The sequence below is a fragment of the Malus sylvestris genome, chromosome 9 (genome assembly GCF_916048215.2).
Source record: "Malus sylvestris chromosome 9, drMalSylv7.2, whole genome shotgun sequence".
Classification (NCBI taxonomy): domain Eukaryota; kingdom Viridiplantae; phylum Streptophyta; class Magnoliopsida; order Rosales; family Rosaceae; genus Malus; species Malus sylvestris.
In genome coordinates, this window is record NC_062268.1 from 12,605,531 (window position 1) to 12,666,703 (window position 61,173).

The 61,173-nt window shown below is 40.1% G+C and overlaps 3 protein-coding genes and 3 long non-coding RNA genes across 18 annotated transcripts in view; 3 read left to right on the top strand and 3 right to left on the bottom strand.

Annotated features, from left to right (window-relative positions):
• Positions 1–15,196, top strand: part of LOC126582154 (uncharacterized) — a 15,274-nt gene extending 78 nt beyond the window's left edge. The window contains exons 1-10 of one of the 4 annotated variants that reach the window (XM_050246165.1): positions 1–367; positions 950–1,058; positions 1,136–1,217; positions 1,421–1,506; positions 1,806–1,909; positions 2,029–2,159; positions 2,253–2,346; positions 2,754–2,771; positions 2,960–3,068; positions 15,146–15,196. The exon at positions 1–367 is cut by the window's left edge and continues 78 nt beyond it. In XM_050246165.1, the coding sequence (XP_050102122.1) occupies positions 323–367; positions 950–1,058; positions 1,136–1,217; positions 1,421–1,506; positions 1,806–1,909; positions 2,029–2,159; positions 2,253–2,346; positions 2,754–2,771; positions 2,960–3,028 (738 nt within the window). In that variant the 5' untranslated portion in view covers positions 1–322 and the 3' untranslated portion in view covers positions 3,029–3,068; positions 15,146–15,196. Of the gene's footprint in view, positions 368–949; positions 1,059–1,135; positions 1,218–1,420; positions 1,507–1,805; positions 1,910–2,028; positions 2,160–2,252; positions 2,347–2,753; positions 2,810–2,959; positions 3,332–15,145 lie in introns of those variants that run through there. The other 3 variants (XM_050246163.1, XM_050246166.1, XM_050246164.1) reach the window with 3 other exon arrangements.
• Positions 15,197–33,452: 18,256 nt separating this feature from the next.
• Positions 33,453–36,089, top strand: LOC126582156 (uncharacterized). Of its 3 annotated transcripts, XR_007609294.1 has the most exons (5): positions 33,453–34,539; positions 34,623–34,720; positions 34,804–34,901; positions 35,077–35,873; positions 35,986–36,089. It is a non-coding gene; the product is annotated as an uncharacterized LOC126582156 (long non-coding RNA). The 3 variants fall into 3 exon arrangements; XR_007609295.1 differs by lacking the exon at positions 34,623–34,720 and having other exon boundaries at positions 34,804–35,873; XR_007609296.1 differs by lacking the exons at positions 34,623–34,720; positions 34,804–34,901 and having other exon boundaries at positions 34,902–35,873.
• A 3,690-nt stretch (positions 36,090–39,779) lies between these two features.
• LOC126582155 (uncharacterized) lies at positions 39,780–41,625 on the bottom strand. 8 transcript variants are annotated; one of them, XR_007609290.1, is made up of 6 exons: positions 41,509–41,625; positions 41,235–41,296; positions 40,842–40,915; positions 40,303–40,477; positions 40,047–40,126; positions 39,780–39,943 (listed from the first exon to the last, which is right to left on the bottom strand). It is a non-coding gene; the product is annotated as an uncharacterized LOC126582155 (long non-coding RNA). The 8 variants fall into 8 exon arrangements; XR_007609288.1 differs by having other exon boundaries at positions 40,842–40,941; XR_007609291.1 differs by having other exon boundaries at positions 40,842–40,941; positions 41,235–41,311.
• A 1,541-nt stretch (positions 41,626–43,166) lies between these two features.
• LOC126581988 (exocyst complex component EXO70A1-like) lies at positions 43,167–46,097 on the bottom strand. The gene has a single exon (XM_050245935.1). It carries the CDS (start codon positions 45,302–45,304, stop codon positions 43,304–43,306), a length of 2,001 nt encoding a protein of 666 aa, XP_050101892.1. The 5' UTR covers positions 45,305–46,097; the 3' UTR covers positions 43,167–43,303.
• A 101-nt stretch (positions 46,098–46,198) lies between these two features.
• LOC126581987 (coatomer subunit beta-1-like) lies at positions 46,199–51,425 on the bottom strand. The gene is made up of 4 exons (XM_050245934.1): positions 49,170–51,425; positions 48,354–48,866; positions 47,071–47,156; positions 46,199–46,757 (listed from the first exon to the last, which is right to left on the bottom strand). The coding sequence occupies exons 1-4, from the start codon at positions 51,216–51,218 to the stop codon at positions 46,553–46,555; spliced, it is 2,853 nt and encodes a 950-aa protein (XP_050101891.1). The 5' UTR covers positions 51,219–51,425; the 3' UTR covers positions 46,199–46,552.
• On the top strand, positions 46,696–52,701 carry LOC126581990 (uncharacterized). The gene is made up of 2 exons (XR_007609229.1): positions 46,696–46,831; positions 52,520–52,701. It is a non-coding gene; the product is annotated as an uncharacterized LOC126581990 (long non-coding RNA).
• Positions 52,702–61,173: the final 8,472 nt, after the last annotated feature.

Genomic DNA, 61,173 nt, shown 5'->3' on the forward strand with positions numbered 1-61,173 from the left:
AAGTAAAGGATCAAAATGCAAGGAAAAAACCACAGACCGAAGTGAAAGTACAGTTTAGTAAACTGCAGGGACTAGTATTGCAATTTAGCCAAAAGAAAATGTCGCGGCAAAACGTAAAGAAAAACGAAGAGCGAAAATAAGAGGAACCTCCTTTCAGCGTCTATCTCGTCATAATAAACATATCATAAACCCTAGACCCTCTTTCTATCCTTGATTGCTGGCAATTGTTGTTTGGTGCGCGGTGCTCATCTTTCCCAATTTCCAAATTTCTCCATCTTCTTCTCTGAATTCGCTGCCCTAGCAAGAAATCCAGATATCTGAAATGGGTTACGCGCAGCTGGTTATTGGCCCTGCCGGCAGCGGCAAGGTAAATTTCACTACCCAAAATTTACTCTAACACTCACTCACTTGCAGGACAATCACATGGGAAATCAGTAAAAGTTAATATTTTTTGATGTTTTTGTGTACCCATTACAAGTTTTGATTAGTTTGTTTGATTGCCGGTCGATTTTTTGCTCTAATTTGCACCAACTGTTTGAATGTGGGATTCCGCATAAGCTCATGGGAATTATTATGTTTGTAATTTTTATGGTACTATCAACTATGTACCCTTCTCTAGTTTTGATGAGTTTGCCTTACTTTTCGGAACTTTTCGGCTTATTGATGTAATTTGCTGCAATATTGTTTGTATGTGGGGATGCATCATAATCACATGGGCAATTACTATGATTAACATTTCTCGATGTTTCGGCATGCCCATTACTAGTTTTGATGAGTTTGTTTACTTCTTGGAACCTGTCAACTTATTGCTCTAATTTTCCACGACAGTGTTTGAATGAGGAGTGCATTATAATCACATCAGGATTGCTATGATTGCATTTTTTTTCAACTTTTTTTTTTTATATATCCATTACTAGTTTTGATAAGTTCGTTTACTTCTTGGAACCAGTCGACTTATTGCTCTAGTTTGCACGAACACTGTACGGCTATTGGGAGGAGTATCAATATTGTTAATTTGGATCCTGCTGCGGAAAATTTTGATTACCCTGTGGCCATGGGTAAGTAGTAATTTCATTTGTTTGTTTGGTTTGATGAACCGCACTTAACTTGTATTCTGTTCTTTTCCCTCCTGCAGATATTAGGGAGCTTGTTTCCTTGGAGGATGTTATGGAGGAACTTGGTTTGGGTCCCAATGGTGGACTTTTATACTGCATGGAGTATCCTTTTTCCAAATTGTTCTCGAATTTTCTTATGTTCTTTTCGTTCTTTTACTTGGAATGATTGCCATTCTTTGGAAGGGCACAGATATAGAATCTTTGCGTGTGATAACAGCAGTGAATCATATTGTACCACTTCTGGTGTACTCCTCTCTCTAGATCTTGTAATTTCTTTGGTGAATGTCCTTAATCTTGATTTCTGGACACCTGGAAGAAAATCTGGATGAATGGCTCACAGAGGAATTGGACAATTACACGGATGATGACTACTTAGTTTTTGACTGCCCAGGTATCCATACTAATCCGCATGTTTTGTTGTCATTATATTTTGTCATGCATTGTGGTTGAGATCTATTGATGGAAAAGTGGACTAAATTAAGGTTAACTTTTTCATGAACGATATTATTGTTACATTACGAGGAAAAAACTATAGTAATAGGCTAATAGCTCGGTGATATGTTTCCTGAGGTGACAGTAAGTCTCATACTAGTAAGAGCAAAATTATGTCAAGGCTCCTTCTCCGTGCGTGGGTGTTTGGAGGAATTTGTGAGAAACAATAATAATCTGAGGCTTCCACTTGTGTTATAGGCCAGATAGAACTTTTCTCGCATGTGCCTGTGCTTCGAAACTTCGTGGAGCATCTGCAGCGTAAAAATTTCAAAGTGTGCGTCGTCTACTTGCTTGATTCTCAGGTCTGTGATAAGTTTTTGCAGTTCTATCATGTAATCTTTTCTCAACAAATATTTTCTTCCTTCCTTGGGATTACTGTTTATAACCCCATATAAATATATTTATTCTTGTATTGAAACAGTTCATTACGGATGTGACTAAGTTTATTAGTGGGTGCATAGCATCTCTTTCTGCCATGGTTCAACTTGAATTACCACATGTTAATATCCTCTCCAAAATGGACCTTGCACCGAGAAAAAAGGATATTGAAGAGTGAGTTACTCTATCCTCTACTACTTCTAGTAACCCATCTTTATTGATCTGTTTAGCTGAGCTCAATTTTGTTTTGTATCTTTAATGTTCCAGCTTCTTGTATCCGGAGCCTCAAGTTTTATTATCAGAGTTGAATCAACGCATGGCTCCTCAGTTTGCAAAGCTAAATAAATCTTTGATTGAACTGGTGAGTTATTATAGTGCGCATGTTTCTTATATAATTGTATCCATTTGAGTTTGTGAATTGGAGATAGCTGTTTAGTGAAGCATACTTTCTTCTGGGTGGGATTTTCCTTTATGGTTGTTCTATATGGTTTGATTTGGTCCCTTGGTTGTATTATCTGTATCAGTTATCCTGTTGAGTTGAGAAGCCATGTAACCTTCACTTGACTTCGGCTGTGGATTATATAGTAGAGGTTATATATAGTTTAGGGTTGTACCATGTCCTGTACCGACTAACATCAAGTTTTGTGGTGATGGTTACGACTTGTGGTACTTATAGGCGTTGTTTTGTTAAACAAAGTAGTCATAATCTTACTGGCCACGATAAATTAGTGCATTAAGGAGTGACTATCTTGTTGGTTGGTTTGTCAGGTCGATGATTATAGCATGGTGAGTTTTCTGCCACTAGACTTGAGGAAGTCAAGCAGGTGCACACTCTCTATATGCACATTTTTCTGTATCTATCTATCCATCTATGCACGTTTTCCTCTACGGTCTTTTCGTGCATGTATTTACTGTTCGATTGATATCATCTACGATAATGTTGGGGTTGCTTTTTGCACACATCTTTTTGACAGCATGAGCTACGTCCTGGCTCAGATCGATACCTGCATTCAGTTCGGAGAAGATGCCGATGTGAAGGTTAAGGAATTTGATCAGGAAGAAGATGACTGAGCTTATTAAACTTTTTACCTCTTGATCGTGAAACTACCGTTGCAGCCCCTGATGCAGCTGTTTTGAATTGTCAGGAGTGAAAAAGGTGACTCAGGGTAGTATTGTCAATATACAAAACCAAATTATTAACGTGAATTATCAGTCGGTATTTCAGAGAATTTTATCTTATATGCGTCCACTATTAACGTGATCTTGAGTGTCTATTGTTAGATTGACAATATACTGAAAAACTAATCATTTCAACAATTGAGTTTAAAAGGCGAACATTTTGGTCAGATTGTCAGTATTAGAATTTTATTTCCTTTTGGTTGGCAATGAGGCATTTGATCAATTCATCCAATTTCGTATCCGACGATCCACCTTTCTCCACGGCACGACGTGCCATGGTCCCCTGTACTCCTGCCCTTTCCACAGTCCTCCCTTTCTCACCTTCCATCAACTCCTTCACTCCATCACAAATCACGTAGCGATCTACGGTCGTGATCTTCTCTGGTTTAACCATCGGCTCTGCCTTCAGTCCCGTTGCAACATACTTGGCATTCAGTGGTTGCTCTGCTCTGCTCTGCTCCCATTGGCCAAGCCAGTAGTGGGACTCCCGCTGACAAGCTCTCCATCACTGAGTTCCTCCCAATCACGTACAACCAACCCTCTCCCTTCTACCCTTCTCTCCCACCCTTCATCTGGTCCCCACGTATTTGATCGAACGCCCCATATAAACCGACATCCCGCCATCTCCAACCCGTAAGCGATCTCGTCCATCTGATCATCCGACAATCGCGTTTGTGTACCAAATGACACATAGGTCACCACACCAGATCCATCCTGCTTATGGCCAAATGTTAGACACGTGGTCAACTCATTCGATGCCACACGACACGCGGAATGTCAATTAGAAGACACGTGAGCAACCCATCCATCCCACACGACAAGTGGAACACGTGTCCAACGTCCAACTGAGTAAAAGTCTGAGATTACACAAAAGTTGGCGGGACCCACCGTCAACCATCAAAGCAGTTCCACCCCTAATACAAATGTGATAGCACCCAAAGCATTTATCTACTCAGTGAACAGTGATAGACCCCAATGAATAGTAATAGGTCAAATGCATCTCCATCCCTAAAAAAATGTGATGACACAAAGTCTAAAAATGCATTGGCACAAACAATCTCCACCCTTACAAAATGCGCTGGCACCCAACCCATTTTAAATTTTTAAAATTTTTTTTTATAAAAGAATAAATAAATAAAATAGTTTTAATTTCGGATAGGATTTTTAACCAATCTCGTCACGCCACGTGTCATTATCCGAACGTACTATTTTGTGAATAGATTTCCGCTAAGATTGCAACTAATCCCGACGTGCCACATGTCACTATCTGTTTACAATAATTTAGCCAAGATTACGATAAGATTTTCAACCAATCTTATTACGTCACGTGTCATTATCCGAACGTACTATTTTGTGGATAGATTTCCGATAAGATTTTCAACCAATCCCAACGCACCACGTGTCACTTCCAGTTTGCAATAATTTAGCCAAGATTTTGATAAAATTTTCAATCAATCTGTAAGTGCCACGTGGCATTGTCCAGAACCTCATCCTTTTTTTTTTTTTGTCCATATAAACCCTACATCTCTACATCCATCCTCACACCAAACTCAATCCTTCTTTTTTAGCTCAGAATCATTCTTCATCGTTTTCAAATCTTGAGTTTTTTTTTACAATTTCTTCTTCAAGGAGAGTATAAACAATTTGAGAAGCAACAGAAAATATTGTTGACACAACAGGAAGAATTGGTCAATCTCGAGGAAGGTGGAGGTGGAGATAAGGCTTTCGCAATGAGGAAGATGAGGATGATGACCATACAAGGCAGAGGGCCTCATATTCCCGCCATGTCATGGAAGTTGTGGGTTAGATAGCCAAATCGAGACATGCCGCAAACTTCGATAGAAAAAGGGAAAGACAAGGTAAAGATCTCTTGGAAGATTATTTTATTCTCAACAACATATTCCCTGATCATGTTGTCAACGTTTGTCAAAACAGTGCCACATCCACAGAGTGAAAAAGAAAAACACTTCACAAAATGTCAAGAGGGGTGTAGGAAGGATGTGGAGCGTTGTTTTGGTATCCTGCAAGCTCTTTGGAGAATATCTTTCATTCATATCTTACTAAATTTAAACACCTAATTTTTTACCTGTTTACATTCAACCGAGATGGAGTTAAACTTAAAGCTCTATATAATCGTATGTTTCCAGAAAACTATACTGAAGGATAATTTTAACAGCACATTGCAGAACTATCAAACTTCTTTAGCCCTTGCTGTCAAATAAACTGAAGGGATGAAAACTTCGCTGAAAGTAGCTCTGATCATCGTGCTCTTCATCTTCCTTGCAGGATTTTGCTGTAAATATTCAATCCAAATTGTTTTTTTTTCATTTACAATAAAATGGATCGAAGCTTGAGCATGCCAAACCCTAGTAGCGACAGAGACAGAAAAATCGTAATCGGCAAGAGTTCTGTAACTCCCTCCCTCGTGAGAGTCTTTCTTTCCTTCCATGTGACAGTTTTTCTTCGTCTCTAATTATTCATGAACTGTGACAGGTTTCCTTGATGCATTGGCAATGCTAACCCAACTGGTCGCAATCCCTCGGTATTTTGCATAAAGGATCAAGCTGGAATTTTTCTTCGAGTTGTTGTACACCTATAGAACATTTACTTGATTATTAACTAGAAAATATATATGCATGTGGAAAATGTAAGAAGAAGATGGAGAAAAATTGTAGATAATTAAATATATGCACGGAGGGAATATATGTTTTTTTTTTTCTTCAGAAACAAAGCCGTGAGAACAGTAATCACAAGCCAAAGAAAGCTGGTGAGTGAACCCATCAGCAACAAAGCCATCAAAGGCAATAGAGTCGTTGAAGAAAATCCATTGGAGGCGGTGGTGTGAAGCCCCGAGCCGCAGCAAAACGCACTTCCCTGTGAAAGGTGGTGGTGTGAACACCTACATCGGAGCTCTGCATGCGTACTTCCCGAGAGAATCATGTGGGTAAAATAAGGTACCGAAAGTTATGTCCGGATACATTTGTACCGATACTTCTATACCTATGAGTAAAATAAGGTACCTAAACTTATGTACTGAAACTTTTGTACCGAAACTTATGTATCGATACTTCCGTACCTATGAATAAAATAAGGTACCAAAAGTTATGTATAAATTATTATTTTTTGTTGTTGAATTTTGTAATACTAAGAATTTGTTTTTTATTAAATTTTTATCTATTAATATGATTGGAGCACAAAAAAAAATACATTTATTATGGATGGGTAAAGAATTTCGAACGGTAACAAAAATAACAAATGTGTTATAATTACTTATATGGTAAGTTTTAAAAATAAGGACTTATATTAGATTTTGAAAACCATTCAGGTTAAAATCTAAAAACAATCTTATTGAAGCCCTAAAATTTATAATCCCCTAGTAAAAATGTTATTTATCATGTATTATCATATTTTTTTTATTGTATGTAAATTTCTCCATACTTCTATATATGCATATTACATACATATGTATGTTTAGATACTATAATTACTTATCGATACATTTGTAACAACACATTTGTATCGATACATTCGTACCGAAAGTTATGTACGTACTAATACATTTGTACCAAAACTTACGTACCGGTACTTCTATACCTATGAGTAAAATAAAGTACCTAAAGTTATGTACTTCTATACCTATGAATAAAATAAGGTACCAAAACTTATGTATTAATCTTTCTCATGTTCCTTGCCTATGGATGTGAACGTAAGTTTTGGCAAAAATGAAGGCAGTAACTTGTTAAGGAACAGATTTACCTACTTGCTAGTTGGAGTACTGGAGGTGCAATTGTATTGGATTTTATGTAAATAATGTTAGAGTATGAGTATGATTCTTACATGTCTTGTGATAATCAATATTATCATAAAGAAGTCTTAGTCATGTCGGCTAGAGTAAATCCTGTTGTGATTGGGATATTGAGAACTCTTGTATTTGCACAAGTATAGAATTCATTCTGGTATGAGGAATGGTATTCCTTATTGGATTGTAATGTAAGCACAAGCCACTGTTCTCACAAATAACACTCTCACTTTTGAACCAATAACCTATTCTTGGGAGAGCATTGAGTTTTGCAGAGAAGAGAAGGTTTGGTGCGATTGTAAAGATGGCTTCTACATCGACGAATATGTCTGCAGGTCAGTTTACTGTCTTTATGATTTATTCTTTGTTGTTCATATGTTAATCAATACTGTAATTTAATTGCACGATCATTTGGTTCATGGGATGAGACTTATATTGTTCTAGTTGTCTCAAATTAGATGTTACAAATAAACCTCAAAGGTTATAAAATTTCCACTTTCTGTTGTTGAATCTGTCTATCTGCCTCTGCCCACTTCTGCTGATAATACTCATATACTGTCAATCTTGCCATCGATGTACACTTCACAGTCGCGGATTGAATCTTCAATTTCATCAAGAACGTAATTTGAGGAGGAAAAGAAAGCATGATGAATATATCGATTGAAAAATCGGATTGGAGTGTTGATTGCAGTACACTCCAATGCGAATGTTATGGGATCAATGATCGTAAAGGAAGAAAAGAGGGAGAAGTACAGAGAAAAGGGGAAAGGAGATGAACTAAAACATTTATATTTTCATTCATAATCCTCCAAAAGAGTAAAAGAGACTAAATACATAGAGCCTGAGCAATCTACAACCCGAAATATGTGAATGGGATAACCATACTAAATGGAATAGGCCCAATAGAATGAGGAACTTAACAACTTCATTCCGCCCCGAAAATAGGCTTGTACTCGAGAAGTACCTGATGATTCCAATCTGTTTTTTCTGCTGCCCAGTTTGTGTAGAAAACCAGAATGATACCAGACTTAGTTGACTCGCTCAATTCACTCCAAAGCTCAAGTGGCAAGGTAGCCAATGATTCCACAGCCCAAATTTAACATCTCTAACACTAAATGAATATATTTAGAAATAAAAAATATTTTATTATCGAAATAATTAATGACGTTTATTAATACCTAATGATCTTGATAAAAAATTGAAAATGAATAAGGTTTTAATAAATAGAGTGACAAAAAGAGGGATGTGAACCTAATTTCTTTATTCTAAATGTGCAAGGCTTTTGTCTTTTGAGAGGATGGTCGATAGAAAAATTTGGGAATGTGAAGAAGAAAGTTCAGGATGCACGGACGAGTCTTGAAAATCTGCACTTGCAGCCAGCCACTGAGGAGGTCTAGACAGGTTGTTGCCGACGAAATGGATGAGACAGGAAGAAATTTATTGGCAGCAGCGTTCGAGGGTAAATTGGTCGAGATATGGGGACCAAAACACTACGTTTTTTTTCACAAACATGCCAACTTCAGGAAGAAAATGAATACTTCCAAGTGTTATAAATAGGCAAAAGTAGAGAAATAATTTTTGCTAAAAGCGAGGACGAAGTGGTGTAAAATATCACACTGACAAAAGTATTGCAGATATTAGAAAATGAGGGATACTAAGAGTATTATATTTCTTCATTTTCTCTTCTTGATGTTATTCACACTTTGAACAACCGAAGTGCTCTATTTATAGAGCACCTCAACGAAAACTTACAAAATTTACTATTAGCATGTGAAACTTTACTATACACATGTGGGCAAACATACCCACTTTTTAACAAAAGTCCCCCTTGGATGCCCACATATCAACATCAGTTGCCTAATTAAAACCTTGCTTGGAAAAATCCAGTGAGAAAGAAATCATAGTGAAGGAAAAAGAGTACAACTTTACCCGGATGGTGTTGAGCATGCTTATGTTGCCTCGTTAAAACCTTGATAGGAAAAATCCAGCGGGAAAAATCATAATCGAAGGAAAAAGAGTACAACATGCATGTATCATGGATGCTCCCCCTGAATTGTATCTCCCCCTGATTCCGCATTCTTCAAATTTGTAAGTCGACGTAATCCGATTCCCTGCACTAACTTCTTAAATGTGCACTTTAGTAAAGATTTGGTGAACAAGTCTGCTAAATTTTCATTGGAACAGATTTGTCTGACTTCAATAACTTTACCATTCTGAAGCTCATGTGCATTGAAAAATCTTGGAGATATGTGTTTAGTCTTATCACCTTTGATGAATCCTTTCTTCATCTAGACGACACAGGCTGCATTATCTTCATGGATGACAGTTGGAGTGTCTGTCTTTGAAGGTAGACCACATGAATTCCGAATGTGATGGATCATTGATCTTAACCAAGAACATTCACGACTTGCTTCATGTAAAGCAATTATTTCTGAGTGATTGGAAGATGTAGAAACTAGCATTTGCTTCGTTGATTGCCATGAAATTGCAGTATCTTCATAAGTGAACACATATCCATTTTGTGAGCCGGCTTTATGCGGATCGGAGAGAAAACTAACATCTGCTTATCCAACAAGGATCTGTTCATTTATGGGCTTGTCTGAGTAGAAGAGACCCATATCTGTTGTCCCATGAAGGTATCGTAGAACATCTTTGATTCCCTTCCAATGACGAATTGTTGGAGCAGAGCTGTACCTGGCTAACAAGTTAACTGAAAAAGCTATATCTGGTCTCGTACATTGTGCTAAATACAATAAAGCACCTATTGCGCTCAAATATGGTACTTCTGGACCAAGGACCAGTTCATCATCGTCTTTTAGACGGAATGGATCTTTCTTAATGTCCAAAGAATGAATTACCATTGGGGTGCTAAGTGGATAAGCCTAGTCCATGCCAAATCGCTTCAGTATTTTTTCAATGTAAGCTGATTGATGGACCAAAATTCAATTAGCAAAATGCTCAATCTGCAGGCTGAGACAATATTTGGTTTTTCCAAGGTCTTTCATTTCAAATTCGTTTTTCAGATAGTCAACAGTTTTGTTGAGCTCTTCAGGGGTTCCAACTAGGTTCATATCATTGACGTATACTGCCACTATTGCAAATCCAGTATTTGATTTCTTAATGAACACACAAGGGCAGATGACATTGTTGGCATATCCTTCTTTAATCAAATACTCACTGAGACGATTATACCATACTCGCCCAGATTGTTTCATCCCATATAGCGATCGCCTTAATTTGATTGAGAACATACCTCGTGGTTTGTTAGTTGCTTCAGGCAACTTAAGTCATTCTGGGATTTTCATATATATGTCTGTATCTAATTCTCCATATAGATACGCGGTGATGACATCCATAAGTCGCATGTCAAGTTTTTCTTTAATCACCAAACTTATTAAGTAACGAAACGTAATTGTGTCCATTACAGGAGAATATGTCTCTTCATAATCAATTCCAAGTCTTTGTGAAAAACCTTGTGCAACGAGTTATGCTTTATATCTTGCAATCTCGTTTTTCTCGTTGCGTTTCCTTGTGAATACCCATTTGTAACCTACGTGGTTCACACCAGGTGGGGTTTGGACTACTGGTCCAAAAACACTTCGTCTTTCCAAGGAATTTAATTCTGCCTGGATTGCATCTTTCCACTTAGGCCAATCTTGTCTTTGTCTGCATTCATCAATATAGCGGGGCTCAATATCATCACTTAATATAATTTCAGTGGCTATTGCTAACGCAAACATGTCGTCAATGATTATTTCATTTTGATCCCACAATTCATTAGTACATGCATAATTTATGGATATTTCTTTGCTTTCATGTACTTCTGTCTCTTCAGGGACAAGTGTCTCATCAATGACATTTTCTTTTTCTGGAAGTACATAATCATGAATTGTGGATTTATCATTCCATTTCTTTTCTTGAATGATATCATTTGGGTTCAACTGTGCCCTCATCTTTCTCTTTCGAGGGGCTAAATCTTTTGAACCTGGGTGTCTACCACGCTTCAGGCGTGCACTGGATGAATCATTCGTTGCCACTTTATTTTTTCCAACAAGGACATCAATTCTTGCAAGTGCGTTTACAGCTGGTATATGTGACTTTGTCACTTTCGAAACATCATTAAATGCATCTGACATTTGATTAGCAATACCTTGAAGATGAACGATCATTTTCACTTCATTTTCACATTGAGTGCTTCGTGGATCAAAATGAGATAAGGTGGGAACAACCCATGTCAGTTCTTGCCGTTCTTCTGGAATGGTCTTTTCTCCCCTAACGACGGGAAAACTGTCTCATCAAAATGACAATCAACAAAACGAGCTGTAAACATATCACCAGTAAAAGGTTCCAAATATCTAATGATAGATGGTGAATCAAAACCCACATAAATTCTCAGTCTGCACTGAGGTCCCATTTTAGTTCATTGTGGCAGTGCAATAGACACATAAACAACACAACCAAAAACTCGTAAATGTGAAATATTTGGCTAATGTCTAAACACGAGTTGTATTGATGAGTATTGGTGGTTGGTTATGGGTCTCAGTCGAACCAATGATGTTGCATGTAAGATGACATATCCCCATGTAGAGACTAGCAATTTCGTTTTCATGAATAGAGTGCAGGCTATTAATTGAAACCGCTTGATAAATGCCTCTGCTAAACCATTTTGGGTATAGACATAAGGAACATGATGTTCAACATCAATGCCCAGTGCCATGTCGTAATCATCAAAGGTTTGAGACGTAAATTCACTAGCGTTATCAAGTCGAATGGAAACTCCGCCTATGTCTTACATGGCCGGTCCCAAGCCCGGATAAAGGAGGAGGGGGAGGGCGTCAGGTAGTCGACAGCCGGCACTCCATGATCACGTCGAATCCTTATGAAAATGAATCCAGAACAAAATCGCGCTAAAGCTAGGGCGTCACCCGTAAGTGGCGCGCTGTGTGGCCCGAGCACAGTGATAAGTGAGCAAGGGTCGCTGTATCTCCATCGGCACCCGGATGCAGTGTTAAATGAGCAAGGGGGCCATAGAAACTTCTTTTCGAACGACTCCACTCAAAGTTGTTTGGGAGCATATGCTCCTATCAACTTTACCCGGGACACACAAAAGAAGTATTTTGATCTTATTAGACGGGGGAGGGTGAAGAAGCTAGGACAAAAGGGTAGAGTTCAAGAGAGCAAAATGCGTTTAGGAACGTGGAATATAGGAACCTTAACGGGAAAATCTATGGAAGTAGTGGAAGTTATGGTGAGGAGACCGATAAATATTATGTGCCTACAAGAAACTAAGTGGGTTAGTAGTAAGGCAAATGATCTAGAAAACTCAGGGTTTAAACTTTGGTATTCGGGCACAAATAGAACGAGAAACGGTGTTGGCATCATCGTGGACAAGACCTTGGTATAAGATGTTGTAGATGTCAAGAGGGTAGGAGATAGAATCATGGCAATCAAGATTGTAATAGGATAAGAACTTATCAATGTGATTAGTGCGTACGCACCTCAAGTAGGGTTGGATACGAGTTCGAAGGAGAAATTTTGGGAAGATCTTGGAGACTTGGTGCAAGGAATTGCTCAGACGGAGAAGTTATTTATAGGAGGAGATTTAAATGGACACGTGGGCAGGGAGACAGGCAACTATGGAGGTTTTCATGGTGGCCATGGTTTTGGGGAGAGAAACGAGGATGGGGAAGCTATCTTGGATTTTGCAATGGCATATGATCTCTTCTTAGCCAACACCTTCTTTAAGAAGAGAGAAGAACATGTGATCACCTACAAGAGTGGGTCGTCAAAAACACAAATAGATTTTCTTCTAATGAGGAAAGGGGATCGTATAACTTGTAAGGATTGCAAAGTTATACCAGGAGAGAGCGTGGCTAATCAACATCGCTTGTTGGTGATGGATGTACATATCAAAAGAGTAAGACAAAAGAACAAGACTTGGAAGTGCCCAAGGACTAGATGGTGGAATCTAAAAGAAGAAAAACAAGCCATTTTCAAAGAGAAGGTAATCACCCAATGTGTGTGGGATAGAGAGGGGGAAGCTAGCCAAATGTGGGATTCCATGGCTAGTTGTATCCGAAAAGTAGCAAAAGAGGTATTAGGAGAGTCCAAGGGCTTTGCCCCACACCAAAAGGAATCTTGGTGGTGGAATGAGGAGGTACAAACAAAGGTGAAGGCTAAGAAGGAATGTTGTAAAGCCTTATACAAGGAGAGGACTGATGAAAATGGTGAAAGGTATAGAAAAACGAAGCAAGAGGCGAAGAAAGCTGTCAGAGAAGCTAAGTTAGCGGCTTACGACGATATGTATAAACGACTAGATACCAAAGAAGGAGAGTTGGATATCTATAAACTATCTAGAGCAAGGGAAAAGAAGACAAGGGACCTAAACCAAGTGAGGTGCATCAAGGATGAGGATGGAAAGGTTCTTGCTACAGAGAACGCGGTTAAAGACAGATGGAGAGGTTATTTTCATAATCTTTTCAATGAAGGACATGAAATGAGTGCTTCTTTAGGGGAGTTGAGTAACTCAGAAGAGTGTAGAAACTACTTTTTTTATCGTCGAATCCGAAAGGAAGAAGTGGTTGTAGCTTTGAAGAAGATGAAGCATAAAAAAGCAATAGGCCCAGACGATATACCAATCGAAGTGTGGAAACTTTTGGGAGAGACAGGTATAACATGGCTCACTGACCTTTTCAATAGGATTTTGAAAACGAAGAAGATGCCAAATGAGTGGCGAACGAGCACTTTGGTGCCTATCTACAAGAATAAGGGCGACGTACAAAATTGCATGAACTATAGGGGTATTAAGCTAATGAGTCATACAATGAAGCTCTGGGAGAGAGTCATTGAGCATAGATTGAGGCAAGAGACACGGGTTTCGGACAACCAATTCGGGTTCATGCCAGGGCGCTCAACCATGGAGGCAATCTATCTCTTACGAAGATTGATGGAAAGATATAGAGATGGGAAAAAGGATTTACACATGGTCTTTATAGATTTGGAAAAAGCGTATGATAGGGTCCCAAGAGACATTCTTTGGAGGATTTTAGAGAAGAAAGGAGTACGAGTAGCATATATCAAAGCTATAAAGGATATGTATGAAGGAGCAAAGACTGCCGTAAGAACTCATGAAGGACAAACCGAAAGCTTTCCCATAACTGTAGGATTACATCAAGGCTCATCCTTAAGTCCTTACCTTTTTGCGTTGGTAATGGATGAGTTAACACGACATATTCAAGATGATATTCCTTGGTGTATGCTTTTCGCAGACGATATAGTGTTGATAGATGAAACTCAGGAAGGGGTAAATGCAAAGCTTAACCTTTGGAGAGAAGTGTTGGAATCTAAAGGTCTTCGCCTAAGCCGATCAAAGACAGAATATATGGAGTGCAAGTTCAGTGCAAATGGAGGCCAAAACGAGTTAGGGGTGAGGATCGGAGATCAAGAAATACCAAAGAGCGACCGTTTTCGTTACCTAGGATCTATCTTGCAAAAGAACGGAGAATTAGATGGAGATCTCAACCATAGAATACAAGCTGGATGGATGAAGTGGAAGAGTGCATCCGGCGTGTTGTGTGACCGCCGTATGCCACTGAAGCTCAAGGGAAAATTTTATAGGACGGCAATAAGGCCGGCGATGCTGTATGGCACAGAATGTTGGGCGGTGAAACATCAACACGTACACAAAATGGGTGTAGCGGAGATGAGGATGCTTCGTTGGATGTGTGGGCACACGAGAAAGGATAAGATTAGGAATGAGGATATCCGGGGTAAAGTAGGAGTAGCCGAAATTGAAGGAAAGATGAGAGAAAATCGGTTACGGTGGTTTGGACATGTGCAAAGAAGGCCTACTGACGCTCCGATTAGAAGATGCGACTATGGGACAGAGGTTCAGGGCCGAAGGGGTAGAGGAAGACCTAGGAAAACTTTGGAAGAGACTCTAAGAAAAGACTTAGAGTACTTGGATCTAACGAAGGACATGACACAGGATCGAGCACAATGGCGTTCTAAGATTCATATAGCCGATCCCACTCAGTGACTTGGATTTTCCAAGTCTCCAACCGAGAAGTTTTCCTCACTCGGGAAATTAAGGGAACACTACCCCAACCTACATGCTCCACTCAGAAAGCTTCAACTTACAAGCTTCAACAAAAGAAAATTCAAAGAACTTAGCGAAGAAGGCTTTGGTGTATTTAACACAATACGTTGAAATGAAGGAAAGCTTATTTATTGATATCCCCGATAAGCTACAAATATGTACATATACATGAGTCAAAATAAACACACAAGAGGGAGCCTTCACAAAGGTTGCTTAGGAGAAGTCTCAGCAGTCGGTAGAGCCCCAGAAAGATAAGGCACCGGAGGGGGATCATTTGGAGCCTCAGTACTGGACAGAACCTTAGAAGGAGGAGGCATCAGAGGTTGATCATTTGGAGCTTCATTACGCGGTACAGCCCCAGAAGACGAAGGCAATAAATGCCTTTGGAACAAACCCACAAATCTCTGATGATCAAGTAAAACCTGACCATCAGTTTCCTTCATCTGGTCAAGCTTCATCTTCATGTTTGTAGCATAGTCATGTGCGAGCCGGTGCAACTGTTTATTCTCATGCTTGAGCCCCCTAATCTCCTGTTTGAGACTCATCACTTCAGCCGCCAATGATTCAACTTGGCGGGTTCGAGCAAATAGGCATTGGGCCATATTAGACACAGAACCTGCACACTGAACACTGAGAGCCAGCGAATCCTTAACAGCTAACTCATCAGACCGTTTGGAAAGTAGTCTGTTATCTTTGGGAGTGAGAAGGTTCCTGGCCACCACCGCAGCGGTCATATCATTCTTCATCACGGAATCCCCAACGGTAAGAGGACCAGTAGGGGAGACGAAGGATGGGCGCCATATGTTGTCTGGAGAAGGCGGGGCTGCCTCTTCAACAAGGTTCAAGTCAAAACGACGGTCGGAGGGGCCAGACATTTTCAAAGGTGTTGAAGAGAGAAGAGGTCGGACAAATCAAGATCTTAGAAGTGCAAGAATGAAGCTTCTACTGGTGGAGATTCAAGTGTGCTTTGGAACTTAATGCCAGCCCCTATAAAAATCTGCACTCGACGGAGCTTCAGAAATCGAAGAGGCGCCTGCTCAGAAATCGAAGAGGCGTTTGCTTTCTCAAAAGCTGGGCTGCTTAGAGATCACGAGGGTTGATCTCAGAAATCGAAGAGGCGTTTGCTTTCTCAAAAGTTGGGCTGCTCAAAGACCACGAAGGCCGATCTCAGAAATCGAAGAGGCGCTCGCTTTCTCAAAAGCTGGGCTACCCAGAGACCACGAGGGCCGATCTCAGAAATCGAAGAGGCACCTACTTTTTCAGCCTTGTCAGCACCTGTCACACGCACACTCAGCTTTGCGGAAATTATAGGCATTCTGTCAAAGACTTCTGGGGAAGTAGAAAACACATGAATCTTACTGTTCAATCACCCACTTCCCACACACAACAATAGCTCATGGGTACCACAGATAACTTTGCCAAAGTTCTCTGCCAAAGTTGAGCACGTGAAGCTTGCAGCTCCCACTACATCGTTCTGACCAAGAAGGGTAAAAGAATAGCAATTTTAACACTCCCAACAAGATTGCTTGCTCCAAAATCGAAGAGGCACCGCCCTCCGAATCTCGAGAGCCAGACTCCCAACATGATTACTTTCTCAAAAATCGAAGAGACACTGCTCCTCGAATCTCGAGAGCCAGACCCCCAGCATGATTACTTTCTCAAAAATCGATGAGGCATCGTTCTCCGAATCAATCGAAGAGGCGCTCGCTTTCTCAAAAGCTGGGCTGCTCAGAGACCACGAGGGCCGATCTCAGAAATCGAAGAGGCACCTACTTTTCTAGCCTTGTCAGCACCTGTCACACGCACACTCAGCTTTGCAGAAATTATGGGCATTCTGTCGAAGACTTCTGGTGAAGTAGAAAGCACATGAATCTTACTGTTCAATCACCCACTTCCCACACGCAACAATAGCTCATGGGTACCACAGATAACTTTGCCAAAGTTCTCTGCCAAAGTTGAGCACGTGAAGCTTGCAGCTCCCACTACATTGCTCTGACCAAGAAAGGTAAAAGAATAGCAAAGAAACAGCACTAACAAAGTTTAGACACATAAATTTTGAAGGTCTAGCTACCATATTATTACCCACAAGGGTAAAGGAACAGTACCACTGCTGGATAATTGAAAAGTCCCTGTGTGTCAACCTCTGTGCTTCGTGGCAAGGTAGACTAGCAAACATGCCCAACCTTTACTAACATTCGAGAAAACACTCCCAACAAGATTGCTTGCTCCAAAATCGAAGAGGCACCGTCCTCCGAATCTCGAGAGCCAGACTCCCAACATGACTACTTTCTCAAAATCGAAGAGAGGGTAAAGGAACAGTACCATTGCTGGATAATTGGAAAGTCCCTGTGTGTCAACCTTTGTGCTTCGTGGCAAGGTAGACTAGCAAACATGCCCAACCTTTACTCACATTCGAGACAACACTCCCAACAAGATTGCTTGCTCCAAAATCGAAGAGGCACCGCCCTCCGAATCTCGAGAGCCAGACTCCCAACATGATTACTTCCTCAAAAATCGAAGAGACACTGCTCTCCGAATCTCGAGAGTCAGACCCCCAGCATGATTGCTTTCTCAAAAATCGAAGAGGCATCGTTCTCCGAATCTCGAGAGCCAGATACCACAGACCACTTTTTCAAAGTGCTCTGACAGAGTTAAAACATGTGAAACTGGCAGCTCCCACTACCGTGCTATGACCAAGCAGGGTAAAGGAATAGCATTACTACTTGTTGTTAGGGAGACTCCTATATATGTCGACCTCCATCCCCAACGGACAGGCAGACCTGCAAAAATGCTCAACCCTTCATCATATCTGAGAGGGCACTCCCAACGAAGCCTTTCGAAATATTCAGCTTTCTTTCCCCCCGATAATACCTCTGCAAACAAGCTATACTAGAGCAAGAATATCTCATATCATCAGGGTTAAAAGCAAGAGTATCCCATATCATGCTTTTTCCCTGTCTTTTCTTTTGGCCTTGTTTTTACCTGCAAGACAAGGAGAAAGAGAGCAATCAGTCAGCACTTGGAATCAAGCTTCCAGCTAGGAACTGACTGCCTGGAACCCCTTACTTGATTACTTACCTGGCATTGCTCTCGAGTACTCATCTTCAACATCTTATGTTTTCAGGGAAGATTCCGCATCTGCTTGAGGAACATATAGGGCAAGTGCGAAGGATACAAGGAAGCATGTGGAGACAAGCGTAACAGCACACGTGCCGATACATCCATTACTCTGTCAAAAGCAAAAGTATCCCATATCAGCAGGGTGGAACGTACTCTAGATTTGATGGACTTGTTTTGACCCTTAAATTCTTCAGTCGGCCTTATACTCTGGAGGAAACCAGAAAACCCTCCAGCTCAGTTCAAGAATAAGCCTGTGGAAAGTTACTTCTTCAAAAGCAAAAGTATCTCATATCATCTCTTCTCATTTTTCTTCTCTTTATCCTTCATGCTGCTGCAAGATGGGGAGAAGGTGAACAATCAGTCGGAGCTCTGATTGCTTACCTTGTCTGTCACCTCTTTCAGCAGACCCCCTAGCTCGGCGACTTGGGGGACTCCTACTACATGGTTTGTATCGCGCTTGACCAAGCCTGAAACTACAAGTAAGCTTCAAGTGAAATTGATACATTACCTTGTGCATCTCCACCAGTTAAAGATACCACCCCTGGATGGAGGAAGAGTACTTCCAGAGAAGATGCCACATCTACCTATGAGACGGATAAGGCAAGTCAAGACGACACCACACTTCGATACTTAGAAGTTTCGTGATTACGAGATCATTCTCCCACAATATTTCCTAATGTCATTTGTACTAAATCATTCACTTGTACTCACTAAAGGAGAGCTTGAACCTATGTACTTGTGTAAACCCTTCACAATTAATGAGAACTATTCTATTCCGTGGACGTAGCCAATTTGGGTGAACCACGTACATCTTGTGTTTGCTTTCCTATCTCTATCCATTTATATACTTATCCACACTAATGATCGGAGCAATCTAGCGAAGATCACAAAAAGTGACCGTTTTCGCTACCTAGGATCTATCTTGCAAGAGAACGGAGAATTAGATGGAGATCTCAACCATAGAATACGAGCTGGATGGAAAGAGTGCATCCGGCGTGTTGTGTGACCGTCGTAGGCCACTGAAGCTCAAGGGAAAATTTTATAGGACGGCAATAAGGCCAGCGATGTTGTATGGCACAGAATGTTGGGTGGTGAAGCATCAACACGTACACAAAATGGGTGTAGCGGAGATGAGGATGCTTCGTGGGATGTGTGGGCACACGAGAAAGGATAAGATTGGGAATGAGGATATCCGAGGTAAAGTAGGAGTAGCCGAAATTGTAGGAAAGATGAGAGAAAATCGGCTCCGGTGATTTGGACATGTGCAAAGAAGGCCGACTGACGCTCCGGTTCGAAGATGTGACTACGGGACAGAGGTTCAGGGCCGAAGGGGTAGAGGAAGACCTAGGAAAACTTTGGAAGAGACTCTAAGAAAAGACTTAGAGTACTTGGATCTAACGGAGGACATGACACAAAACCGAGCGCAATGGCGTTCTAGGATTCATATAGCCGACCCCACTTAGTGGGAAAAGGCTTTGTTGTTGTTGTTGTTGTATCAAGTCGAATGGACTTAATGGGATGATCTGGGAACTGTGTTCGCAGCTTAATTATCTGAGCAAGAAGTCTCGCAAAAGCTACATTTCGAGTAGACAATAGGCAAACATGTGACCATCAGGTAGATGCATCAACCAAAACCATAAAATATCGAAATGGTCTACAAGGTGATTGAATAGGTCCATAAATATCCCCTTGAATTCTTTGCAAAAATGATGGGGATTCATCATCAACCTTTAGTTGTGATGGTCTAATTACCAACTTCCCTTGGGAACAAGCCTTGCAAGGGATATCATTTGAGACATTAATGTGTCTGCTCAATAATGGATGTCCATTAGAGTTGGTAATGATTCTACGCATCATGGTAGATCCTGGATGACCTAGACGGTCATGCCAAAACATGTAAACCTTTCAATCAATGAACTTCTGGTTCATGACAGTATATGCCTCAATTGTCTTTATGTATGTATAATACAATCCACTCGATAAACCATGTAACTTCTCCAATATACGCATGTGGGTATCATTGGAGGTAATGCATAAATATTCCACATTTTCTACACTTTTCGTTTCAATGTGGTATCCATTTAGACATATTTCTTTAAAACTCAACAAATTTCAAATGGATTGAGTAGCATATAATGCATTCTTTATGGATAATATTATTCCATTTGGTAACATAATCTGGGCTTTTCCTGAGCCTTCAATTACATCTGATTGCCTTTATATTGTTGTTACATTTACTTTTGCAAGTACCAAATTCGAGAAATACTTTCGATCTCGAAGTATTGAATGCATGGTTGCGCTGTCTGCAAGACAAAAGTCTCCGCCATTGCTCTTGTTTTGAGAATAACCATAATTTTTATCCATGTTCTCTAAGTAAAGAAAAAGAAATTTATTCATACTGGAATACGACTTTTATTGAATTGAAAATGCGAGCATTAAACCACAAGTACAAATAACAAGAGTACATTAAACACAAATAATTCAATCGGACCCATAAACTTCATTCCCTCTTTCATTAATAAAGTATGTAGCATCCAGGTGGGTTGTGTTTAACTGTCTTGATAAATTGGTCACTTGATCAGGTGTTTCCATTGGTTGAGCCTGGTCGAAGAAATTGATCTCGACACCCTTCTCCTTGAATGAGGCTTGATACAGTTCCACTAGATGCTTTGGGGTGCGACAAATACGCGCCCAATGTCCGTTGCCACTACACCTATGGCAAACTCCTTCAGGATTTCTAGGAGTGTTCATATGAGCTTTTCCTTTCTGGCGATTTGCATTTTTAAAGCTCGGGCCTGGATTATGCCTTGGAACCTGGTTGTGAAACAGGACACCAAGGTTCTTGCATTTCCCGTTCCACCAGCCTCGCTTGTGGCCACGTCCTCGTTTGTAATTATTGCCACGGGAGGATATGTTATTCCTTTCAAGGGAAGCAACATTCACTTATGGGAACGGTGCTGATCCAGTAGGTCGAGAATTATGGTTTTTCATCAGGAGCTCATTATTCTGTTCAGCTACCAGGAGCACAAATATCAACTGGTTGTATTCAGTGAAGCCTCGCGCTCTATACTGCTGTTGCAGGAGCATGTTAGAGGCATGAAATGTGTTAAAAGTCTTTTCCAATAACATCTCCTCAATAATAGTATCTCCACAAAGCTTCATCTGAGAGGTAATTCTGAACAATGCCGAATTGTACTCAGCCACTGACTTGAAATCCTGGATCCTTAGGTGAGTCCAGTCATAGCGAGCTTTTGGAAAAATCACCGTTGTCTGGTGATTGTATCTGTTTCTCAATGCCTTCCAGAGGGCTAACGAATCTTCAACCGTTAAGTACTCGCTCTTTAGTGCCTCATCAAGATGGCGACGAATAAAAATCATGGCCTTTACCCGATCTTGAGAGGATGAGCTGCTCTCTTCCCTGATGGTATCTCCAAGATTCGCTGCTTCCAGATGGATCTTGGTATCCAGTACCCAGGTAAAGTAATTCTTTCCTGTAATGTCCAGGGCAGCAAAATCAAGATTTGCCAAGTTTGCCATTTTCTTTTCTGAAAGAAAAATGAGGTGTGTAAGAACTTGCAATAATATGTGTTCTGGAAGAATATATTGTTAGAACTTCTGGTTCTTACAAATTTTTTATCTTCAGGCCAAAATGTTAAGTACTTGAAACTTCAAGCTCGAGATTTACATGATTAATTAAAAGGGCAATTGTATCGCACCATTTTCATCGAAACAAGTATAGGATGGGCGATTATTCCGCACCACTTTAAACAACAAGAAAATTTACATATGTAAAGCAGGGTGGACGATTATACCGCACCACCTAAAATTACGATAAAATTTAAATATGCAGAGCATAATGGGTGATTATTCCACATCACCTAAAATTGCGATAAAATTTAAATATGCAGAGAGTGGAAGTGGTGCAAAATATCACACTGACAAAAGTATTGCAGATATTAGAAAACGAAGGATACTGAGAGTATTATATTTCTTCATTTTCTCTTCTTGATGTTATTCACACTTTGAACAACCGAAGTGCTCTATTTATAGAGCCACCTCAACGAAAACTTACAAAATTTACTATTAGCATGTGAAACTTTACTATAAACATGTGGGCAAACATACCCACTTTTTACAACATCAAGGTTATTTTGGATGATAATAATAGATGGTTGTATTAGCTTCCAATTTTTCAAATCTCATTTTCTCTGCTTGTACAGAACACCAACACCAAGCCCAAGGGCCAAGGCAAGCGAATGTATGTATTTGGACTTCGTTTCTAAATACAAGTTTAGTGGATCGTTTCCCTTTCCCCTACAGTCAGCCTGACAAATACCATTTCATATCCAAAACCGAATAATATTTACAGTTTTTCTCCATATCCATAAAATATCTAAATTTTCTTTCTCAAATTCGTCTCATTCAGGCGATTATCCACGATTGTCGAGTTTAATGGGTCGAATCGCCATCCCTCTTACTTTAAATGGCAATGGTGGATTGATCTGCCGATTAGCCCGTCTGTTTCTAGGATCATACTTATCTACATGATATGTAGTACACAGCACATCATATAATATAAATTATTCGGTACAACACAACATATAATGTAAATTATTTGGTACAACACAACACATAAGCACATAATATATATCATTCGACGTAGCACAAAACATAATATATATTATTGGGGAGGATTTGGGGATAGATACGGATTAGGGACCCATATAACCATATCTGAAACCGTGACCGAATAATATTCACAGTTTTTTCCCATATCAAAATAATATCCGGATTTTTCATCCCCAAATCCGTCCCATTTAGGCGGTTATCCACGGTTATTGGTTTTAATTATACATACTAGAATATAGACACAGACAAAGTGTGTGAGAAAATTTTTTATTTTTGTTTTTGAAATAGAAGGAGAGAGGAAAAGAGTTATAGAGAATGTGGGAGTGAGAAGTTTTTTTTTTATTTTATTTATTTTTTAATTAGAGATATGTTAAAATTACATGTAAGTGAGGCTTTGAAAAAAAAAACAGCAAAATTTGGTTGTGTGAAATTACATTTCTGCCCATATTTCTTATTCATGATTTTATGACTATATTTTATGAAATGTTTATGAGATATAAGATTTACGCTTTATGAAATATCATGCTTTATCGAATTTATGTTACTGAGATATTTATGAATATTATTTATGATATGATGATATTTAAGCTATTGATGAGATATATTTTGGAAATATTATGTTCATGATTTTATGTGCTTACTTAGTGGTTATTCGCATACTATGTGCCTACGGGTGGATGATATCATTTATGCCTTCGGGCGGGCAATGTAGGGTTTTTGGGCGGAAGATTTATATATGCCTTCGGGCGGGAAATGTAGGGCCTTTGGGCAAAAGATTTATTTATGCCTTCAAGCGGGTGATGTAGGGCCTCCGGGCGATTATGATACCACTACTAAGCACAATATACATGATATATGTTTTATGAAGGTTTTATGGCATGCTAGGGTTTTCAGAAAACCTATTACTTATTATGCTATATGAGTTTTCTAAAATTGGGGGTTACTACGTTGAAGATTAATTGTTTTAGTATTACATATATATAACTTGGTCCACTCATGTTTTGTTTTGCGCCCCCTCAGGACCTAGGAACAAGGCATACGATCCGAGTTACGAGGCATTCCCATATTAGTGAATTTTTGTACTCCTCTTTGCGTAGGACATCTTTTGTAATTGCATTTTCTAATATTCTTTCCGCTTGTATTTCGAATTAGTAGTATGCTCTGAACATGTCATGCATTATCACTTTTAAATTGTTGACTGTTGAATATTATATTTTTATTAAGGTTTGTACTTGAATATTATATTGCATGGTTACGCGGAAAAATTATATGCATGTTTTACATGTTCTTGGCATATGCATTCATTAAATGGCTTGCGTCACCCTCGCGTGTCGGCCAGCATGTGGCCATTCCGTTGTCCTTCGAACATCGAGATCGGGGCTTATCAATTATGCTCCCCTCCAATTTGAATAACATTACTGTGCTAATTCACCCTAGATCTTAATGTGCTCCATAAGCAAATCAACTTGTCCAAAAAGGTAAAGGTTAATCCTCCTATTTCAATGTTCATTCTCGCCGCAATCCCACTTTCTAGTCATTGCTCTCCTCCCTCATCGCATACCCACGGATTGCAATTTCCAGCAATCACAATGCAGCTAATAAATTTAATTTATTAAATGGTCCGATTCCTTTTCGTTCTGAGCGATTATGTCAAGATGAAAATCGAAATTGAAATAGGTCTGAACGGTTTGGTTCGGTTCTTGAACCTATGTTGATTTTTATTCTTTTTGTTTGTTTGTTGAACAAACGGTTTTATCTACACTAAAGGGAAGGGGATAAGCTTAGCCTCACAATGGGTTAATAATAATGTGGTTCAAATTCGCTTTTGGCAAGAATCGAACCTACCCCTTATTTACAAGTGAAGATAAATATCACTAAATCGTAGTACTAAGTTAACTTTTTTTTCTTCTATTAACACAGTATTTTATAATTTGTTTTATGGCAGTTTGATTCAGTTTCGCGGTTTCAAGATTTTTATGCATGCCCCTAATTAAAAGCAACCAATTTTCCTACAAGGATCCGAGTGCCAAGTGCTCCAGGAATAGACGATCATAGTTAAACCTTGAAATCTAATGGCTGATTGAAATAAAGAATTCTACTAATTTAAATCCGTTCATTGTGAAAGCAATTTGCATTTTCTCATAAATTGGATCAAATCACAATCTCATACCTTATGTTTTAAAAATTACAATGTCATATCTTATCTTACGAATTTATTGTAATGTCATACCTCCATCAGTTTTGCTGTCAATTTCTCTATTAAATGGTGTTATAGCTTGAGGTGGGACCCACCCCTACAAACCCCTTACCCTCACCTTCTTCCGTAGCTCACCGGTCTCCCCCCAATCTTCCTCCCTTCACCCCAAAACCAAAACCCATCTCCATCTCCCTCCCAACGACGCTCCTCTTCCTTAGCAACCTTAGAACCAGGTGCTACTCCATCGCGACACCCTCTGGGCTCTCGACATGGGCCTTTTTATACGCATCCCGATTCCCAAAGTTCTCTACTTTCAAAATGATAGCTTTGAAATTGGTTTTTGATTTTGAAAAAAAAAAAAAATTGGTTTCTGAATAAATGGGGTTTACCATTGATTGTTATAATATGCATTTCAATTTGGGGAATCTCAATTGCCCAAATTTTCTTGAACGAAATCAAGTTTTCAGGTCCGAGATCCCGACCCGAATTCTGCCTCTTCTTGCCGTTGTCGAATTTTCTATTCTTCCTCTGCCCGTCCTTGCATTCCATAAGTCCATGAAATACCCGAACCCCACAAACGGTTTCAGATTGCAGGCGAGGATTTTTGGGGTGGTGCTCAAGAAGGTCCTTGATGGAATTGATGTCAGCAAAAAATTGGTGTGCGACTGCTTGCTTGAGAAGAATGAGGGGTGCCCTTTTTTTATTTTAACTTATGCTGGTTGATGATGACTCGGTGGCGGAGATGGAGGAGGATAGGGTGGTGGTGGGGAAGTGGGTTCTGGTTTTGGTGGTGAAGGAAGGAAGGTTGGGGTAGAGGAGACAGGTGGGCTGGGGAAGAAGGTGAGGGAGATAGGTTTATAAGGGGAGGTCTCACTTTTTTTATTTATAAAAATATTTAAATAATTTTATTTTTAGTTTTTTAATATTTTAATCCAATTGGGTTAGGGAGTAGGCCTCAAGCCACATCAGCATTTAACATAGAAATTGACAAAAAAAAAACTAACGGATGTATGACATTACAACAAATTCGTAAGATGAGATAAAAAATTGTAATTTTTAAAACATGAGGTATGAGATTGTGGTTCGACCTATAGTTAAGGTAATTTTTTGTAATTTACCCCCATAGATTTTACTTCTTTTTTGGGTAAATTACACTTTACCACCTCAGGTTTGGGATCGATTTCAATTCCTTACAACATCTTTACAATATTTCAATTTCATACCTTAAGTACTATTTTATTTCAATATAATACATCTGTTACATTTTTCATCAATTGATTCGTTAAGAGTTGACGTGGCTGCTAAATTTATGCCACGTGGCAAAAAAATAATTTTTTAAGTAAAAAAAAAAACTTAAAACGTAGAACCCCACCCCATCATGCCCCGCAACCCCTCCCCACCCTTCTTCTCCCTCCCGAGCCTCCCAACCACCAAGCGCAAATTCCTCCACTCTGCTTACGCCGTCCTCAACATGTGCGCCGCCCTCGGCGGTTGGATGCAAGTCACTGTGTAGCGCGTGCCCGTCGGTAGCCTCATGGTCGACGTCAACCTAGTCCCCATCGCCTCGGTTCGCGACGCCTTCTTCATCCAGCAGGACATCACCAAGCTCGAGTGCACGGCTAGGCTCAGAAAGCTGATAAAGGAGAATGGGTGTTCGGCTTTCGATTTGGTGCTTTATGATAGGTCGCCTAAAGTCAGTGGCGCATGGACTTTGAGGCAACGACTTAGAACGCTTTGGTCATTGATGTGGTGAAGTTGGCAACTCAGCTTTTGGCTCCCAAATGAACATTTATTACTAAAGTATGTGTTGAATTTACATATTGGCAATCGAGTTTTTGTGGGTTTGTGTTGGATTTTTTGTATTTTGTGAGAAATGAGTTGTTTGTTTGCAGATGAGAGAATGGAGAAAAAGGATGGGGGTGAAGAGGAGAAAGGACTCAGGGAAGGTGGGAGTGGGTGGGTTTTTGGATGGGAGGGGAGGTGAAGAGAGTGGAGGAGAAGAAGGTGGTTGGGAGGCTCGGGAGGGAGAATAGGGGTCAGGAGGGGTTGCGGGGAAGGTGGGGGTGGGTTTTGCATTTTCAGGTTTTTTTTTTTTTTTTTGAGAATATTCAGATTTGTTTTTTTTAATTAAAAAAAAATTGCCACATGGCACACATTTCGATTCACATAAATGACAAAGAAAATCTACTTAAATTTGTGTTATGGTCAACACCTAATGATGACTTTTTAACTAGACAGCGTAGCCTAAAACTATCACTCACGGCGTTATCTTTTTATTATAAGAACAAATAAAGAAATGGGACACAGGTTTGTGAGGATCTGCTCACTTTTGGCTTTCAATTAGGTCCAGGTGCAGTCCATTTACTATTTCCCGCTAAAATTTCTAAAATTGAAACCCGTAAAAGAAAAGAGTAATGTTATTCATACCATGTTTTTATACCATATTTCTAAACTACTTTAGATGGCATCGTGGACAGCCACATTATTTGAAAAATTTGGAAAACCCAAGGAAATGAAGAAGAAAGACTCATCGTATACCACAATCATTATTTAATTAACAAATTTTTCTTAATTATTAATTTATTAAATAATGAACTAAATTAAAAAATATGATTAATTCAAACGATGTGATTGTCCATCTCAAATGCCATTGAAAATATGAAAAATATGATACAAAAATGTGATATGAATAACATTACACCATACAATCACCCCTCTCTCTCTCCATCCTCAACCTCGGTCCATGTGCAGTCCTCCGATTTCTATCTGGCTCACTTCAACCTCTCCCTCAAGGAGGTAGACCTCTCTATAAAGTGGAAGCAGAAGCTCCACAATCACCACGCACCTTCAGTCAATCACGCTTCCCTCCCCCTCTCTGCCTGACAACCAAAGAACAACCAATTTCCTCTCCACAATCACCACTCACCTTCACCCTTGTCTCTCTCGGAGAATCAAAGAAAAACCAATTTCCAGGCATGCGCGTTTTGCGTATCCCGTTTTCTCAGTATTCTTCTCTCGACTTCTCACGTCTCTTATGTCCATCATATCCCCTCTCGTATTTCTCTCTCATCTCCCTGCTCAGATCATACTATGATCATACTATCCGTTTGAATCGCAGTATTCTCTGTCAGACAGACAAAGGTCTTCTCATATCTACGCCAATGCCTCCAGATATTATCATGGCGTCATTTTTGGTGTTCGTCACTTTGGTGGTGCTCGGATCTCTACTGTCATTTGTGTCCACGCCGTAGTTCTAACTCTGCGGCTCCCAGTCTCACTTATTTATCCCGTCGAGTTATAACAGGTTCAACTACGGATCGTGTAATACAGGCACGAGTATTCAAACACGTCGTCGATACCTGGGTAAATATATCGGCACATCGGATTCGGAAGGAGAGCGATATGTTTACTCCTATCGACGACGTGTTTTGAATACTCGTGCGTGTCTTACTCGATCCAGTAGTTGAATCTGGTGTAACTCAATGGGATAAATAGGGGAGACTGCAGGCCCAGAGTTAGAACCACGGCATGGCCACAAATGACGGTCGAGATCCCCGAGCACCACCAAGGTGACCGGAAGCGATGCCATGATATTATATGGGGTTGTCAGCGTCGAAATTGATGTTTGGGGGAAATGTACTATCGATTCTATTTCCTAACTCGTTGTTTGGATGTTGAGAAAATGTAAGAGAAATTAACGTTTACACTTGGTTTCTTGATGCTTTTTCTTTCGATGGAATGAGAGTGAAAATTTTGTATGTTAGATAATCAGCATAATATTAACTGTATGTTTGGTTGCTGAGAAAATGTTTGCAATGAAATTAACAATCCATGCTACATTTCGTGATGACTAGAAATTGCTGCCCGCGCGTTGCTGCGGGATTAGAAATTGTATGGAAGATTGATAAGCTAATTCTAAATCATCAAGTTTGCAACTGCATTGCATGACAATCAATTGAAACGTTTTCTCTAAATTATTAAACAACATTTAGCATAAACTGACTTGCAAGTTCAAATGCATGAATGCAAGTGCAGATAAATTGTGAAATTCCATACACGTCATACTTCATTTAGGAAACTGAAAACCATAAAAAATAAATTGATAAACAGACAAAGATGGTTCACAATTATAAATGTTAAATGCTAATAAAACATATAATACAATGATCTCGGTTTCTCTCATAATTATAAAATGTTGAATGTAAACAGCATACCCAAATTACTTGTCAAACCAATAAAAATTTCCACTCCTTGGTTAATATCAGAGAATGCCAAATCCAAATCCATGAACCCCACACTGTGAACCGATTCCTTACCAAAGTTATAGCAAGTATTGTTATCCAATTCCAATAATGTTGTTATAGTACTCCTTGAAAATGCATGAGTTAGTATATCCATCTCTCTCTCTAAGAGTAATTGTTAATAGTAATTATAATAACAGACTAAAAGCACTGTCAACTATGTTATCAAGGAAAACAAATGTCAAAGAGAAATGAAGATAAATGACTTATTGGTGCACTCAAGAAATTGAGAATCATTAGGATAGCTTATGTTCAATACAACTATGCAAGAATAGCCATTCTTCAATATTTAAGCAGGATTGGAAACAGGGAAGTAGCGTATTAAAGCATTAAAATAAGGTTAGTTGGCCAAAAGTTGTTAATTTCTTGTGTAATTAACCAGTTTGTCAATTATCTTATGAACATAAAGAAAGAGCAACATTTAACAAATCAAAAAATTTCTTGTCAATATTTTTTCTCTTTATATAAGAAGAGATGTCATGCAAATACAACCTTCACGATAAACCTTGAAAAATAGCCAATCTCCAAAATATAAAAACAAAACCTGACAATTTACACTCTTATAGTGAAGGCAATTTTCATAGCGTGGATTCCATTTTATAGAAGGCAAGCGTAAATGAATTAATTATGACAGAGATGGCATTGTAGATGCTAGAAATCATGGAACCAAAAAGAATCGTGGCAGATAGAAATCATTCAAAGTTGTTGATGCACAAAATCGGCGAAGACTTTGGTACAACAGAAAGTGTCAGGTTTTGTGACCTTCGCTTGGTTGCTTGGTTGCTTCAGTCACTAGTGAGGATAAGTACGTAAATGAATAGAGACAGAGAAGCAAACACAGGATGTACGTGGTTCACCCAGATTGGCTACGTCCACGGAGTAGAGGAGTTCTTATTAGTAGTGAAGGGCTTACACAAGTACAAAGGATCAAGCTCTCAATTTAGTGAGTTCTTGTGAATGATTTAACACAAAATGGCATTAGGCCATATTGTGGGGGGATGACCCCTATTTATAGAAAAACTTGTAGCTTTGTCACATTGACATGTGTCATGTTATGATTGGTTCTTGATGTTGACACGTGCTGCGCTCTGATTGGCTTCTAATCTTGACACGTGTCGAGTAGTGATTGGCCTCCTGGTCGGAGGGGAACTCTTCTGGGTCCTTGACAGTATAGCGTTGGCCGGTGCTCGGTAGTTTCGGGATTAGTCAAGTATGGTACAAACAGTGCTCCCCTAAGTTCCCGAGTGAGGGAAACTCCTCGGTTGGGGACTTGCAAGATCCAATCCCTTGAGTAATCACGAAACTTCTAAGTACCGAAGTGTGGTCTGATCTTCATCTGCCCTTCTCTGGAAGTACCTTTCCTCCATCCGGGAATGGTGTATTTAGCTGATGTTGACGCACAAGGTAATGTATCAATTTTGGATGAAGCTTAGTTGTAGTTTCGGGCTTAGTCAAGTGTGATACAAACCCTATAGTAGGAGTCCCCCAAGTCGCCGAGCTAGGAGATCTGCCGAAAGAGGTGACAGACAAGGTAAGCAGTCAAACTTCCAAGTAAGCAACCCAGGATCAAAGGTTTGACTTCGGCTTCCGGTTGATTGTTCTCCTTCTCCTTGTCTCTCATTCAACTGCCAGGATAAGGAGAAGCAAATGGATAAGAGATGATATGAGATACTTTTGCTTTTGAAGAAGTAACTTTCCACAGGTTTATTCTTGAACTGTGCTGGAGGGTTTTCTGGTGCCCTTCAGAGTATAAGGCCGACTCAAAAATTTGAGGGTCAAAACAAGTCCATCAAATCTAGAGTACGTTCGACCTTGATGATATGGGATACTTTTGCTGTTGACGGAATAATGAATGTGGTATGGAAAGGTGTCGTGCTGTAGTGATCTGTTTCAGCTCACCGTTGAACCTTCTGCTTCAATCTTTTGCATGGCAGAAGTGGTGTGCAACCTTTGCATTTAAATGGTCCTTCAGAACATTCCTTCATAGTGACTCATCCACGCTTGGCAGCTTCAGTGTAAAGAGCCAATATCTGATCAACTGTCATGAGGCATTTGCCGGTGGAATTCGTGACCTTGACAGCAGTTGAGGATGAGTACTCGAGAGCAATGCTAAGTAAGCAACCAGGCAAAGGCTCCAGGCAGTCAGTTCCAAATTGGAGGTTTGATTTCAGGTTCCGACTGACTGCTCTCTTTCTCCTTGTCCTGCAGGTGTGGACAAGGACAAAGACAAAGACAGGGAGAAAGCATGATATGGGATACTCTTGCTTTCGACCCTGATGATATGAGATACTCTTGTTCTTGGTGTGGCTTATTTGCTGAGGTATTATCGGGGGGAAATAAAGCTGAGTATTTCGAGAGGTTATGTTGAGGGTGCCTTTTCGAATGCGAGAAAGGGTTGAGCATTTTTGCAGGTTTGCCTGTCCGTTGAGGAGGGAGGTCAATGTATATAGGGATTTCCCAATAACAAGTAGTAATGCTATTCCTTTACCCTTCTTGGTCACAGCAATGTAGTGGGAGCTGCCAGCTTCACGTGTTTTAATTTTGTCAGAGCACTTTGAAAAAGTGGTATGTGGTATCTGGAAAGCTGATATTACGTGTGGAGATTACAGACAAGCTTTATCTAAGGAAATCTGGCTCTCGAAGTTCTGAGAGTTGTGCCTCTTCGGTTTTCGAACAAGCAATCCCGTCGAGGATCTGACTCTCGAGATTCGGAAAGCGGTGCTACTCCGGTTTTTGAGAAAGTAATTATGTTGGGAGTCTTTTCTCGAATGTGAGTAAAGGTTGGACGTTCTTGCCAACCTGTCTTGCCGCAAAACACGGAGGTCGACACACATAGGGACTTTCCAGTTGTCAAGCAGTGGTGCTGTTCCTTTACCCTTATGGGTAATAGTAGGGTAGCTGGAACTTCGAAATTCTCGTGCCTAAACTTTGTCAGAAATCTTTGACAAAGTTATATGTGGTACCCGAGGAGTTGATGGTGCATATGGAGAGCGGTGATTGATCAGTAAGATTCACGTGCTTTCTACTTCACCAGAAATCTTCGACAGAGTGCCCGTAATTTCCGCAAAGCTGATTGTGCATGTGACAGGTGCTGACGAGGCTGAAAAAGCAGGTGCTTCTTCGATTTCTGAGATCGGCCCTCGTGGTCTCTGAGCAGCCCAGCTTTTGAGAAAGCAAACACCTCTTCGATTTCTGAGATCGGCCCTCGTGGTCTCTGAGCAGTCCAGCTTTTGAGAAAGCAAACGCCTCTTCGATTTCTGAGATCGGCCCTCGTGGTCTCTGAGCAATCCAGCTTTTGAGAAAGCAAACGCCTCTTCGATTTCTGAGATCGGCCCTCGTGGTCTCTGAGCAGCCCAGCTTTTGAGAAAGCAAACGCCTCTTCGATTTCTGAGATCGGCCCTCGTGGTCTCTGAGCAGCCCAGCTTTTGAGAAAGCAAACGCCTCTTCGATTTCTGAAGCTCCGTCGAGTGCAGATTTTTATAGAGGCTGGCATTAAGTTCCACAGCACACTTGAATCTCTACCAGTAGAAGCTCATTTCTTGCACTTCTAAGATCTTGATTTGTCTGACCTCTTCCTTCTTCAACACATTTGAAAATGTCTGGACCCTCCGACCGTCGTTTTGACTTGAACCTTGGAGAAGAGACAGCCACGCCTTCTCCAGACAACATATGGCGCCCATCCTTCATATCCCCTACCGGTCCTCTTACCGTTGGGGATTCTGTGATGAAGAATGATATGACCGCTGCAGTGGTGGCCAGGAACCTTCTCACTCCCAAAGATAACAGACTACTTTCCAAACGGTCTGATGAGTTGGCTGTTAAGGACTCTTTGGCTCTTAGTGTTCAGTGTGCAGGTTCTGTGTCTAATATGGCCCAACGCCTATTTGCTAGAACCCGCCAAGTTGAATCATTGGCTGCTGAAGTGATGAGTCTCAAACAGGAGATTAGAGGGCTCAAGCATGAGAATAAGCAGTTGCACCGGCTCGCCCATGACTATGCTACAAACATGAAGAGGAAGCTTGACCAGATGAAGGAATCTGATGGTAAGGTTTTACTTGATCATCAGCGGTTTGTGGGTTTGTTCCAAAGGCATTTATTGCCTTCGTCCTCTAGGGTTGTACCTGGTAATGAAGCTTCAAATGATGAACCTCCAATGCCTCCTCCTTCTGGGGTTTTGTCAAGTACTGAGGCTCCGGATAACCACTCTCCGGTGCTTTCTCTTTCTGGGGCTCTACCGACTGCTGAGACTTCCCCTAAGCAACCTTTGTGAAGGCTCCCTTTTGTTTGTTTATTTTGACTCATGTATATGTACATATTTGTGGCTTATCGAAAATATTAATAAATAAGCTTTGCTTCATTTCAACATATTGTGTTAAATACACCAAAGCCTTCTTCATAAAGTTCTTTGAATTTTTGCTTTTGTTGAAACCTGTATTGTTGAAGCTTTGTGAGTGAAGCATGTAGTTTGAGGTAGTGTTCCCTTAATTTCCCGAGTGAGGAAAACTTCTCGGTTGGAGACTTGAAAAATCCAAGTCACTGAGTAGTCACGAACTTTTGAGTACCAAGGCGTAGTAGCATATGGTGGGAGTCCCCCAAGTCTCTAGTCGAGGGAGTTGACGAATGAGGTGTCTTGCTAATAGTCCATGTCGTAAGTACCAAAACTTCATTCTTTTGTTTTCTAAGTGGTAGCCCCGGACTTTTTCTTCATAGATTTTGTTTATGAAGGTTGCTAGGCCCGAATAAGTGGAATTGCAGAAGGTGTAACCGTTGGTGCATTAACATCATAATGGAAGCATCACAATGATGGAAGCATCACAATGATGAAAGCATCATAATGATGAAAACACCATAATGATGAAACATCATAATGATGTTTCTTTGGTGGAATTGTTTTTCATTTCCCCTAACAACCGGAATTGTTTTTCAACATAACACCATCATCTGTAGGTCGAATCACAAAGTTGTCTTCATGAAAGTTGTTCGTTAATTCCTTAACTACAACATATCCAAATTGGAGAGCCATCGGAGCAGTACAACTCCAGAAATCCAGGTATGATGAGTGACTGTTTATCATTTGTCTGTCAACCCGTCAGATTTGTTGTGAGCTTTGAAACTCTATTTTCTCTTGCTCAGATCAGCATGCTTTCTTCATTGAAGTTTTTCCTCAGCTTGTGAACTACAACATATCCAAATTTGAGATCCCTCGGAGCTGTATAACTCAAGAAACTCAGGTATGATGAATGACTGGTTATTATTTTTCTGTCAACCCGTCAGATTTGTTGTGAGCTTCGAAACTCCATTTTCTCTTGTTCAGATCGGTATGCTTTCTTCATTGAAGTTGTTCCTCAGCTTGTGAACTACAACATATCCAAATTTGAGATCCCTCGGAGCTGTATAACTCAAGAAACTCAGGTATGATGAATGACTGGTTATTATTTTTCTGTCAACCCGTCAGATTTGTTGTGAGCTTCGAAACTCCATTTTCTCTTGTTCAGATCGGTATGCTTTCTTCATTGAAGTTGTTCCTCAGCTTGTGAACTACAACATATCCAAATTTGAGATCCCTCGGAGCTGTGTAACTCAAGAAATTCAGGTATGATGAATGACTGGTTATTATTTGTCTGTCAACCCGTCAGATTTGTTGTGAGCTTCGAAACTCCATTTTCTCTTGTTCAGATCGGTATGCTTTCTTCATTGAAGTTGTTCCTCATCGACTCTTTCATAACATATCAAAAATTCAGGATGAACTAACGGTTAAATATTTCCAGATCTTCGAAACATCACAACAGCTTCGAAATCTGCAAGAAGCCGACTATCATGTTTGGAGCTTCAACACTTTAATTTCCGTCGCTCAAACAGAAATGGTTCCTTCTTGAAAGTTGTTCATATGCTCAAGAACTATAGGGTGTCCAAAATTCAGCTCCATTGGAGAAGAGCAGAGGTTGCAGAAATTTGATAGATGAAAGGAGGCGGAAGAGGGAGAGAGAGAAAAAGTCTCTTGGGTTGGATTTCTATTTTGGGGCAGATTCCAATTTTTGTAGCACCTTCATTATTGATGAATTGCTTGTACTTTTGTCCATTATGAAATTTGGGACTTTGGCTTGTTGTTGGATCTATTATAATATGTTTGGGAACATATATAAGTGAATAAATAAGAAGGAAAATTTTGGGCCCTTGTGGGTGTAAAACAAAAAATGTTTATGTTTACCCAAGTGTTTTTGTACAAGTTCAAGGGCATCTTGGGTTTTGTGAACAAAATTTGTTTATTTGGAGCAAGGTTTTGTGTTGAAGCTTTGTAGGTGAAGCTTTGGTGTTGAAGCTTTGTGGGTGAAGCTTTGGAGGTGAAGCTTTTCGGGTGAAGCTTGTTGGGTGAAGCTTTTTAGGTGAAGCTTTGTGGGTGAAGCTTTTTAGGTGAAGCTTTTCGGGTGAAGCTTTTTGGGTGAAGCTTTTTAGGTGAAGCTTTTCGGGTGAAGCTTTTTGGGTGAAGCTTTTTAGGTGAAGCTTTGATGGTGAAGCTTTTTGGGTGAAGCTTTTTAGGTGAAGCTTTTTGGGTGAAGCTTTTTAGGTGAAGCTTTTCGGGTGAAGCTTTTTGGGTGAAGCTTTTTAGGTGAAGCTTTTTGGGTGAAGCTTTTTAGGTGAAGCTTTGATGGTGAAGCTTTTTGGGTGAAGCTTTTTAGGTGAAGCTTTGATGGTGAAGCTTTTTGGGTGAAGCTTTTTAGGTGAAGCTTTGTGGGTGAAGCTTTGGAGGTGAAGCTTTTCGGGTGAAGCTTTTTGGATGAAGCTGTTTTTTTTTTTTTTTTTTTTTTTTTTTTTTTTTTTTTTTTTGGCGCTTGACACGGTCTTCATTTGCTTGTTTTGTAGTGACTGTGGAAGACAGATTGCTTTCTGATTGAGAAGGGTTCCGGCATCGCTTGCTATGAATGTAAAAGAGTGAGGGCTGAGTTGGCTAAATTACCTCTTTATTGAATTCATTGCCAAATGGCCTTCATTACATAGGATGCCGAACGGCTATAGCTCAACACTTGTACATCGTGAGTCTATTTGTAGTAGTACTTCAAGTGATCAGCGTTCCATGGATGGCCAAGGGTCTTGCCATCGGAGCTTCTAAGTGTGTAAGAGCCAGGGCGACTGATGCCAATGACTTCATACGGTCCATCCCAGTTTGGACTAAGTGTGCCTTCACTCGGGACTCTGTCGCAGAGTAATCTTTTCTTTAAGACCCAGTCTCCTATTTTGAAAGAACGAGGCTTGACCCTAGAGTCATAATAGTTGGAGATGCGCTGCTTGTAGGCGACATTCCTCAAGTGAGCTTGGTTTCTGTGTTCCTCGACTAAATCCAAGTTGAGGGTGAGTTGTTTGTCATTTTCACTTTGAATGTAGTTCTGGACTCGGAATGTTGCTTGCTCGAGCTCAACAGGGACAACCGCCTCTGTGCCAAAGGCAAGTGAGAATGGAGTTTCTCCTGTTGAAGTCCGATATGAAGTGCGATATGACCAAAGAACTTGGGGTACAAATTCTGGCCAACAGCCTTTAGCTTTGTCCAAGCTGGTTTTCAAAGTGCGCTTGATTATTTTGTTGATGGCCTCAACTTGTCCATTAGACTGGGGATGAGCTGGAGAGGCAAAGCATAAGTTGATGTTGAACTTAGAGCAGAACAACCTGAACTTCTTGTTGTCAAACTGTCGCCCATTGTCAGTGACTATCGCATTGGGAATGCCGAATCTACAAAGGATGTTCTTCCACACGAAGTCTTCTATCTTTGCCTCAGTAATGGTTGCCAAGGGTTCTACTTCGGCCCACTTTGTGAAGTAGTCCACTGCAACGACTGCGTAACAGACTTTGCCCTTCCCTGCCGGCATTGGGCCGATCAAATCAAGTCCCCACTGGGCGAAGGGCCAAGGGCTAATCATAGGAGTAAGAGGCTCTGGAGGGGAATGAGGAATAGCCGCATATCGTTGACATTTGTCACATGAGCGGGATACTTTGATGGCATCCTGGTGGAGTGTTGGCCAGTAATATCCTTGGCGAAAAGTCTTGTGTGCTAGGGACCGAGATCCAGCATGATCTCCACAGACTCCCTCATGTATTTCCCGAAGGACGATTTCCGCCTCGGCAGGCGTAAGACACCTTAAGTATGGCAGGCTAAAACCTCGCTATTGTGGCGATACCCTTGACGCGGGTTTGACCCACTGCATTGACTGCCTGGGGGCGAGCGCTATTGTGGCGATACCCTTGGTTATCGGGATAGTGTCCCTTACTCTTTTTACTGAAATGAGAGTGGTGAGGATGGAAATCCTTCCTCTTGCCTTGAAATTGATATGTCTGTTGATTCGGTGAAGCATTATGCAAGGCATGGGGAGGTGCCACTGCTGTTTGGAAAGTCGAGGTCTTCTCATTTAGGTGAGTCTGGCTTCCACCTCCCACTTGTTGATAAAGGATGGTTGTAGGGGGTTTCTCCTGATATGTCTTTGCCTCGGCGGAGGCATGGTTATAAGCCTGCGCCATCACCTCAGAGTAAGTCTTCCAAGTATTGGCATTGATCATGTATTTAAAGAAACAATCACGTAGGCCTGCCGTGAAGGCTTTGAGGGCAGTCTTGTCGTCTGCCTCGGCACACCGGGAGTATTCATGGCTGAAGCGGCCAACATACATACGTAATGACTCGTCTGGCTTCTGGCGGATAGTGTACAAGTCATCTGCAGAGTGCAAGCGATCGGTTTGGAAAATGTGTTGGGAAACAAATAGTTTCCTCAATTCCTCAAATGAGTCTACCGTCTTAGGTGTAAGACGACAATACCAATTTAGAGCTCCACTAGAGAGGGTGGAGGGGAAGAGAAGACATCGCTCTTCGTCGGTGTGCATCCGGTATGCCATGGTGGATTCAAAGAGGTTAAGGTGCTCAATCGGGTCCTCTTTTCCAGTATAAAGTTGCAAGCCAAGCTTCTGTTTTGTCTTTGCTTGAAGGGGGGTGTTGAGGATCCTCCTTGTAAGAGGGCCAGGCCTGGGTTGGTTCCAGTCAGGTATTTCAGCCTGACGTTCAGCCTTCAACTTGTTTACTTCCTCAAGAAGTTGTAGGACAAGGGGGTCCTGAGTGGAGTTATGTGTCACTGGAGCTTTCTTTCGTAAATCTCCATCTCCTCTTGGAATTAGGAAGGTTTGATCAAGGGCATGTGATTTTTCCCTGGACTCGCTGTACTGGCTTCCAGGGTATGTCTGTCGGAACACCTCTGAGTCCCCTGTACCCTCATGTCTCTCTAGGACTTGTTGCCCATTCCCCAAATTGGTGGCCGGCTTGGGCCGTGGCAGGGGACCGAGTCTCTCAGAAATCCTTGGGTCATTAATCTTTGAGCTTATATGGATGGAATTCTCTCGACGTTGCTTCAGGAAATCCCGACAATCGCGAAAGACGGCTTTCGATCCTTCTGCCCCTTCAGCAAAGAGGTGTCTCCCTCCACTTCTCATGGTTCGGGTCGAAGCAACTGGGTTAAGAGAAGCCTCATGTTGATTATCAAGTCGAGGGGTAATCTGTTCCCTATCAGGGATATCTATGTCGAATGCATGTGACCCTCCATGTTGGAGGGCACCCAGTTGATGGTTGACTTCCACGGGGGCAACAAGCTCGCGTGTCTGAGCTTGCCTAGCTTCGTGGAGTGTCTCGAAGAGCTTCTCATATTGCTCCTGGAGGACCTCATTCCTCATTGCTATCTTGTTGTTCTGAGCTTCCAACTCATCGACTTTAGCTTGAAGAAGAACTCGTTTTCCTTCCTTCTTTCGTTGTTTCGCACTATGTGCAAGGGGGGTGTCATTCTGTGTGCTGTGGCTTCCTTCGCTTCCCATGCTGGAGAGGGATGCCTGATCAAAAGAAAGTGTACGAATGATAGAAACCAGCTTGACACAGCTGAAGAGAGTAGGAATAAGTGTCGTTTCCCACAGACGGCGCCAAATGTTGATGCACAAAATCAGCGAGGACTTTGGTACAACAGAAAGTGTCAGGTTTTGTGACCTTCGCTTGGTTGCTTGGTTGCTTCAGTCACTAGTGAGGATAAGTACGTAAATGAATAGAGACAGAGAAGCAAACACAGGATGTACGTGGTTCACCCAGATTGGCTACGTCCACGGAGTAGAGGAGTTCTTATTAGTAGTGAAGGGCTTACACAAGTACAAAGGATCAAGCTCTCAATTTAGTGAGTTCTTGTGAATGATTTAACACAAAATGGCATTAGGCCATATTGTGGGGGGATGACCCCTATTTATAGAAAAACTTGTAGCTTTGTCACATTGACATGTGTCATGTTATGATTGGTTCTTGATGTTGACACGTGCTGCGCTCTGATTGGCTTCTAATCTTGACACGTGTCGAGTAGTGATTGGCCTCCTGGTCGGAGGGGAACTCTTCTGGGTCCTTGACAGTATAGCGTTGGCCGGTGCTCGGTAGTTTCGGGATTGGTCAAGTATGGTACAAACAAAAGTAATATAAAAAGAAACTGTACATGTGCAGTGGTTACAGGGACCAATCCTACGTGATTAGCCAAATAGTGCCTCAAGTTGCTCTTTTGGGGAGCTCATGACTATGCCTTGACCCCTTTGTTTGCCCCTTTGTTGTCTAAAGTCCTGCTCTGGCTCTTTTCTTGGGGTCTGATCAAATAATTAAAAGTTGTAAATTAAAGCCTAATTAATTTATGTGAACAAAGTAAATCAAGTAGAGGGCAAAGAACAAAAATTAAGAATTGTAACTTACATTGAAGGCAGATTCAATAATGTCATCGCTGAAATGTTGAAGTATGACTTGGGATTTCCAAAACCAGCAGGGCAGAATTCCTGCATAAATTAAAGCAATGATATAAATTACCAACCCCAAATATTAAAACTAAAACAAAATTCAAGTTTTTTTTCTGAAATTTTAATTGGATTTGTAGGTACTTAATTGCTCAAACAAATAAAAATATAAATTACCAAAACTAATATTGATGAAATGAAGTGATGATCTTGGTTACCTCAAATCGTCCAGAACTGTTAACAGAACGGATGAGCTTTGCAATGTGAAGAGGTTCATCATTGTTATTGTTAATTAAGTAAATAGAAGCCCGGCAGGAACTCTAATCACATCTCTATGTTCCATGTTGAAGGAGTCCTTTCTATCTTTCATCAGAAGCGTACAGGTAAATTGTCCTGAAATAGCAAAGCAACAAAAAAAATGAAGATATTAGAGTTTATGATAATATAAATTCATATAAGAAAAATGAGTGTTAACGAAGAAATTAAACCCTAATCTCAAAAGGGTCTCCTCCACAACTCAAAATCTCCACATTAAAATTTAAAATTTCAGTGCTTTCAAACAACCAACAAAAAAAGAAACCACCAAGAAACAACATTGATCCTTGCAACACAATTTTTTATATCTTCCAAGTATAATCTTTCATACAATATATATAAGCACATAATTTAACATTGCAACACAATCTTGCATGTCTTGTAGGGTAATTTTGATTTCATCAGTTGCTTTTGGGTACCCTTAAGACAAAAGTTAGTATACCTTGACGTACTTAGTAGCTCAAAGGCAAAGTGTATGCAAAGAGCAATAAACCAACATCCGCAGCATACCAAAAGCTGCCCAACAGAAAATAAAACAAATTCTGATTAAAAAAAACACTCTGTTAACATCAGCATAGATAACAAATACGATAAAAGCTCTAAAAAATTTCAATCAAAAGTTTCAGACTTTAACTCAGAGATTCTCTGGGCAAAAAATATGTCCATCATTGCATTCTCATACAAAAGAATTCTTTAAATACTGATTTCATGCAATCCAATAGCTAAATGTTAAAATCAGAAAAATTTCTTTAACCCAGATTTTTAAAATTAAAATTATAAAAATTTGAACAAAAAAAAAAAAGAGAACCCAAAACAAATATGTCGGAGAACTCACCAGGAAACCCGAGCTTTCATGGGTTTGAAATTTCTTCAAATCAGAACGGCAACCAAGTTTTGCTGGGTATAAAATTTCTTCGAATCAAAACGGGATTCAGCTTGGATTTTCCCAAGAATTCATCAAATCAAACAACAACAAAAATAAGTGCAGCAAACATAGTGCAGAATTTGTCAAAAGCAACAGATCCAGCATTCATGCAAAGCAAATACGATCATGAATTGAAAAAAAAGGTGAGAGAGAAAGAGAGAGAGAGAGAGAGAGAGAAAGGAACCTTGAGTTTTCTGGCGGATTGTGAAGTCTGAAGAGAACCCAGATCTAACAATTGTGAAGTCTGAGAGAACCCATAATTTGAATACCGAAATCTTGCGATTTTTGGCAGATTTTTCCATCACTGATTTCAATAACCCCAAATCATTTTTTTTTTAAAGTAAATAGATTTAAATTCGAAATTGGGCATAATAATTGAAAAACAGAACCAAAATTTCAAATTACTTGCCTTAAGTTGAGAGCATTTTACAAAATGACCTCTATGGAGACCCAACCTTCGAGCAGTTGCGGCCTGATGGTGGCGGTGCGAGAGAGAGAGTTTGAGAAGCTGCAATCTAATCTTTTGGATTTAGATGAGAGAGAGCAGAATAATGCAAAAGAGTCGAGAATAGGTACCTTCAAAGATGATGGACGCGTGGGCAGCGAGGGTAAAATCCTCTAAACAGAAACACTGCCGATGATCAACACGTGGAAAGCATGTACTGAAAAGGCAGAGCAAAACCCAAAAAAAAAAAAGACCAGAGACGGAGGAATGAGAGATGGGCATCCAGCAAGGACAAAACGGACTTCGTACTGTAGCAAAGTGTGAACAGTACCGGAACCAAAGCAGAAACCAAGGGCAATTCCGCCCTTTCACTGTTGGTGAACAGTGCTCCTACTCACATGATGAACAGTAGAGAGGAACTGGGCTTTAGTAGATATAAATTTCGTTGTTTGCTTAGTAACCAATGCAAGGTTTTTCAAGATATAGTCTCGGAGTTGCATGCGCGTGTCCATAGATATTATGAATGTGTAATCTTATGTAGAGCAATAGGCTAGAGCCCTTACATCTTCTGTAATCGAAAGCATTGGAACAAGAAGAAATGAGTGGCTTGATAGTATAGGTGTAGAGTGTTCAATTTCAATAATTGTTGACAAAGTGCTTGTACTTCTTTATTTGTTTCTTTTTATTGTCAAACTTGTGTTGAAATTTTGCATTGAAACGCACATGCGTGATTTGAACTGTTCTTGTTAACAAGTTTTCGTTGCTTCATGGTTGAATCACTTCTTCAAATTTACCGAGATCAATATGTTGATCAGGCAAAAGAGGATTTAGAGGCGTTTCTTGGCGAAGTGGCGGTAGATTTTGTATCCTGGTATCCTGACTATCAAACTCTCTTGATTAGCTGCAATTTTCTTCTTTACATGCTAACTCGGTTTGAATAGCGGATGCTAACCCCAGCGCACCGCCTATGTAAGTTATAAATCTTATAATCGACTATGCTGGTCAATCTTCTGAATACACTAGCTTATTTCATGTTTTGAAGATCATAGAAACTCCTTTAGGAAATATAGAATTTTCACAGTAGCATAGAATGAAGGTGCACCTGTGTTGGTTTGTAAGGAGTGGTTTGACAGTTTCACTTCTGCAATTACCTCGTAGATTAAATTACAGATTATCAGATTGGTGATTTTTTATATGGGAATGTAAACTTTCGTTCAACAAATTGAAAGAAACTGTAATTTCAAGTGCTCGTAGTACTTCAGGAAGTTGTTCTCATCATCAATCGATTTATGTTTTGTGTGATCCCACTTGAAATTCTTTTTGTTGAAGTGCTGATGAAAATCAGTTGGCACAAACTTTTCTTTTCACGAATCAAAGAACATCAATACGAATGAGAATGAAGAAGTTAATAGGCAATCCAAGATTAGTAATTTAAATCAATACATCTTAATTAGTATGAGTACATCTGTACAAAGAAATTACTAATAGAAATCTATAACTGTAAAATGTAGTTCCCTAGCATTACCCTATGAACTCACACTGCTGTAAGCGTAACACGAAACTGATTGGTCACTACGTTTTTCAGCCTACCGATAAAGCGAGTATGTTTGGTGCTGCAATGCTTGCTAACCTGGGGCTGAAAAAGTGAACTCAACATCTTCTCCAAGCTTTGTGTAGTGTACTTCACATACTTTCTAGCACTTGTATCTTGTTGCACCAAAATTCCATACTCCTGCATGTAACTGCTATAAACAGGTACAACTGCCTGCACCAAAAGTTGGCATACCTTCTGCCTCAAGCAATCGTCTGAAATGACCCAATTCGAGTGTTTCTTGTACCCTTCGTCGAAAGCCTGGTTGAATGCCTTGAGCCTTTTCTTATCGTCGTTGCCCTGGTGATAATCCGTTGCTCCCCCAACAGGAGGCGAAATCCAACACTTTTGGGTTAGAAGAATCAGAAGCTTTCCCCAACTCTCTCTCAAGTAGAGAGTTGCATAGTAGTCCTTGTATTGCTCATGTGCTCCTAACCACGAATTTCCCATCAAGTCCCCAAGCTTTGTGCCCTTCAATTGGCTGAAATGGCAGTGATTGTTCATCATGAAAAGGTAGGAGAGGGAGAAGTCTTCGTAGGTCTTTGACCACGCATCCAAATTTAGCCCGATTTCCTCCATCGTGCTAAAAATTTGCTTCGAAAGAAGATCATCATCATCATCATCATGTATATCGGTTTTCCAGCTTTGATGGATCTGCAAGACCTGGATCAAGATTGCCCTGTAATTATCTCCTAGCAGTTGATTGCAGTAACTAGTTATAAAGGTTACTAGCCCAGGAATGCTACCATCCGAAGGAGGAGAAAACCACCTTTGCAACTCCACTTGATTAGGAAGTTCCCAGAAAATCTCACAAGCACCATTGACAACTCTCTTGATTAAATCCCTTGTGAGGTTTTGGATTTCAGCGCAGGCCTCCCCGCCAAAAAGCCGGTTAAAATTCAACCTTAGATTTTCCAGAACCGTGAATATATCTAAGAGCTTTAACAGCTTTAAGGGGCCCTTCTTGATCTTGGTGACACTCCTGCCAAATTGGAGGAAAGAAACAAGTCGAAACTCTCTAGTGAATCTTGCAATGCAGCGCTTCCAAGCGTCCAATCCTGTCTTCTCAAAGACATTGTTGCAGAGTTTGTACTCGAGCTCAAGAAAATGCTTCACAACCAACTCCAAATGCTCGCTCCATTGGTCAGAGTCGATGCTTTGCAAATCATCAAACTCTGAGACTTCTATCTCAAGGTAGTCGAGATCAAGAGCCTGCAAGCTTCTTCTAGCATTCAAACTCCGCGCTTCAGCGTACAACAATATGCACTTTTCAAGCCGATCAGCAGCATTCAGTCTCTCAACTATGGCTTGAAGCTTTTGAACTACCGGCACGAGTAATGGAGATGAAGCAATGCAGGTTGCAGCATTTTTCTCCATTAATAAACTTTCAAATTCCGTTTCCAGCTTGTTGAATGCAGCATTGAGAACCCCTCCATCAAGGCGAGCGTAACCCTTGATTGCACGCAACACCCATAGTATTCTCACAGCTTTCTTCAAATTCAAGAAGCTTTGATCATTTGCAAATGTGTCGCCTTCCAGAAACTCAACAATGTCCTGCAGCCACTGAATGGCCAGCCCACAATTGCCAGCAAGAAACCTCAACGCTTCTTCGAGCCTTTTCATGACCGAAAGATAAGCGGGGAGATCAGAACATGATTTGAAAGAGAGCGAATTCTCAAGCTCCCGAACAACATCATACACTTTGAGAACAGCAGATGCAGTACCGATGGCACCATTTATTTGGTCCCTCATTGCAAAATATCCACACTTTTGCGTCGCAGCCGGCCTAATTGCAGCTTCCAAAGATGACAATCTCTGCTTCATGCCATCCAACCTTGATGAAGCTTCATCGATTTCCGAAGAAAGAGCCGTAGATTGCTCCATACTAGCCTTCAACAATTTCTGGGCAGCTTTGAGATTCTCAAAACTTTCAACATCAGCCATTTTCCAAAGAAAAAGCACTTTCCAATCTCAGAATCCCAACCAATCTGACTCAACCAAAATTTGGGTTACATTTTTTATAGTGCACCAAAAGATTGCAGAAGAGTGCAGTAAAAAAATAGAGTCATGGTTTCTTCCACACCACTCAAAAAATAAAAATAAAAAATTCACTTTACACCAAACAGTACCAAATGAAAACAAAGAGAATTACCGGATTCAAACCAACCTTCAACCTGCAAGATAAACACCCCATAAGAACCCTCAACTACCATGCCATCAATTTCCTTTGTTTAACAAAAAAAATTAAAAAACATATAACATCATAAACACACAAAAATTAAGACTGCCTACTGAATCCTGTTGAACTTAAAAGTTGTTTGCCCATAAATTAACCTTCCAAGAAGTCTCTTAAATTTTGTTGGAACATCCAGTAATATAATAAGGATGGTTAAGGCGGTCAAGTTGGTTAAAGCAGTCTGCTCCAGTCCACACTCCGCACCCAAAGTTCGAATTCCCCCGTAATTTAGATTAATTAGTGTAATTACCCAGCCGTTTGTTAAAAACAATAAGGGCAGATTCATGGAAAGTTTATTTATTTAGTTATTATTATTTTGTTTATGTGTACCTTGGAGTAAATCGCTTCTTTTGCGTAACGAGAATGCTGGTTTCTTGCTTTTAAGGTACCATAACAGACTGATTTGCTTGCTTTTAAGACATGATAAGTTGTTAACTTTAGAGATTGTGTGTGTGTGCACACTTTACCTTCATTCCACAAAGGGAAACTAAAAAGGTTGTTAACTTTTCCGGAAGGGGGGTGAATGTCGATTGATGCAAAAAAGTAAAGCAAAGCGACCCAGTAAACTTGAAGGCGAAATATGCAACGCAACGGGCAGAAAATACTGGCACAAATACTGTGGACTGATAGCAACAGCTAGTACGAAGTTAAAACACGAAACATTACATTTGACAATGGAAATGTGTAAGGTTGACATCACTACAACTTTACTTTGGATATGTCGTGGATAGCAACATGTCCTATCTATCCACTTGCTGCGAAAAAACCAAAGGAACAAAGCTAAATGTAACATCCAAGGCAAGGGCATAAGAAACCAAACTATAACAAACTTGATCCTCGGGAAAAACATGACTGTAAGCGCAAGATGAAAAGATATAGGCTTATGGCTGCAAGCAGACTCGTACTCACAAGGTTGAGGAAGAAAAAACAGCTGCAAAATTAGGGTTAATGTCCGATCAAGGGCCGCCTTTCTGTTTCAAGGTGATTTTGTCCCCCAGACTGAGGGCAATGCCTTGAGTCTTGCTTCTAATTCTGATGTATCCACTTAGCTTACCATCTGCTTGTTTCTCAACGCTCACATTAACCAAAGCATCCTCCCCGAAGACACTCTTTGCATACAGATTAGCAGCGAGGACTCCACACTCTCCTTCCAGTGCCGATCTAATGCCAGTAAGGGATGATCAGGAATTAATGAACCATCAATGATCCACCAAGAATGCGTAGGAAATCAAAAGGTATTCTTCCTACTCTTAAGATGCATGTGTAGGACACTTGTAACAACGACCAACATCGCACTAAAATAGACAACTACGCCAACTACTTGAATGATTGTTGTATAATTATATATGCACATATTAATGTTCCGCATGCCTGCATATGTCCATAGCTATGTATGATTCTGTGCATCTATTTAAGTAATAATTTCACATGTAACAGAGTAAACAACAAACAGAGTTAATAGTCTAAATCTTACAGTGGAGTCAGGCACTTCATGTTAGTCGCTTTTACAACGTGGTTCAGAAATTCCTTCTCGTCTTGAATAACAGTATTTACGGCAACCTGGGGAAACATGAATGTGTTAATGCATAGTAGAATCCAAATGCATCTATCAAGGAACAAAACCAAATAAGGACACATATGATGCACATTGCCTTTTGATGTGAGAATGAAAAATAAATCCATGAGAACTATATAATCATAAAATGAGCAACACATTTATGAAAAAGATGATTCATGAGCTAGCAACCAATGACAATTCAGAAACAACATCTAAATTATCCCCCTTATGAGATAGGAAACATAAGCCAAATTTGATGTCCACCAGGGATTATATAACATGAAAGAAATTGATAAATTTGCATAATTTAAGGTACAACAACCACAAAACATAAAATTGAATATATATATATATATATATACACACACACATATACATAGGGGGTGCTATCCACACACCCCTTGATAATTTCTGTCCGTTGATCTTCTTCAATTCATCCGATCCGACGGCCGAAAATTAAAAAGGTGTGTGAGAAGTAAAATGGGATGTGTGGATATCACACCCCGTATATATATCTACTAGAACTAGAAAAGTGATTTATGAGGCTTGACAACTTTCCTATAGAGAGTTTAACTCGGATCAATGCATGTAACTTAGCAAAATGAAAGAGTTGCCCACGATGCATCATATCTTTGCGGGTTGGAGACAATCCTACTACCATTAAAAAATAGGGAACTTTAACGAAAAGCTCCTGATACTGTTCACTTTAACGAAAAACCATATTTTTACACTAAAAAGTCAATCCTGGTACTATTCACTTTACCCTTTATTTTGTCCTTCATCGTTAAAACTCAAAGTTTTCAATTTCTTTTCATTAGTTTTCCTTAAAAAATAAGGACAACTACAACAGTGCTAGCACATGGCAGTAATCATCACCAACATTTACCACCCATTGACAAACGATACAACAACCACCGCAAATATTATATACTTCACTAGTTCACAGTTACTACCATTGCATCATCATAATCAATATTCATAACCAGATGCATCAAACAATTAAATGTTAATAAAGCGGTTCATCATACGAACGCATGCCTTGTCTCAACATCAATATCCGTCCACATAAAATATCAAATGATTGTTTAAAGAAGTGATATCCCTTAGAGTCATTGTGAAGCCATTTCTTCAAGATGCACCAAATGATCATATCAATGAAGCACAGAAAATAATGCAAAAATGTATCAAAACCAGTGTACCTTATTCTCCCACTCAAACTCAGCCCACATTGCCCTAAATGCTACATCAGTGCATGATGCAGGAGATATGTAATCCATTATATCGATATGGATGTCATTGAGGACAATAACCGTTCTATCAAGCACATTTGAAGAACTCTCGTACACAATGTTACCAAATATAACTCCCGTTTCAGTTGAAGAGACCTTAATGTTTGCCTTTATCTGTTTGCTTGATTCCGGAGCTAGTGTATAGTTTTGCGGACGTTCAACAAGTTTGAGATCACCCATTGTGGCCAACTCCAAGCACAAATTCTGAAGGGTTTCCTTTGTTCGATTGATGACAGTAACATCAAGAACAATGTCATAATGATTAACTGTAACATAGGCTTCAGCATAAACAGGATCGCTGAAACCTGTGAGCTGAAGAATGCGGTTGAGCTTGTTTGCGTCATCATTATCCTTTGTGAACTCTCCAGTAGCACGTTTGAGATCATCTTGGACCTCATCTTCCAACTCAAGCTGGCTCATGCCCTGAAAAATATATGCATATAAGATAAACATTCAAAAGCATGTGATACAAACGATGGTTTTGGTGGTCGATCTGAACTACAGTTTATAGGTTGTTTGTACCACAACTTTATAAACTGCTAAATTACCATTAAATTGTTAAGAAAAATAATCTGCCTCAATATCTAAAGCAAGTCAGAACATGACCAAAAGTCTATCATAACAAACTGAAACGAAAGAAAAAAACCATAAAGACACAATATCAAACCCTTGATAGGATATTAACTTTACTGAATGGAAAAGACAAGAAGCATTAGTCTTCCTTACCCTTCTGCTCTTGAGATGGTAGAAATCAATAAGGTCATCAGGTTGTGCATTCAATATCTGGGCCTTAGCTTTACTTTCTTCTGTTTCCCGGAGCTGCTTATCTGCAAGCATTTTCACAAAGCTCTGTCTACATGACTCCAGCCATATCTTCCTTACTCCTTCACCTTTATGGCATAGTAATCGGATGCAAAGAACAATTCTATCTTGAGAATCGTTATCAATCGGATGTGGAAGGACTGAGGATTGTCCCAGTTGCAGCATAGATACCATGATCAACAATGCTTGTGTGGTTGCCTTGTTCACTTCAACCTTTGAAGGCTGAACCTCTTCCAATCTCAAAATAAGCTTCGTTAATGTGCAAGCCACAACTGACTCAAGGAAAAAATCACCTGAGAGAACCAATGACCTCAAGTTCCCCACAGAAGTCAGAGATCCTTGAACAAGGACAGGTGCAGACATCGCAGTTTCCAGAGCAGCAGACTGGGTGGCATAGGTCCCGTCTGCAAGGATCACAGGCCTCCTAGAAGACACAGTGCTCGAGCTTACCACCTGAGAGTTCTTTGAAGCATCTTGTGCCTCCTTTTCCTCAGAAGCAGTGTAGAATGGAAGCTCCCCAAGACACTGCTTAATGGTTGCAATCCCACTCTCAACCTCAGAAAGCGAGTGAGCATACTCGCCGATAATCCATAGAGCATGAGTACACACCCTGGAATTGCGGATCTGGTAGAAAGTATCCAGCAGCCTCATTATTATAGAAACACGCAGCTTGGGGTTGGTTTCAATGATCTCACGCACAAAAACAGCCACGTCCAGGGCTGAAGCCACATTCGAATCGCCCAAGAAATCCATCAAAGGGTGCACCACTGTGCTAGCCACCTCAGGAAACTTAACAGCACATGCGTATATTGCTTGCACCAACATCTGCCTATACTCCCCATTCTTCTCAAGTTCCCCACTCTGCGTCTTCACAACCTCCTTCTTCAACATCATCACAACCTCATCAACATTCGTGGGCGTAATCAAATCAAGCACGATGTCAAGAGTCTTCCTCCTAATATCTACATTTGGACTCGACAATGCCCTAAGCACATCCATAACCAACTCAATCACAATCTCCCTGTGCGATGCCTTAAGCTCACTAATCCTATCCAGCACAATCAACTTCACATTGTTATCACTCTGAGACAACAACAACTGACAGTACGTGTTGGCAGCTGCCCGAATTGCAGTGGGTGCCGAGGACAATGACACAAGGGTTCCGGCACACTCATAAACAACCGCACTCGACGGGGCATTAAGCAATGATATAATAACCTTAATGTACTTCCCCTTCTCACCTTTATTAACCCTACAGACCTTCTTAATCAATTCCAACACAACCATCTGTAACTGTTCCCCCCAATCAATAATCCTATCGATATGCTTAAACAAGTAATTCACAGCCCTATCCTGCGCACAATTAAACAGCATAAGGAAAGCATTTCGCTTACTCGAAGGGTCCTGCTCTGACGCCAAGAACCGATCTATGATCTCCGGCGCGCTGTCCAGCAACGTCTCCCCTTGCGGCAGGCGGTACACGGACATGATCGCCAGGACCGCATTCCGCCGCACGAACGGGTGGCGGTGCTCCAAATTGGCGAGAATCGAGGGGATCAGCGGCTCGATGATCTCGGACTCGTTCAAGCGGCAGAGAAACCGGAGCGTGACGCCGCGGATGTACTCGTTGGGGGACTGGAGGTTGTTGCGGAGGTTCTGGCAGATAAGGATCATCTCCGGCAGGACCTTCCCCTTGGAGTCGGTCTTGTCGATGATCTCGAGGTAGAGGAGGAGGAGCTTCTGGACGGTGTGGTCCTCGGAGGGGAGGACGTAGCGGATGATGGTGATGAATAGGTGGGGGATGGTGTCGCCGTTGAGGAGGAGCATGATGGCCTTCTTCAAGGCTTCGATCTTCAATTCGGTGTCGTTTCCTTCGAGGGCTTCCTTGATCTCATTGGCGAGGGCGGGGGTGCCCTTGTCGAAGTGGACCAGGAGAGTGCACGACTTCTCCATTGGGGATCCAAAATTGGGATTGGATCTCGGCGGATCCGAATCGGGGAAAGTCGGATCTGAATCGGAGAAATGTGGAGGAGGAGGAGATCTGGGCGTTTGTTTGGATGGTGAATGGTGGGGGATTTGGTGTTTTGATTTTGGTGTGTTGGTGGTGGCTTGGATTGAAGTGACAGACGACTGACGAGAGAGAGTGAGGTGAGGGAGAGTGTGAGAGGAACAGTTGGATTGGGCCGATGGAGGATGGGATTGGGTTGCGTTGGTTTAGGTTGAGTTGGATCATTTCAGTTGGGTTGAAAACCGTACCAAACCAATGGGTTGGATCATATCATTTTGGACTAAAAGAAAAGGTGTGAAGAAGTTTTGCGACACACGTTTTTTACACATGTTTTCACACATTTTGTAGAGCTTCTTCCGTAGTGTATTTTAAAGATTCAACTGTCTATCTTTTATGTCTTACTTTAAAGATTATATCTACTAAAAATCACCCAAGTTCGAAATTATATGACCGTTGAATTAAATTTAGTGTTTCTTTGTATAATCGTATTCGTCTATTTTCTTCACTACAAATGAATGTCTTCATGGTTTTAGATTTATCTAAGTTTTTGCAATGATGATCTATGAATGATGTATTAAAATATAAATGGTTCTGACTATTGAAATACTTTACGAAGTAGGCCCTACAAATTGGGTGTCAAAATATGTGTTAATAGCGTGTATCCCCAGATCTGAACCATTTGTTATATATACAATGACATTAAGGACGGGATTTGAGCTAAATCAAATGGATCAGCTCTAATTGAATATCTTTGTTGAAAAAACTATAATTGGATATCAAATTCGTCATTCAGGTAAATTGAACTTGATAAGCCCGCTTACAAATGAAACGAACATGATGAACTCACTTGTCGTTAGATTGTAGTAGTAGTGAAAATTATTTCTAGTTCTGGGAGTAGTGGAGTTGGTTAGTAAGACGAACTGGGACAAGTCCTCGACCCAAAGTTAGTTCAAAACCCAGCCAATTGTGCAACTCTTAGTAAGCTAGGTGCATATATTGGCGAGATAATGTATGCATTTTTCTTCATTTTCGTACATTGCACAACATTAAGTGAAAATTTTTATGTTCTGATCATTGATGCGATTAACGAGACCAGCTCTATTCCTTGGCATCTCAATACATTGGTGTTCAATATTCAGCCGACTGCTTGGAACTTTCAAAGTATTTCATTTTGCCATATTATCGAGAAGTAAATTTTGTGGTTGATGCGTTAGCTAAAATTGGTCATCTGTCTCATGATTTTCAGGTTTGGTGATGCACTCTTTCCTGTGAGGCTCGTGCTGCTTGGTTTTGGGATTTCTGTTTTAGTTCTTGCCAGGGGCCTTCTCTTTGTAATTTTTATTCGTATATAAAAAATATTTTATCTTTCACATTAATAATTTTGTTATATAAACTCATTGTCATCTCTAATTACACATCTGTCTTTTAGGGTAAGTTTTGTCCCAAAAGTTATGACAATTATTTTCCGTTTTTGTTACAAAAATTGTAGGACTTTGCACAAGTTATGGCGATTGTTCGTATCATATTTACTAAATTTCTTTAATTTAAGAGATGTAATCAACAATACAATCAATGAACGTGTTCTATGTAGCTTAAAAATTAGTTGAGCAATCTTGCTCTTGTTCAGTCAAACCAAGCTTTCCTATAATTTTAGAACTGAAAACAATTGCCCATCTAATTAACCAAAAACCACTTGAAATAACTTATAATTTCGTTCACGTCATGAACGATAAGCATCTCAAACTTAACAAGAGCAAGCCCTACCACCTTAATCATTTGATTAATTAATTTAAGCCACAATTTTTAAGAGAATAGAGCAGCATTCCCCACCCCTGGAAGGCTTGACTTTGGCACCTTAAAATCCTCTTCGTTTAACCCTAGATAGGGGGTTTCATCTTTGACTCATATATCAACCCTCAAGTGCTAAGCGGTTAATAAATTAATACAAGAAGACCAAATAAACATAAAAGCAAAAAATGAACAAAAATACTAGTACATAATTATACTTTTTCGGCAAACTAAATACATGATGATAGATGATAGTTTGGTCTAATGACACATAGTCTTTGTTGATGGAAGTTCAGGTCCTCGATTCAACTATCATGAACTACAATTGTGCTGCTATGTCATTTATTGCTGCATCGAACTTTTAAACTATCAAATTTCTGAAAAGTGGTGTTATTCACACAGTTATTTTTACTTCTCACCACTCTTTCAGCCATCATTAGATCGAATGAATTGAGGAAGATTAATAAAAAAAAATGAACTTCAAGTGTGAACGATTAACTGAACTATACGCTCTTTGCTTGCCAAACTGGTTAAGTAAGTGGAATTTTAGTGTTCATAACCATTTTACATATAAACTTTGTAGATTATGTATTTATTCTCTGTTATGGCAACACAACCTTATTAAGTAGTTTTTGTTTAGCGGTACTTTTATTCACTGTTAAAGAAAACTTCAAATTTAAGTCATATAATTGGAGAGGACGATACATTTTAATTTATAATGAGTTTGATACCTAATTGTTTCTACCCTCATTGACTTAACATAATTTTTTTGCGGAACTATGATTAAATCGTAAAAGTTTACTAATTTCCCTATTATTTGTCAAGTGTATGACAATATAATAACTTTTCTTTCAAATTGATATGATTTTATTGTTTTTTTTTTTCCGCTATCTTCAATTACATGAGATATATAATTCATTACCCGTACATACAAGTGATATTTAGAACAAGGAATCGAACACATAAGTTTGTAAGTAAGGACGAGCGTGAGCGCACTTGATCAACTGAACTACAAAATTTGCGTTTCCTACTCCTTAATGCCAATTAACATACTTATGATCACACCATTTATAACTAATTGATTGTAATTAGTTAGACTTTAGCACTCAAGCTTTAATGGACTAATAATATTAAGGAAAATGGTAACTTACATAATACCTCTTCAGATTTGAGGTCTATTACAACCTCATACAACATCTTTAAAACATTTCACTTTCATACCTCACGTACTATTTTATTTCAAAATAATAACTCTGTTAGATTTTCCATCTATTGGTCTGTTAAATGCTGACGTAACTGTCACATTTGTGCTGATGTGGCTGCCACATGGCAAAAAAAATACTTTTTTTATACATTAAAAATATTATAATATTAACCCTACTTAAAATAATAAAAAAAAAAACCAGAAAAACCCAAACCCAGAAATCCTTCCCTGCAACCCCACATCCCACCCTCACCCCATTACCCCATCTCTTCCTTCTCGTCCGTCCATCCCCTCCACCCCTCCATCCATCCCCTCCACCCGAGCACCTCTAAGCGCGGGTCCCACCTCGACGTCTCTCTCTCTTCGACCTTTCCAACCTCAACCTTTCCTGCCTCACCTCCCCCAACCTCCTGCCATGTTTCTCGAGTCTGACGACTCCTCGAGGGGCCAACCACCAACCTCTTCTCCTCATCTTTTCCGTTGGGCAAATTTGAGATTTCAAAATTTTGAACTTCTGGGTTTTTAATTCCAACACCCAAAATCTCAATTGCAGAAGCAGAAGAATTTCCAGATGCAAAAGCACCCAATTTCAAACCCTAATCCCCAAATTGCTGCTCTACTTAAATCAATTTCAAACCCTAATACCTGGATAATTGAGCATGTTGTGGATGGTTTGAGAGACCATGACAGCTTCATTGTGGATCATGAACTCAAACCACATCCAAAACTACGAGGTCCGATTCCACCCCAAGTTCTTTGACTTTCGCGCAAATTGGACAGATTTTCAAGTGGAACTGTTTGCCATGGCCTGCAGCAACGCTACGACCAAGTTGCTTGGGGAGGTGAGATGGATGCATCACAAAAGAGAAAGAAATAGAGGATGCTGAGATTGCGACAACGTCGTCGTCAAATTCAACGAATGAGGGATTAGTGTTCCAGAAAATCACGGGCAACAACTTGAAAAATCGTATGCCCTTGCCTCCCATCAACGACGAAGAAGAGAGCCAGCTCCGATTAGGGTGTTGGTGATTGTGGCTTTTTGTAAATGGGAGTTGCAGAGAGGTGAAGGGGAAGGAAGGAGATATGGGTTCGGGTTTTTCTGGTTTTTTTTTTATATTTCTTTTTAATTTTTAATAGGGTTAATATTATAATATTTTTAATGTATAAATTTTTTTTGCCACGTGGCAGCTGTCACAGCCCGTTCCAAAATATTACATTTGTGGCTGTGAATGGACGAAATTGCCCTTAAGAAATACTAAGTATGAGAAGCTCAAGTTGTTAATTATCTAGGTTCCTAAGTTTTGAAAATAAAATGGAATTTATTAAGGATGGAACTTAGATTTTTAGGTTAAAATTTTGTGGTTTGGAGTTGGGGATTGGAAAAGGACCACGAGGGATCCCCACATCCCTCAATCCTCTCCCTATTTTCTGCATACTGTCTCTCTCTCCTCCCTCACGAAACTCTCAGTTCTCTCTCCCTCTCCTTCGAACTCACACGGACCACCACAAAACCACCTTAAACTTCCACCAACGTCGGAGTTAAGACCACCATCAAACTCCTGGAACCTCCACGATCACGATGGTATCCATTTCAGGTAAGTTTTGCTTCGGAAAACCCTAGTTTCAAAGTTCCCGTGAAGAACACTGTTCATGATCTTCGAATTGACTTTGTTTTAGGTGAAACCAAGCTCACAGTGAGCTTAAGGAAGTCCCAAGGAAGCTCGGAGTGCTTCGTTGGCATGAATTGGACGTCGAGATCACCTAGTTCGAAGGTAGGCCGATTTCTTGAATTTTTGAAAGTTTGATCCCGTTGTTTTTAGACCCTAAAACTAGTCCAACGTGATAGTAGATGTTTAGGGCTTCAATTTGGTATAATCTACGTGAAAAATGGATGAAAAACGAAGGAGAATAGCAAGTTTGAAATTTTTCCAGAAACCGGCGAACAGTCGCCGGCGACCGGCGAATCGCCGGAGAAGACAGGGAATATTCCGTCAGTTTTGACGGAATATGCTAACGGCGTTGACTGACGCCGTTAATTATTAACGGAATATGCTAGGATTTAACGGAATATTCCCTAACTGCCGTTTACTGTGCCGTCAGTGTACACGACACGTGGCCGCGCGTGGGGGCGCGTAGGTCCGTGCCACGTCAGGCGCGTGGGGGCGCGTGAGGACTCCAAAAATTATTTTAAAAATATGGGGATGATCCTGAGGTTGTGTAGGTCACGGTGGTATATTCATATACCCAATTTGAGCAATATATGAGGAGTTATTAACTAAGATTTGGGTTAGGCGTTAAATAACGTCAAATTGGTTACTCTTGTATAGGTGAGGTTTATGCGGGCATCGGGCATGGCCATGGGATGCTCAGGGACTTACGAGACGTCGATGTATTCTGTGAGTGGGCAGTTTTGTTTTCCGTATATATATATACTTGACGTTTCCCAGAAATTGAATTGAAATGAAAATATGTTTAAAATGAAATGCATATGAGTTATGTGGAAAAACGGGAAGTGAAATACCATGCATAGAATTGATATGAAAAGTATATAGAAATGTGAGTTGAAATGCCATGCATGAATTAATATATGATGCATATGTATGAATTAGTGCGGTGGACGCACAGGTAAGAATTGATTTATGATGCATATGCATGAATTGGTGCGGTGGACGCACGGGTAAGAATTGATTTATGATGCATATGTATGAAATGGTGCGGTGGACGCACATGTGAGTATTTATTTCTGTTATGATGATGTTGATGTATATTGAGCTCAAATCCTGCACCATAGTTTAGTGCTTATAGTATTCACCGCATCGCACGCTCGTCTTGGATCCAAGTAGATGCTAGTCGTACAGTCCACGCGGAGTGGGTACGACAGGCCAGTCGCGAGAGTGTTAGTGAGATTCCGACTGGTGGGTGACCTTAGATTATGTGCACATATGATTTATGAGAAGCACTAGAGCGTAACTTATGTGCAGAAGGCCGGACAGGTCACGCGGAGTGACTCCGGCAGAGTGTGAGAGTGATAGATTTTGAGCTCTAGGTTCAACCGTGCAGGGCTATTAGAGGGCCTCCGGTTGATTACTTTCTTGCACCTAATATGATTATTGTTGATGCATCCATACTTAACTGTTGAATTAGACATGGCATGGCATGATGGATAAAGAAAAATGTTGAGATAGTAAAAAATGAAGTTTGAGAATATATATGTATATTTATATTTTACATTTCTGGGAAAGTATACAGGTTTTACGGAGAGGGGTTACAACGTTTTGAGAAATGTTTGGATTTGGAAAAGAATTGTTTTACTGACCCACTCAATTTTGGTTTTGCGCCCCTCCAGGTTCAGGAATCACAAAGGTGTGGTGACTACGAGGAATTCGACGGTGTTCTGACAGATTGGACAAAATTAGGACTCACCTTCGGGTGTATCAAATTATAAATTGTATCTTTAAAGCTTCCGTACTGTGCAAATGGTTACGTCACTCTCACGTGACGGCCAGCATGCCCTCCTTCGGGACGGGGTGTGTCAGTTGGTATCAGAGCATGGTTGCAATCTTGGACATCTTGAGAAGTTTCTAGTGAATTCTGTCAGAACTACACCGCCTCGTAGCAAACCACGTAGTTAGAGGAATTTAGTCTCCCTGATTTAGCGGTTTAGGGGGAAACTATTACTATGGTAATTCAGTCTATTGTCTAAAGGGACATTTTAAGATGGGTTATGAGTTGAATTTGAATCACTTAAGAGAAATGATGAACCTGAGGGAGCGAAGTAACGGTTTAACCATTTGGGAAAAGATGTTTCGGATTATGCAAGTCAAAGGAATCTTCCTTCTGACAAGGGGTCGAGATGACTACCTGGTTTTGGGTATGAATTTGTATCCTGGTGGAAACAGGATTGTTAATTGTTGTCACCAGAGGAATCAACCGATTTAAAATTGTTTAAGGACTTGTTTAAGGAAAAGTTTATCCCTCCGGCATTTATCGATGGTAGTAAACAAGAGTTTGCAAATGTGAATCAAGGAAGTTGACGATAAATGAATATTATAGAAAGTTTTCAGACTTGCCTCGTTTCCATCCAGATATTACTGTTAATTTGGTTGAGGTGTTATGTTGTTTTAAGCTGGGTGGAAAAAGGGAAGTGGTATTTTGGGTGACCACTATCCATTGTACTTTTTACCAGGAATATACGAGATGCTGTTGAGTCTTGAGGACTCTGAGAACATGAGCAACGAGAATAAAGAAGAATAAGAAATGAATGTGTTTATGTGAACAGAAGGGACACAGAATTGTGAATCGTCCCTAGAATCAGTTGTACCCAACAGTTTTCTATGACATCGTAGTGTCGATTCAGCAAGTTTATGAACTTAGTAGTTTGGTCGGATTGACCGTGGGTACAGAGAGATTTGATGAGTTATATGTTCAGCCGTACAGACCATGAGAGGTGGATCTGGCTGACGCATGAGAAATTGGTGAGTTATAGGCTCGGCCGTACCGACCACGCGGAGTGGATCCGGCCGACGTATTATTGAGATGAGAGTTGAATCAGCCGTATTGGTCATTTTAGTTGACTCCGGCTGATATATATATATTTTTATTATTATGATTGATATTGCCTAGAAAGTAGTAAATAAATGCGGTTGAGACGAGTGTATGTATTTTGCATTGAGTGGCAAAATAGTATTATTATATCTTTGAGAGTGGTTGCCTACTTATCGAGACAACGATGATTTATCAGTATTGCGGACTGCAGACCGTAATATTAATAACTCATGCGTGGATTCGTTAAGCAAGCAACCCGGTAGATTATTTTATGTTAGTATTGTACTTATTTAGAATACTTAATAATAATAGAATATATATTGTATCAGTTAATTCTGTTCCATTAGATTGGTTGATTATAATCGTGACTAGATGGATTGTTACGGGAAACCAGTCACTTTCCATCGATCTGGATGATCAGAGGTTACCTTAATGAGTGGGCATGCAAAGTGAAGTGAGTTCAGCCATTATTTATGCTGTGAAAGCAAAGAGATTGTTTTGAAAGGCTGCCCAAAAATACTTAGTTTATGTGATGCTAAATGATGTTGCTCGGAGTAGTGTGAATAATGTCAAAAGGGTTAGACTTTTCTTGATGTCTTCCTTGAAAGTATACCTGGATTGCCTTCAGGCAGAGATATGAGGTTCACTATTGAATTGTTGCCAGGTATAAATTTATGTTAAAGATTGGTTCATGATGAGTTAAGGGAATTGGAAATTCAGTTGAAAGAATTGGTTGATAAAAGTTTCATTCAACCTAGTACAACACTTTTGAGGAGCACCAGTTTGTTGGTGAGAAAGAAAATGGACTTAGAGATTGTTCATTGATTATAGACAATGGAGTCGGGTAACGATTGAGAACCGTTATCCATGGTGATGTACTGATGTTTATTTAACCAGCTCAGAAGTAATTGCGAAGATTCAAAGATTGAATTGAGATCTGGTTACTACCAATTGAATATTATAAGTGACGTTGATCATAAGATGGTTTTCTGGACTCGTTATAGTCTTTATGAAGTTTGGTGATGCTATATGGATACTCATGCTGTTTTATGAGTTGATGGATGAAGTATTCCAATAATGCCTTGATAAATTGATATCATTTTCATTGAAGATATTCTGGCATATTCTGAGCCAGAGCAGAGCATGTAAACATATTAAGTTGGTGAAGCAAAGATTGAGAGAACGTCGGTTGTATGCTAAGTAGCAAATGCTAAAGTTAGATGAATCAGGTGGCATTCTGAGATTTGTTATATATTCTTAAGGTATTCAAGTGAATCCTTAAAAGATAGCAGAAATTGAGGAATTGGAACAACCACGAGCTGTAATTGAGATTCGGAATTTCTTAACTTACCAGGCTATTTTGGATGGTTGTGAAAGATTTTTTAGTCATTGCTTTGTCATTGACGAGATTGTTGAGAAAAGAGGTTATGTATGAGTGGGAAGGAAATTGTGAGCAAAGGATTCAACAACTGAAGTATTTCCTCACTCATGCACGTATTTTGGTATTCCCAAAGAATAGTGGTAATCATAAATTTTTAGTGATGTTTCTTGAATGGTATTGGAGGCATGTTGATGCAAATGTTAGGGTGATTGCATACATTTCACGATAAATGGAACCTCATGAGATGAATTACCCTACGAGTGACTTGGAAGTCATGATTACCATTCTTGCTGTGAAGTTATGAAGGCATTATATTTGGTAAGAATGCAAGATTTTTACGAATCCAAAAAGTCTTCAATATCCATTACTCGGAAGGATTTTGATCTGAGGTAGCGAAGGTAAATTGAATTGTTTAATGTATATGATTGTACGATCAGGGTGATCGTAAAATTGTTCTAGCTGATACACTTGGTGAAAAGATTGCAGTAAGATTAATGTCTGGCACGTTGCCAAGAGTATCATCTTGTGGATTGAAAACCAACGGAAGAAAAATTAAGAATGGAAGATCGGGAAGAAGTTATACTTGTTAATTTTCAAGTTAGGCCTGTTTGGTAAGGCCGTACTCGAGACTCAAATGGTTAACGAAGAAATTTAAGAATTAACCAAGGCAGAGAAAGAAAGGAAAAAGAATGAGTACATGATTCGTGAATCAAATGGTATGTGGATACAAGAAAACAAAAAGTATGTGCCTAATGCTAAGGATTTAAAGTAAGTAATTTTGGACGAAGTACACTGTTCAGCTTCTGCAATATTCCGAAAGTAATAAGGTTTATCATACCATTCGACAGTTTTATTTGGTCAGCAGATCGAGGCAGAAAGAGATAAACCTTTGGATTGAGATAACTATTTTCTGTTTCGCAGTGGAAATGGAAAGATATTACTTTGGATTATGTGTACAAGTTTCCTTGTACATAGGATGGTT

Bases quoted from the DNA above. Each gene is read 5' to 3' on its own strand.
- LOC126581988 (XM_050245935.1), bottom strand. From the start codon at position 45,304: ATGGCTGATGTTGAAAGTTTTGAGAATCTCAAAGCTGCCCAGAAATTG.
- LOC126581987 (XM_050245934.1), bottom strand. From the start codon at position 51,218: ATGGAGAAGTCGTGCACTCTCCTGGTCCACTTCGACAAGGGCACCCCC. The intron at 48,867-49,169 runs GTAAGGAAGACT...TATATTTTTCAG, and splicing joins ACCATCTCAAGAGCAGAAGG to GGCATGAGCCAGCTTGAGTT. The intron at 46,758-47,070 runs GTAAGATTTAGA...TACTGGCATTAG, and splicing joins ATGAAGTGCCTGACTCCACT to ATCGGCACTGGAAGGAGAGT.